Source organism: Hylobates moloch, unplaced genomic scaffold, assembly GCF_009828535.3.
Source record: "Hylobates moloch isolate HMO894 unplaced genomic scaffold, HMol_V3 SCAFFOLD_5, whole genome shotgun sequence".
In the NCBI taxonomy this organism is placed as follows: domain Eukaryota; kingdom Metazoa; phylum Chordata; class Mammalia; order Primates; family Hylobatidae; genus Hylobates; species Hylobates moloch.
The window spans coordinates 76179975-76250121 of record NW_026652280.1 but is presented as its reverse complement, the minus strand read 5'-3'; the positions used below and the strand labels follow the sequence as shown (position 1 = coordinate 76250121).

Sequence of the window (70147 nt, the reverse complement as noted above, 5' to 3'; positions counted from 1 at the left end):
TTTGAGGCTTAAAAGAAACAAGGCATGAAAGAATATAACAGAGTAGCTGACCCTGTATTTGATAAATGCTGATAATATTATTTTTACTTTTAGCCTAGTGACAACCTGGAGAAATAGGCGTTGCAGTCTAGAGGCAGAAAGAAAAATGACGATCTGCTGTCATTTATTTATTTATTTTGAGACAGTGCGTCATTCTCTCTCACTCTGTCACCCAGGCTGGTGTGCAGTGGCATGATCCTGGCTCACTGCAACCTCCGCCTCCCAGGCTCAAGCAATCCTCCCACCTCAGCCTCCCAAGTAGCTGGGACTACAGGCAGACACCACCACGCCTGGCTAATTTTGGTAGAGATGGGGGTCTCACTATGTTTCCCAGGCTGGTCTGGAACTCCTGGAATCAAGCAATCTGCCTGCCTTGGCCTCCCAAAGTGCTGGGATTGCAGGTGTGAACCACTGCACCCAGCACCTGTGGTCTCATAAGGAGTGAGTGGCAGAGCCAGGTCTGGGGGTCAGTTCTTAGATATGACTTCCTACTCACGTGTACTACCCCTCAGATGACCTTCACAGTTCCACCCTACCTGGCACTTGCCAGGGCTGCCCAGTGTGGTAAAAAGCAATCCTGGCCCAAATTAAAAGTCCTGAGTTCTAGCCTAGTCTCTGCCTCTGAACGGCTGAGTAACTGGGACAGACCTCTCCTCTGTGGGCTTCAGGGTCCCATCATTGAAGGGAATATCTTGGACTCTATGTTCTAGAGAGTCCTGCAAAGCTACATCTTCGTATCATCCAGGTGTCTCTGTAACTCCCAAACTGGAAGCTACCACAAATGGAGCCTCTCAGCTAGATCCCATGCTGCCTCCACTTTCCCAGCTCTGGGCACGTGATGTGGGCCCTGGGGGAAAATCAGATTTTCTAGGGATTCCTTCAGACCCCACCCTGGGCTCCTCAGCTCTCCCACTGGTCACCAGACCTGCTCCTGAGCCAGTCAATGGCGACACGTGCTGCCTACTGTGCTGGGAGGTGGAGGGATGGAGCTGCACTTCTCACCCAGAACCCTTCCACAGTGAGTTCCATGCCCTATTCTGCCTGGCCTGAGGGGAACAGGGCTTCTGTCCAGGCCCTTTCTAAAACGGGGAAGAAAACCTAAATTAGTGTAAAGGGCAAGGTTGCCAGAACATGTTTTTCTCTTTCCCTGTCTCATTTTTAGGGTCCCTGTCCATGTATTTTATGTATGTATATATGTATGTATGTATGTATTTATTTCGAGATGCAGTCTTGCTCTGTCACCCAGGCTGGAATGCAATGGCGAGATCTTGGCTCACTGCAAACTCTATCTCCCGGGTTCAAGCAATTCTCCTGCCTCAGCCTCCCAAGTAGCTGGGACTACAGGCGCACGCCACCACACCCGGCTAATTTTTGTATTTTTGGTAGAGATGTGGTTTCACCAAGCTGATTTCAAACTCCTGACCTTGTGATCCACCCTCCTCGGCCTCCCAAAGTGCTGGGGTTCCAAGTATGAGCCATCATGCCCGGCCTATTATTTATAATACAACGGGTGTATATTAAGCCCTTGCTTCATGTCATGAACTTACGTGTGCTGGCTGATGTAGAGTAACTCTAGGGGGGAGAGTCTGTTAATGTCCCCTTCTTACAGATGGAGAAACAGGCTCAGAGAGGTAGTGCTGCTCTTAGATCTGGGCAAAAAGAGTCCTTCCCTGAGCCCTGTGCTTTAGAGGGCTCTGCTCTGGCCTTCATCTAGCCAGTTTCCCTCCATGGGGCAGGAAGTCCCTAAGACCAAGGGATGTGCCTCCCAGAGGCTGCATCTCTCTTCTAGACCACACATAGGGTATCCTGGACCCTGGAATCTCAAAAAGCCCAAGTGGACTTCCCGGGCCTTTGTGGGCTTCTTCTCTGAACTACCTTTCTGCCAGTGCATGAACCCATGGCCAAAGGGTGGCCAAGGGGCAGGTGTTTGGAGAGGGTGTGGCTGGGCCTTAGACATGTGGGTTGGATATTCATGTGCATGGACATGAGGCCCCTTGTTTGTCTGAGATGGAGCTGTGGTTGGGAAGTGGAGGGAAGCTGGGTGTGTGTTTTGTTTTTTTTTTTGAGATGGAGTTTCACGCTTGTTGCCCAGGCTGGAGTGCAATGGCACGATCTTGGCTCACTTCAACCTCCGCCTCCTGGGTTCAAGCAATTCTCCTGCCTCAGCCTCCCAAGTAGCTGGGATTACAGGCGTGCACCACCAGCCCTGGCTAATTTTGTATTTTTAGTAGAAACGGGGTTTCACCATGTTGGTCAGGCTGGTCTCGAACTTCTGTCCTCAAGTGATTAACCCACCTCAGCCTCCCAAAGTGCTGGGATTACAGGCGTGAGCCACCAGGCCTGGCTGCTGGCTGTATTTCTATATAGAACTTCAAGGAGCTGGATCATTCTAAATTTGAACCTAGATTTCAAAGGTCAGGTTCCTTTCCAAGTGCAAGAGTGATGCTTGCAGTTGGGAGGCTAGGGATGCCTTGTGGGCAGGGGTTGCCCGGCTTGTACTAGTGGGGTTGTGCCTCCCAGGCTGTGGTATCAGTGCCTCCCTTTGCACTCCAGCCCTGCCCCTGCAAGTGCTAGGGGCAGCTGGGTGGAGAGGTCACATAACTTCATCAAAGGTTACATGACTTAAAAGCTGCAAAGCCAGGCTATGAACTCAGGTCTGGGTGAATCTTTTCTTCTTTAATGAAGCTCCACACCAGTCTTAACCAGAAGTCAGAATTTTAGCTCCCTGGAGTTCTCTCGGTTAGAAAGTTGAGTCCCATTATTTCTTGGAGTTACCTTCCAGTGAAGAGAGCCTCCCTATCCCACTTGACTCTGAACTTGCTGAGTTCAGGGTCCATGTTTTCTTTGGCTTTGTTTATTTCGTGCACCTGGCACAGCCCTGGCTCAGAGTAGGTGCTCAGCAAATGTTGCTGACCTATCAGAAACATAGTCTACTGCGGGAGGTGCTAATCAAATAATCATGGTGCAAGGTGCTATGGGTCACATCTGTGTTCAGCAGAGTGGGTAAAGTCTAGGATGGAGGTGGGGTTGGGGAAGCATTGGGAAGCCCTGCCCAGAGTGGCCGTGAGATTAGTTGCTGTAGACTCTCTTAATCTGAGAACCCTCTATCATGGGGCAAGAGACTGTGACGATTCCCTGTTGCATTTTGCACAACTCTCCAACCCTCCCCCATTTCCTTATAGGCACCATTGGGGATGGCATCCCTTCATTAGGTGATCCCATGTGGACACCACTTTTCTCATTTCTATGGTAAGTGAACAGGACAGAACTATTCCTTTCCCCTTAAATTCTGTGGGTTGAAGCCACTAGATTTGCAAGGGAGAGTGAGTACATGTATGTGGGGTATTGTAGGAGGTGGGGCAAATGGAAGTGCCACAAGCTCTAATATGGGGGACGTGGAGCCTCCTGCTACTGGTAGTGAGGGACTCAGGCCGTTGCCCCAGTTTAGGCCCCCAGTATAGGATCAAACACAGTAGGCCAGTGACACATATCTCTGCCTCTCAGCCCATTTTCTCCAATTAATTTAAAGTTAATCTGTCCAGGGTATAGTTTTGATCATGCATCTCCCTGCTCAGGAGCCTCAATGGCCAAATCCGGCTGGAAGCGATTAATGTCTGTTGACTCTGAAGTGCTCGCTCACATTTATAAGACAAGCCTCAAGACTTCAACAGATAAACAGGTGAAGGAAGTGGATGACTACTTCACCCAAGAGGATATGCAGACAGTAAACAAATACTTGGAAACTAGTTCAACCTGTTAGTGATCAAAGAGATGGAAATGAAAGCCATGTGAGGACAGCATTTCATACTTATTAAATTAGCAGAAGTTTATAAACACCATCACCCAGCACTGGCAAGGTTGGATGATGTCTGTGTTCCTACATCTCTGGGAGCAGTGTGCAAAACCCTGGAAAACAATCTAGTAAAATATAACAAGAGCCTTGAAAATATTATTACTTTTTGACTGACTAATCTCACTGCTGGGATTTGATCTTAAGAATATAATGCAACAGAAAAGAAAAGCTCCAGGCATGACCCTGGCATTATCCTCCATTTCCCCAGACAGTGAAATGGTTAAGAAAACCATGGTTAACCTAGTCAATGCAATATTATGCAGCTGCAAATTGAAAATTATAAAGAATATGCAGAAACATGGAAACCGGTTTATAACATCATATTTGTTTATAAAAGTCAGGATAAAAAAATTTGCATGAACACTGATTGCGACCATGCAAAGTAAGTATTCATGTTGACAAAGTCTGGAGAATATGCAAAATTGAAAATTATTGAAGGTTGGGAGATTGATGGGTGGTTTTCCTTTTACTTGAAGAATGTTCTTTGTTAATGTTGAAAAATTATTTTCACAACATGATGACTTCTGTAAAAACAAATCCTCTTATTGCTTATAGAATGAAGTCAAGATGCTTTAGCCTGTGCTCACTGTGATGATTACAATGATCACATTTATTAGGTACACTTACTACCTTCCAAAGAGAAAAGTGAGCACGTTGCACAGGTGATTTATTACTATTATTATTCTTTTCTTTCTTTCTTTTTTTTGAGACAGGGTCTCACTATGTTGCGCAGGCTGCTCTCAAACTCCTGGGCTCGAGCAATCCTCCTACCTCAGCCTCCTGAGTAGCTGGGATTACAGGCTCATGCTATCATGCACAATAAAATCTTGTGATTTTATTGAGAGCTCCTTTGGAGATTCTGGCAGGAGAGAACAGGTGCTCATATACCCTTGACTGAAGAATGGTCCTCCTCTATCAGGAAAGGTCTTCCTCTTTGACCAAGTATGCAGTTTCGGGAGGAATGCATGTGGAGTGGTGAGGGAGAAAGGGGACACCTGCCCAGCCAGCCTGATCAGCCGAATCAACTCTGGAGATCAGTGGGGTGACAGATGTCACAGCCAGATCGTCCTCACATTTGTGATTTTATTGAATCTTCACAACTCTGTGAGATAAAATTGAGGTAATCAATTTACAGATTAGAAATCTGAGATTCAGCGAGGTTAGCCCTCCTGCCTAATTTTATACAGTTAGCAAAAAAGCTGGGTTTCAACCCCAGCCTGTGTAATTGCAGAATTTGAGCTGAATTCTGGAATTGGCATTGTATGTCAATGTTTAAAGAACTTCAGTCATTAATGTATCGCTATCATGATTTTGGGGATAGCTGTGGCTCAAGCGTTATGTACTATGACTTAGTAATTTTAAAATTTAAATCAACTCACTTTTTAAACATGTAAATGCCGACTTTAGCATTTTTTGTAAAAGCAAGAATCCCCTTGGAATCATTCATTGAATGTGTTGATTTTATTTTTCAGTGCACAATAAAATGAAAACATTAACAGTATAAAGGAGTCATATGAGATCGTCTTGTACACCCCCACTTTGGGAAAAACTGAACTGCCTTATGCTCCAGCCTCCCATTCTGGTCTTATGAGCACCTGCCTGGTCTGTCTCCTAGAGCTTTCCCAGCCTCACTCTGCTGGGTTAGCTCAGACCACCCTGTACCTCCAGTTGCCCTCAGTCTGGGCACTTCCCCAGGTCTTGCCTGAGCCAAATCCAGATCAAAGCCATTAGTGGACAAAGAGGACACAGATTCAGAAGACTGCCCACTACAACAATGAATTTCCAGTTATTAAACTCCTACTGTGTGCCAGGCATTATTCCAGAAGCTTTATATACATTATCTCTGTTGGCTTTTTATAATGACCCTTGAAGTGGGTATGATTTTTACTTCTATTTTATGTCTCGCTATGTTGCCCAGGCTGATCTTGAACTCCTGGCCTCAAGCTATCCTCCCACCCTGGCCTGCCAAATTGCTGGGATTACAGGTGTGAGCCATGGTGCCCAGCCCTCTCTTTACTGATACATTATATTTGTACATATTTATGGGATACGTGTGATATTTTGTTACATATATAGAATGTATAATGTTTGACAGGGTATTTAGGATATCTATCACCTCAAGCATTTATCATTTCTCCCATCTAAATACTAACCAGGTTCCACCCTGCTTAGCTTCCAAGAACAAACAAGATCTGACACATTCAGGGTGGCATGGCCGCAGACAAGCATTTATTATTTCTATGTGTTGGAATATTTTAAGTCCTCTCTTCTAGCTATTTCAAAATATACAATACATTGTTAACTATAGTCACCCTAGTCTGCTATCGAACAGTAGAACTTATTGCTTCTATCTAATTGTATGTTTGCACCCACTAACCAAATTCTCTTTCTCCCCCCCACCCCCAGGCTTATTAATGATGAGGGTTATATAACGGCCAACAGCTTCCTCCACCATGCACTCCAAAGTAGGCCTATAAATTTTTTGTCTCTCCAGGGTGTGGGGAAAAAAGACACTCTCATTTATTACAGGTGGGGGTGTTAATTGGTACGACCACTTTGGAAGACAATTTGACAAATAGCTATTAAATGTAAAATGCATATCCTCTTTGACCCAGAAATTCTCATTTTAGGAATTTATCCTGCAATTATTCTTGAAATGTTCAAAAAGACATTTATAGATGGATAGTCAATGCAACCTTGTTTGTAAGTTGCATATGATGCTGAAGACGTAACTTAAATATTATCAATAGGAGATTGGTTACATAAATATTAGAACGTCCACCTACAGCCATCAAAAAGAATAAAGAAGAAGGTCTATACATTCCTTATTTATTTATTTATTTATTTTTTAATTGAGACGGAGTCTCACTTTGTTGCCTACCCTGGAGTGCAGTGGCGCTATCTCGGCTTACTGCAACCTCTGCCTCCCAGGTTCAAGCAATTCTCCTGCCTCAGCCTCCCGAGAAGCTGGGATTACAGGCGCCTGCCACCACACCTGGCTAATTTTTGTATTTTTAGTAGAGATGGGGGTTTCACGACGATGGCCAGGCTGGCTTCGAACTCCTGACCTCAAGTGATCCACCCACCTCAGCCTCCCAAAATGCTAGGATTACAGACGTGAGCCACCACGCCTGGCCAGGTCTATATGTTCTTATATTGAGCAGTACCAAAGATACTAAGTTAATAAAATAAGGTGCAGAACAATTTAATAATATGCTACTATTGATGTCAAAAGCCTGTGGGATGAAATATAGATATTATAATTATACACATATGCCGATGCATGCATGGATATCTCTGGAAGAACATGGAGGACACGGGTAACAACAGCTGCCCAGAATCATGTATCAGAAGGACTCTAGTTGAGAGGGGAGGGCTGGGGAATGGTTTGCCGCAGGGTTTGCCCAGCCATCAGACTGTCCTCGAGACTCAGGCTAATTTGAGGAGTGTGGGAATATGAGTAACAGAGGTCATGGAGAATCCTAACTTCTCCCAGTGTCACCTTCACCCGCATGCCCACACCAGCCCCGCAGGCACTTCCCGATGGATGAAATCAGTTGTTTAAAAGGTGTGTGGGGCCGGGCATGGTGGCTCATGCCTGTAATCCAAGCACTTTGGGAGGCCGAGGCAGGCGGATCACCTGAAGTTGGGAGTTTGAGACCAGCTTGGCCAACATGGCAAAACCCTGTCTCTACCAAAAATACAAAAATTAGCCGGGCGTGGTGGCGCATGCCTGAAATCCCAGCTACTTGGGAGGTGGAGGCAGGAGAATCGCTTGAACCCGGGAGGCGGAGGTTGCAGTGAGCTGAGATCGCACCACTGCACTCCAGCTTGGGCAACAAGAGCCAAACTCCATCTCAAAAAAAAAAAAAAAAGGGTGTGTGGCACCTCTCTCTACCAACTCTGTTTTGCTTCGGCTCTGGCCATGTGACACGCCTACTCCTGCTTCACCTTCTGCCATGAGTAAAACTTCCTGAGGCCTCCCAGAAGCTGAGCAGATGCTGGCGCCATGCTTTCTGTATAGGCTGCAGAACCATGAGCCTCAGGCTAATTTGAGAGGTTTGGGAATATGAGTAACAGAGATCATGGAGAATTAACTTCTCCCAGTGTTGCTTCTCACCAACATAACCACACCAGCCCCGCCTAGGCACTCTGTTAATGGATAGGAGGCTTATTTTTTTCTTTCTTTCTTTCTTTCTCTCTTTCTTTCTTTCTTTCTTTCTTTCTTTCTTTCTTTTTTTTTTTCTTTCTTTCTTTCTTTCTCTCTTTCTTTCCCTTCCTTCCTTCTTTTCTTCTTTCTCTGTTTCTTTCTCTTTCTCTCTCTCTTTCCCTTCCTTCTTTTCTTTTCTTTTCCTTCTTTTTTCTTTCTTCTCCCCCTCTTCCTTCTTTTTCTTCTTCTTCTCACTCTGTCTCTCTCTCTTCTTTTTTTTTTGAGATGGAGTCTGGCTCTGTTGCCCAGGCTGGAGTGCAGTGGTGCAATCTCAGCTTACTGCACCCTCCGCCTCCCAGGTTCAAACAATTCTCCTGCCTCAGCCTCCCGAGTAGTTGGGATTACAGGCGCCCACCACCACACCTGGCTAATTTTTGTATTTTTAGTAGAGACAGGGTTTCGCCATGTTGGCCAGGCTGGTCTAGAACTCCCAACCTCAGGTGATCCGCCCACCTCAGCCTCCCAAAGTGCTGGGATCACAGGCGTGAGACACCATGCCCAGCCAGGAGGCTTATTTTCTTGATAAATTACCCAGTCTCAGGTATTTCTCTATGGCGATGCAAGAACAGCCTAATACATCCAGGCTCAGCATCAGTGGACCCAGGTGGGAGAAGTTAAGATGTCAAGGTCTGAATGCCGCTTCCACACACCTTTGGGACCTAGGAACTCCCTCTCTTTGTCTCTTTTCAGTAGAAGATGTTATCTTCTTTCTCTGACCAGTAGTGGGTGATGGTCTCAGAGATAGTTTTTCAGTCAGGACATATTTCAGTGGCTTCACTGAGCCCAAGTTCCCTCACCTCTCTAGGACTTTATTTCCTTGTTTCTAGAAGAGGGATAACACATACTTTCTAAGGTGGTTGTGAGATTAAGGGAGCTGGTACCGGGTGGTGCAAAAGGACAGGATACAGCAATGGTGAGACCGCTCAAAAAGTGAAAAGTTGACCTGCGAGGGTGACACTTATCCAGTCAGCACACAGTGGGTGTAGAAGGAATGACCCTCATCAGTTACAATATTTGGAGGGTGCAAGTTATAGAAAACCCAGTCCTGGCTCATGCTTATAATCCCAGCACTTTGGGAGGCTGAGGCGGGCGGATAATGAGGTCAGGAGTTCAAGACCAACCTGACCAACGTGGTGAAACCCCACCTCTACTAAAAATACAAAATTAGCTGGGCACGGTGGTGTGTGCCTGTAATCTGAGCTACTCAAGAGGCTGAGGCAGGAGAATCACTTGAAACCGGGAGGCGGAGGTTGCAGTGAGCCGAGATCGCACCACTGCACTCCAGCCTGGGCAACAGAGCGAGACTCCATCTCAAAAGAAAAAAAAAAACAAAACCCAGCTCTAACTGGCTTAAACAGTAAGAAGATCTATTATATTATCTATCTCAGGCAGCAGCAAGCCCAGAGGTAGGGGACTCCAGGGTTGGTTGATCCAGGGCTTAATGATGTCATCAAGGACCTAGGTTCTTTCTGTCTCGGCACCTCCGTCTGCAGGGCCAGCTTCACCCTAAGCCAGATTGTTCTTGTCTTGATTACAAGTTGGCTGCTGGGCCAGCCGACGCTGCATGCCTCCCTGTTCATCTTCAGAAGTAGAAAGTGGCCTTTCCCCAGTCATGGAATGAAAGAGTTTCCTTTCTTTCCGGGATTGCTTAGGTCCACCCACCTGAAGCCAATGACTGTCACCAGGAAGGTAATATACACTGATTGTCTTAAGTCAGGGTTCCTGAGCCAGTCTTGGGCAAGGAGTGTGATACTGTCATGATTGTCTTGGGCTCATCAGGCAGCTCTGCAGATGAGATCAAACTCCAAGTCACATTATTCTGAACAGTTGGAAGTGGGAAAGAGACATTTTGGGAGATGTAAAACACAATGTCTACCCCAGATCCCTAGGTCCAGGTCACAGCGTCTTGGTTGGACATCAAATGTAGAAAAAGAAAGACTGTCCGTCCATTTATCTACCTATTCATCTGGTTTTTGATTTTTTTAAATTTTATTTTAAGACAGAGTCTCACTCTGTCACCCAGACTGGAATGTAGTGGTTTGATCATGGCTCATGGCAGCCTCAACCTCCCAGGCTCAAGGGACCCTCTCATGCTCAAGTGATCCTCCTACCTCAGCCTCCCAAGTAGCTAGAACTAAAGGTGTATGCCACCATGCTCAGTTAATTTTTGCATGTTTTGTAGAGACAGGGTTTCGTCATGATGCCCAGGCTAGTCTTGAACTCCTGAACTCAAGCAATATGCCTGCCTTTGCCTCCCAAAATGCTGGGATTATAGGCATGAGCCATTGCTCCTGGCTCATCTGTTTAATAATTTATGAAATAACTACTTGGTGCCGAGCACGGGGCCAGGGGCTGGAGATCTAGCAGGGACCAGGCAGATCTCTGCCAAGTCCTTGGTTTCTTAAAGGTTTTGCTCATAATTCCCCTTTTCTTTTCTTTTTTCTTTCTTTTCTTTTCTTTTCTTTTTTTTTTTGAGACAGAGTCTCGCTCTGTTACCCAGGCTGGAGTGCAGTGGTGCAATCTCAGCTCACTGCAACCTCCGCTTCCTGGGTTCAAGCGATTCTCCTGCCTCAGCCTCCTGAGTAGCTGGGACTACAGGCGCCTGCCACCATGCCTGGCTAATTTTTGTGTTTTTAGTAGAGACTGGGTTTCACCATATTGGCCAGGCTGGTCTTGAACTCCTGACCTTGTGATCCACCCCCCCCTCAGCCTCCCAAAGTGCTGGGATTACAGGCATGAACCACGGCGCCCAGCCAGTTTCCCTTTTCAATGAGGCCTCCCTGACCTCCATACTATACTCCTCCACCTGGCCCACTCAGCTCTACTTTTTCTTCCCCATAGCACTCACGACCTCCTAACATACTATGTAAGTTATTTATTTACAAGATTTACTGTGTATTGTCTGTCTTCCTCTACTAGAATGTAAACTCCATGAGAATAGAAATTTTTGCCTTTTTATTTAGTGTGGTGTCTGCAGCCCCTGGCTTAGTCCCTGGCACACAACAGTCACTCCACCCACGGTTGTTGAATAAGTGACTAAAGGTCCCTTGCCCTCATTTTGTTATGAGGGAGTGTGCATGTTGTTAGAGAAAAATCTGAGGCACAATAAAATTTTATAGAGTTTTTCTTTTTAAGCAATCCACGAATTGAGGTAGTTTCAGAGGTAGTCATGACATATTTCAGTGGCTTCACTGAGCCCAAGTTCTTTCACCTCTCTAGGACTTTATTTCCTTATTTCTAGAACGGGGATAACATGCCTTATGAGAGTAAGGGAGCTGGTATGGGGTGATGCATAAGGACAGGATAGAGCAGTGGTGAGACTGGTCAGATGACAAAGCGTCAGAGACCAGTATTTACGAGGGAAATGTGGAAGCATGATAAAGAAATTATTTGGGCTGGGCACAATGACTCACAACTAATAACAAAACTTTGGGAGGCCAAGGTGGGAGGATCACTTGACTTGCAGAAGGTCAAGGCTGCAGTGAGCTATGATTTTGCCACTGCACTCCAGCCTGGTCAACAGAGTGAGACCCTGGCTCGAAACATTATTTGACTGGTTACAGTTATACGGTTGCCTTATTTGGTCTATTCCATTTGAAAGTTCCTAGTTCTATAATTTTAAGTTTGTTGGCTGTTTCTGATTGGTTAAGCTTAAGTTTTGTTTTCCTTTAATATAGTTAAGTGCCCCATAATGACATTTTGGTCAAGGACAGACCACATATACAATGGTGGTCCCATAAGATTATAATGGAGCTGAAACATTCCTGTTGTCTATGGCGTAGCGGTCCTGATGTTGTAGTGCAATGCATTACTTATATGTTTGTGGCAATGCTGGTGTAAACACACCTACTGCACTGCCAGTGATATAAAAGAATAGCACATACAGTTATATATAGTACATAATATTTGATAATGATAATACATAACTATATTACTGGTTTATATATTTACTATACTATTTATCTTTATTTTATTTTTGAGACAGAGTCTCATGCTGTCACCGAGGCTGGAGTGCAGTGGCACAATCTTGGCTCACCACAACCTCTGCTTCCTGGGTTCAAGCGATTCTCCTGCCTCAGTCTCCTGAGTAGCTGGGATAACAGGTGTGCACCATGACACCCTGCTAATATTTTTTGTATTTTTAGTAGAGATGGGGTTTTGCCATGTTGGCCAGGCTGGTCTTGAACTCCTGACCTCAAGTGATCACCCCGCCTCGGCTTCCCAAAGTGCTGGGATTACAGGCGTGAGCCACCACGCATGGCCTATTTATCATTATTTTAGAGTGTACACCTTATACTTATAAAAAAAAGCTAACTGTAAAACAGCCTCGGGCAGGTTCTTCAACAGCTATTCCAGAAGAAGACATTGTTATCATAGCAGATGACAGCTCTGTGCATATTATTGTCCCTGAAAACTTTCTAGTGTGGAAGTGGAAGACAGTGATATTGATGATAGGACCCAGTGTAGGCCTAGGCTAACGTGTGTGTTTGTGTCTTTGCTTTTAACAAGAAAGTTTAAAAAGTTAAAATAAAATAAAAAAATTTTTAAATAGAAAAAAGTTGCCCAGGAACAATGGCTCACACCTGTAATCTCACCATTTGGGGAGGCCAAGGCGGGTGGATTGCTGGAGCTCAGGAGTTCAAGACCAGCCTGGGCAACATGGTGAAACCCCATCTCTACAAAAAATACAAAATTTAGCCGGATGTCGTGGCATGCGGCTATAGTTCCAGCTAATCGAGGGGCTGAGGTGGGAGGATCACTTGACCCCAGGTGGTTGAGGCTGCAGTGAGCTGTGACTGTGCCACTGCACTCCAGCTTGGGTGACAGAGTGAAACCCTGTCTCAAAAGAAAAAATAAATCTTAAAGAATAAGGATATAAAGAAAGAAAATATTTTTGTGTAGCTGTTCAATGTTTGTGTTTTAAGCCAAGTGTTATTACAAAAGAGTCAAAAGTTTTTAAAAACTTAAAAGTTTATAAAGTAAAAAAGCTAAGTAAGCTAGGGTTAATTTTTTATCGAAGAAAGAAAAATATCTTTGTATAAACTTAGTGTAGTCTAAGTGTACATTGTTTTTATTTTATTTATTTTTTATTTTTTTGAAATGGAGTTTCACTCTTGTTGCCCAGGCTGGAGTGCAATGGCATGATCTTGGCTCACGGCAAGCTCCATCTCCTGGGTTCAAGCGATTCTCCTGCCTCAACCTCCCAAGTAGCTGGGATTACAGGCACCCGCCACCACACTCGGCTAATTTTTGTATTTAGTAGACACAGGGTTCTCTACTAAAGAGAACCATGTTGGCCAGGCTGGTCTAGAACTCCTGACCTCAAGTGATCCACCCGCCTCGGCCTCCCAAAGTGCTGGTACTACAGGCGTGAGCCACCATGCCTGGCTGTTTTTTTGTATTTTTAGTAGAGACAGGGTTTCACGATGTTGGCCAGGCTGGTCTCAAACTCCTGACCTCAGGTGATCCACCCACCTCGGCCTCCCAAAGTGCTGGGATTACAGGCATGAGCCACCATGCCTGGCCAGTATACAGTGTTTATAAAGTCTCCAGTAGTGTACAGCAATGTCCTAGACCTTCACATTCACTCACCACTCACTCACTCACTCACTCACCCAGAGCAACTGCCAGTCCTGCAAGCTGCATGCATGGTAAGTGCCCTATATAGGTGAACCATTTTTTAATATTTTATACTATAGTTTTACTGCACCTTTTCTATGATTAGCTACACAAATGCTTACCATTGTGTTACAACTGCCTACAGTAATCAGTACAGTAATATGTATGGGTTTGTAGCCTAGGAGCAAAGTAGCCTAGGCTATACCATGTTGCCTAGGTGTGTAGTAGTCTATAGTGTCTAGTTTGTGTAAGTATACTCTATCATGTTTGCATAAAGATAAAATCACCTAATGACACATTTCTCTGAGCATATTCCTGTTGTTAAGCGGCACATGTCTAAGCATTTACAAGAAATACCTCAAATTTTTTCTTTTTTCTTTTGAGACAGGGTCTCGCTTTGTCACCCAGGCTGGAGTGCAGTGGTGCAATCTCGGCTCACTGTGACATCTACCTCCCCGGTTCAATCGATTCTCTGGCCTTAGCCTCCTGAGTAGTTAGGACTACAGGCACGCACCACCGCACCCGGCTAATTTTTTTGTATTTTTTATTAAGAGATGGGGTTTTGCCATGTTGGCCAGGCTGGTCTCAAACTCCTGACCTCAGGTGATCCGCCCGCCTTGGCCTCCCAACATGCTGGGATTACAGGCATGAGCCACCGTGCCCAGCCATTACGTTTTTTTGGTTGTTTAATTTGTTTTTTTTAAGAGACAGATTCTGACTCTGTCATCAAGGCTGGAGTGCAATGGCACAACCATAGCTCACTGCAGCCTTCAACTCCTGGGCTCAAGGGACCCTCCTGCCTCAGCCTTCCCAGTAACTGAGACTACAGGTGTGAGCCACCATGCTCAGCTAATTATTTTTTATCTTTTATTTTTTGTAGAGGTGGGGTCTTTCTATGTTGCTCAGGTTTGTCTCAAACTCCTGGGCTCAATCAATCCTCCTGCTTTGGCCTCCCAAAGGGCTGGGATTACAGGTGTGAGCCTGAAAACCTTCTAGTGTGGAAGTGGCAGATAGGCCCAGGCCACTTATGTTTTCAAATTAAGCAAGGTTTAGGTCACTTATGAAGCCTAACTAGTTTTGTTTGCTCAAGGGATCTTCAGGCCTGGCCTCAGTTTTCATTTGTTTTAACAGTGTCTATGTGTATGTGTGTGTTTATGTACGTGCATGATGGGGGGAAAGCTCAGAAATCAAGTAAGCCAACCACGAATACGTAATTATAAACAGGGATAAATTCTATGATGAAGAAGTATGGGCCACGGGAGAGTACTTGTGCCAGTCTGGTGATCAGGAACAATGTCCTTTGGGAAGTGACATTCGGGCCATACCCTGAAGCATGATAGGAGTTGGTTAGGGGTGAGGCAGTGAGACCCAGAGTTGGGGCTTCCTGCACAAGCTCTGCTGGGCACTGAGGACCCAGTGGACTCTCCTACAGGGCAATGAGGAGCAGAAAGGCTGAGGAGGGCTGGGTGTGGTGGCTCACACTTGTAATCCGAGGGCTTTGAGAGGCTGATGGGGGAAAATCGGTAGAGCTCAGGAGTTTGAGACCAGCCTGAGCAACATAGCGAGACTCCATCGCTGTAAAAAGTTTTTAAAAATTAGCTGGGTGTGGTGGTATGCATCTGCAGTCTCAGCTACTCAAGAGGCTGGGGAAGGATTGCTTGAGCCTAGGAGGTGGAGGCTGCAGTGAGCCATGATTGTGCCACTGTACTCCAACCTAGGGGACAAAGCGAGATCCTGTCTCAAAAATGAATGAATAGGATGTGCGCGGTGGCTCACGCCTGTAATCCCAGCACTTCTGGAGGCTGAGGTGGGTGGATCACCTGTGATTGGGAGTTTGAGACCAGCCTGGCCAATATGGTGAAACCCAATACAAAAATTAACTGGGCATGGTGGCTCACACCTGTAATTCCAGCTACTCGGGAGGCTGAGGCATGAGAATGTCTTGAACCCAGGGGGCAGAGGTTGCACTGAGCCGAGATTGTACCACTGCACTCCAGCCTGGGGAGACAGTGGGACTCCATCTCAAAAAAAAGAGAAGAAAAGAAAAGAAAAGAATAAGTAACAATTTAAATAAATAAATAAAAGGCCAGGGAGCACTGGCAGCCTGTCCAAGGTTTCAGGTCACTTTAGTAAAGGGAGAGCAATGGCTCCTCCCAGGACCTCTGGGATCTCAGCATTGATACAGCAGCCATGGAAATGCTAGGGCTCAGGCAGACCATCTCAGGGAAAACAAGTGGCTCTGCCCCGCCTTGGCCACTTCCTGGCCCTCTGCATGCCCCAGGGTCTCAGCACCAAGCTGTTCTCAGTGAGTAGCTCTCACTCAGTGCCAGGGCTCTTGGGCTTGCATCCTATGATGATGATGGAGTGCATAAAGGATGGGGCTGTGATAGCCCAGAGCTAGGGGTTCGAATCTCATGAGATGTTCACGGAGCCCTGGGAGGGAGCTCAGTGCAAGTTCATTTCTCTTTTTTGGTTGAGATGGGGCTCAGAGGAGGAAGGACTTGTTCAAGGACACACAGGGAGTGTTTCAGTGCGGGACGGAGGTTTGTGGAGAAAGGGTGACCATCTGAGGCTTGGACAAAGATCATGACTTCGACCAGCAAGCCTCAACTCTGTAGACTTGGTGAGGGCCAGGCCCTCCCAAACACACCTGACAGGGGTCTGTAGTCTTGGGGACATTGTTGCCCCCCCTCCTGCTGATGCTCTGCTGTCCCCTTCCCATGACGCAGATCTCTTTGCCATCTCCCATCCTTGCTGAGAGAGGATGGGTTCTCTTCTTACCAATACTGAAGATCTTTAGTGAAAGTTCTCTTTTTTTTTCACTTTCTGAAAGTCCCTCTCTTGAGAAATCAGGACAAGTGAGTCAGGGCCAGGACAAAAAACAGTGTGGGCTGGGTGTGGTGGCTCACGCCTGTAATTCCAGCACTCTGGGAGGCCAAGATGGCAGATCACTTGAGGTCAGGAGTTTGAGACCAGCCTGGCCAACATGGTGAAACCTCATCTCTACAAAATACAAAAATTAGCCAGGCATGGTGGTGCGTGCCTGTAATCCCAGCTATTCTGGAGGCTGAGGCAGGAAAATCACATGAACCCGGGAGGCGGAGGTTGTAGCGAGCTGAGATTGGGCCACTGCACTCCAGCCTCTTGGCAACAGAGCCAGACTACCTCTGAAAACAAAAACAAAAACAAATGAAAAACAGTGTAGACTTTGTGTTTTTCTCAAAAGCATTGTCAAGCCAGTGCCCGCAGCAGTGGGCCTAGACACCTCCAGTCTTGCCTCAGGATTAGTTTCCAGCCTCCCTGGACACTTCCCCCATGTATGAGTCCCACCTACTTTTTGATTGTCCTAAATCCAGAGTCTGTGGCCTGACCTGGTTTGTCACAGCTCTCAGTCCCTCCCCATCCCGAATCCCAGGGAGCCGCAGGTGTGTGCAGAAAAGGCACACCACACTCAATACATCTTACATCCTCGCTGGACCCAATCCATTGGCTTGGTGATGTACAGACTGAGCCTCATTATAGCCGTTCGTTCCTGTTGTCCTTTCCAGATCAATCTGCCAACTTGGCTTCTCCGAGTTCCGCTTGTCAGCATTCCTCCAATCCCATCGTGTACTTTGGACCTCTTTGTTGGGTGGCTTGCTTTATTTAAAATTTTCAGATTTGACTTCAGGTCTCTCCTTTGTCCCTTAATATGGCTTAATGGCGGATCCTGTCAGGGGTAGAAAAAATACTGAGGAGCCCCGACTTTGAGGTGCACAAGTTGGAGGGTTAGACAAGTCCAGCCACAACCAGCCCAGGCTGCAGTGTAGGGAGGCCTGCCCAGCTGCTCCATGGCTGAGGGTGGAGCATACAGGAAGGCTTCCTTCTTGCTGCAGCCCAGGTGTTCTGGCTGCCCTAGCTGCCTGGCTTTGGTAGAAGAAAGAAAGGTTCTGTCTTTGACTTGTCACTTAATGGCACAATGAGATTGCACATAATTAACCTGGGTCTGCTCTTCCAAAAGCCTTGGGCCTCTGACTGCAACATGGAGTCTGGGTATCACTCCCCACCCCTGCCCCACTCACCTGCTCTGGTGCTAGGCGTGTGCCTAATCACTTAATTTCTCTATGCCACCTCTTAGGTATCACTTCCCCTGATCCCAAATACTTATCAGGTGTGGGCTGACACCTGAATAGTTACTCCTTGGAGGTATCTGCTTCTCACCGGGGACTCCGAAACCAAATGAAAAGCAAGGCCAAGCCCAGCCTAAAGGACGCTTCCTACATGACTTCGGGCTTGCAGGGGCTGGAGCGTGGGGGTAATGGAGTGGGGGGGCCTCAGGGAGGGGATATGGAAGTGCTTTGCTTTGCAAACTGTAGACAACTGTGTAAATCGGAGGGATTATTCTGTCCCTTCCCTTTCTTTCCAACGGGAATCAGCATCCCACAGCCCATGTTCAGCTATGAAGAATGGAAACTGAGGCTCCGGAAGGGGTATAGGGAAGAGCCAGCAGGGTCTCGAGTTCATATTAGTGCCCTTTCCTCCACAGGCACATCTGTGTTTTATTTTATTTTATATTTAACTTAATTTTTTTTTGGCAGAGTCTCGCTCTGTCACCCAGGCTGGAGTGCAGTGGCACGGTCTTGGCTCACTGCAATCTCTGCCTCCCAGGTTCAAGCGATTCTCCTGCCTCAGCCTCCCGAGTAGCTGGGATTACAGGTGTACACCACCACACCCAGCTGACTTTTGTAATTTTAGTAGAGACAGGGTTTCACCATGTTGGCCAGGCTTGTCTTGAAATCCTGACCTCAAGTGATCCGTTTGCCTCGGCCTCCCAAAGTGCTGGGATTATAGGTGTGAGCCACTGCGCTCGGCCACATCTGTGTTTTAAATGGGAAGAAAGGGGATAGTGTGCATTTTGTGGAAGCTTGGGCCGTTTGTGTCTAGGACTCCTATGATCTTCATGGGTTTTCCCCCAGGGAGGATACTGTTCCCCTTAGGGAGTGAGGACCCCCAGTCCTTACAAGATGCAGCCTCTCAAAATGGAGGCAGCAGTTCCAGGCCTGGGCTGGGTTCTGTTCACACTAGGAGAGGGGAAGTGAGCGGTGTTTGGGATGTGGGGAAGTATTATGAAAACAGAGATGCTCCAATTCCTAGTGATAGGAAATCATTAAGCTACTTGGCATCTTAAAACCAAGAGTGGTTCAAGTTCTGAGATTGTTAACACACCTTACAACACTGCTGCCATTATTAGGAAGAAGCTCTGTTTGATGACGTCCCACACTGTGGGTACCTTTATGAACAAGAATTTGCTTTTTCAAATCCCAGAGAAGTAAGATTAAAGTTGGCCATTCTCCATCCTTGAAAAATTTGGTTTTAGAGTGAATTCAAGAATGACTGACCATACAGAATGGGGAGCAAACTTGGGAGGAAGGAAGGCACAGTTCAGAGCTCTCCCAATAGTTACCCCTGAACTGCACCCAGACCATCAGGTATCTCTGTGGGTAGAGCTCAGGAATCTACAATCAATTTTAAAATTAAAGTATATCGGGGCTGGGCGCGGTGGCTCGTGCCTGTAATCCCAGCACTTTGGGAGGCCGAGGCGGGAGGATCACGAGGTCAGGAGTTTGAGACCAGCCTGGCCACATGGTGAAACCCCGTCTCTACTAAAAATACAAAAATTAGCCAGGCATGGTGGCAGACGCCTGTAGTCCCAGCTATTCGGGAGGCTGAGTCAGAAGAATTGCTTGAACCCGGGAGGCAGAGGTTGCAGTAAGCCAAGATTGTGCCACTGCACTCCAGCCTGGGCGACAGAGCGAGACTCTGTCTCAAAAAAAAAAAAAAAAAAATTAAAGTATGTCATACATACTGTTACGGGCACAGACCTTAAGCGGACAGCCCAATGAAATTTTACACATCTATACAGCTATATAACTACCACCTAGATCAAGACACATTCCAGGCACTCAGACTCCATCATACCCCTCCTCAGCAGAGGTAACAGACCCACCTCTCCTGCTCCGGTGGTAATTAACCACTATTCTAACTTTTCTATCAGTTAGTTTTGCCCATTCTTGAACTTCACACAGATATACATTGTCAGGCATGATGACTCACGCCTGTAACCTCAGCACTTTGGGAGGCCGAGATGGGAGTATCACTTGAGCCCAGGAGTTGGAGACTACCCTGGACAACATAGTGAGACCTCCAACTCTACAAAAAAAAAATTAGCTGGTCATGGTGGTGCATGCCTGTAGTCTTAGCTATTTGAGAGGCTGAGAGAGGACAATCTCTTGAGCCTGGGAGGTTGAGGCTGCAGTGAGCCGTGATTGCACCACTGCACTGCAGCCTAGGTGACAGAGTGAGATTCTGCCTCAAAAAAGAAAAAATATGGCCGGGCGCGGTGGCTCAAGCCTGTAATCCCAGCACTTTGGGAGGCCGAGGCGGGCGGATCATGAGGTCAGGAGATCGAGACCATCCTGACTAACACGGTGAAAGCCCGTCTCTACTAAAAATACAAAAAAAAAAAGAAAAAAAAATTAGCCGGGCATGGTGGCGGGCTCCTGTAGTCCCAGTTACTTGGGAGGCTGAGGCAAGAGAATGGTGTGAACCCGGGAGGCAGAGCTTGCAGTGAGCCGAGATCACACCACTGCACTCCAGCCTGAGCGACAGAGCAAGACTCTGTCTCAAAGAAAAAAAAAAAAGAAAAAGAAAAAATATATATACATTATGTACTTTTTGGCATCTGGTTTATTTTTCTCAACATCACATCTGTGAAATTAATCTACACAGTGTGTGTGAAAGGTTGGTTCTTTTTGCTGTGATGCAGTATTCCGTCGTGTGACTACGGGACGATTTGCTTATCCGTATTCCTATCGGTGGGCTTTTGGGCTGTTTCCAGGTTCTGGATGTTATGAATAAAGTTGCTGTGGATATTCTTGTACACTACTTCTGGTGAGCGTATGCTCTCATTTCGCTTATGTAAATACCTTGGGTGGAATTACCTGATCATAAGGTAGGTGTGTTGGCTTTGTAATGTGCTTTGTTATGCTGAATTCCCTTTTTTGTGTATTTCTGGTTAGAGCGGGACATGAGGGTGTCTCTTGAGGGAATCTGGAGGGCGGAAGGGAAGCAGCAGTCGGTTTGTGGCTCACACACATTGTGACTGAACTGCTGGTGCACCTGGTTGGCATGGACCTGGCTTCCCCTTTGGCATCGCCTACTGTTGGGCCAGGTGTGTATGTGGTTAGCTCCATGCAATGAACCCTGGCTTCTGCAAAATACATTAACAACGACAGAGACAACAAAAGCTGATGTGGATTTAAAGGCTTCAGTTCATCCTCATGGGGTTCCAGTTCATACTTATGGGGCTCAGTTTGCTCTGTCTACCCCACTTTATATCCACCTTCCTTTCCCAACTGCCTGACCTGTGGAATTCAACTGCAACATGACATGCAAAGATAATAGCCTTACAAGATTGCTTAACTACCTACTACAATTGAGTAAGGCCAAATCCTTGTAGCAATTCACAGAGAGAGTGGTTCCGCATCCCTGGTTGAACTTGGCTGATTCCTTAAGTGTTTAACTCATTTCGAAACTGCCAGACACTTTTCCAAAGTGGCTGTTACTGCTTATTCCCTCCAGTTGTTCTGTGTCCAAGCCTCACCTTGATATTTTCGTTCTTTTAAATTTTACCCATTCCGGTGGGTGGATACACCTGCATTTTTAAATAAGCTCTTCTTCAGCTTGTTATGAAAGTGAATGGGTAAGAAACTAGTCTGTGGAAAGACTTTAGTGCTTAAAGGATGCCAGTTTGATTTTCAATGATATCTTCACCACTTACTGGCTGTATGATCTTAGTTGACTTTTTATCTCGCTAGGCTTCAGTTTTTTCATCTATGAAATGAATTATTAATCATCGCTAACAAGTATTGACTGCTTACCAGATGGCAGACACTGTTCTAAGCACTTTATGTGTATTCCCTCATTGAATCCTCTTGACAGATGTTGAGGTGGGTGCTGTTATTATCCCCAATTCAGAGAAGGGGAAACTGACGTAGGTAATCTGCCCGAGGTTGCAGAGCTTATAAATAACAGAGCCAGGATTCAAACCCAGACGGTCTGGCTTCCAAGTCCATGTTTTTACCATCTCTGTCCCTCCATTATAAGGAAGCGTGAGGCTACAGTGACAACACGGAAGTGAATTCTCTGCAAAGGGCAGCACAGCTAGTATGTATTGATTATTCCTCTTCAGTGGGTCTCAATGGGAAATTGCCTTTCAGTTCTATTAAATATGCAGAAATTAATCTAAGCAAACAAGGAAACAAAAAGCCTTCCACAATCATGATAAATGCAGCCAGAAAGGTAAGATCTTCATAGGATCCAGAAAAATCCAGCACTGTCCAAAGGAGAGGACACCCAGATGGCTCCTTGCCTTGGATATTCTGATCCTTGGCAGGATGGAGGCTTTAGAGAGGTATGTCAAGCTTCACCTACATGTCAATCCATCAACTCCCTTCCCTGTGACTTTTACTCAACAAAGAACCTTCTGGTATTGATTTCCTTTCCCAAAACCCTGTCCTTCCAGAGACTGTGCTGACCGGTCAGCCTTAGGATTCCCGTCTGCTGGGTGGTTTCATTTCTCAGTGTAAACTAATAAGTTGCATTTCAGGTTTATCAATCAGTCTCTTATGAGTTTGTTTAGTGTGGGTCATTTCCCCTATACTTAATCACAACAACTAAGCTCCCAGGGAGGGGCAGGGGAGGGAACACCATTGGAGTAGTATAACAGAGATGTCCAAAGAATGGTATGAAAAGATATACTATCAAGCTGAAGAGGACACAGAGAGGACTTCTGTATGGGGAAGGGAACATCAAGACAGGATTCCTGGAGGCAGATCACACTGGCACAGGAAAAGAGGTACTTCAGCATAATGGTGAAAACATGGGCTCTGGAGTCTGCCTATCTAGGGTGGAAGTCTATCTCTTCCCATTTGCTGGCTGAGTGACTTGGCCAAGTTACTTCATCTCTCGAGGCCTCAGTTTCTTCATCTTTAAAGTTGGCATAATGGCAGTACCTCCCCCTCCTTATGGGGTGGCTGTGGGCATTAAATAATAATATATATTACATATAGCTCTCAGCCCAATGCCTGTCCCAAAAGCAGCACTCAGTAAATGATTGTCGTTACTGTTGCCGTTATTAATACCCAAAAGAGTGCTTTCATTGAGAATTCTAGAAAGGCACACATTTGAGGCCTGCTGCCTCCCTGATGCCCCTGAGGCAATTTTGTCTTAAAAGGAATAAGGATTGAGTCTGTGTTTGCTTTAAGACCTGGAGGGCAGAATGCTTTTTGCAGATAGGGCTCTTTCCTTGAGAGTGGTCACAGCCCATCTTGCGGTTTTGCAGCTCACGAGGAGAGCTGCATGTACAATCTATAAGAACCCATCAGCCCCGGGAGCTTCCGTGGTTTCTGAGTCACTCTCAGGCCACTTCAGCTTCCAAGCAGAGGCTCCCAGGGTGAACTCACCACATAGGCCCTTTCTGCCCTCTCCCGTGCAGCATCTGGAGGCACAATGCAGCACCCCACGACAGATCCCTGCTTAATGTCAGCCTCTGTACGGAGTCCCAGCATTTCAGCAAGTCAGGGCTAAGAGAGGTTCAGCACTCACTTCACAGAGGTAGGAATGGAGGCTCCAAGAGAGAAAGGTGCCCAGGGTAGCCCACCCAGGGGGCTCCAGAGCCAGGACTGGACCCTGGGTCTCCCGCTTCCTTGTCCAGTGCTCTGTCTACAGTCGCCAGTGGAGCCTTCCCTAATTTCACCACAGACTTGCTTCTGGTCTAATGCCATGCCTTGAGTATCATCTGGGGTTCCCATCCTACATGTGCTCTCCTGGCAAGTGGAGGTTCCCCTCCACCCCAGCTTCTCCTTCTCCCTCCAGCTAATCCCTACCCACTTCCCCACCCTCCAGCACCATAGAAACTGTTCCAGTCTCTTCCTGCTTCCCTTTGCCTTTTTCCACAACAAAAGTCCAGTGTTCAATCGGCCCCAGCGGTTTCCTGCTCTTTTCATCTTGGGGGTGTTGGGCAAAGCTCCCAATGTGAAAAACCCCGTTGTTTTCACTCAGGAGTCCTGTCTCCTCCTCCTAGATCTATTTCCTCTTTTCATGATCATGCATGTGGGTGGGTGTGGTGTCAGAATGAGCAGGGCAGGGAGACACAGAATCACAGAGAGGCAGCACCACTCTCTTGTTTTAATCAAGGGTGCTGTCTGAAAGAATTACCCATCTTCATTCCTGTTAACAATAACTGGTACCCCCATCAACCCGATTCCAGAGCTCGTGCTCTGTATAGCTCTTGGGAAGCCTCCCAGGAAGGCTGGGTAGGGCACAGATTAAGAGCATCAGCTGGCTGGGCATGGTGGCTCACGCCTATAGTCCTAGCACTTTGGGGGGCCAAGGCAGGCAGAGCACTTGAGCCCAGGAGTTTGAGACCAGTCTGGCCAACATGGCGAAACCCTGTCTCTACTAAAAATGCAAAAAAATTAGCTGGGCATGGTGGTGCACACCTGTAATCCCAGCTACTCGGGAGGCTGAGGCAGGAGAATCACTTGAACCTGGGAGGTGGAGGCTGCAGTGAACTGAGATCACACCACTGCACTACAGCCTCGGTGACAGAGTGAGACGCTGTCTCAAAAAAAAAAAAAAAAAAGCATTAGCTGCAGTCAGAGCATCAGGTTTCTATCCCAGTCCTGGCACTGCTACTGATGATGTTGGGGGAGTTGCTTCATCCCTCTAGGCCTCAGTTGGCCCAGATAATGGATGCTAATAACAACACCTATTGTGAGATTCAGTGACAGATTAAGTAAGAAGCACTTCGAATCAGATACATAGTCAGTCCTTAGTGCCCAGCAGGTATTACTGATATTCCTTATTTTTCTTCTCAGGGGTGGGACACGCCTCCATGTTGACACAGTGTTCCCCAGCCTGGTCCTCAGAGTTGCAGGTTTAGATATTGTCAGTACACTGAGGCATTCCTTTCTAGCAAAGTCTATTGGGAAGTGCAGTTACCAGTAAATGGTTGCTTGATGAACATGGAAGTGGAGCTGGGGCTTGGGAGGGTGGGTAGCAGGAGCCTCATAAGCCCTGGTGTGGTGGGGCCTGGGGCTCTGCTTTCTATTAGGCCTGGCCCAGCGCTTCCAGTATCTGGTCTGGTGGGGGAGCTCTGTTTTCTGCATGGTGAAAGGGAGGCTGATCCAGGTACAACCTCTGCTGCCTCCAGCATCCACTGAAGCTGAGCTGGCTGCTCTGAGGGCCAGAGTGGCCCCTACCTCCAGTGCCTCTTTGGGTGTCCTTTCAGATTCACCTCTGTGAAGGAGAAAGGTCTCCCCAGAGCAGGGAGGCCTCATCTTTACTTGGTTGTGTAGTAGTTCCCCACCATCCTGAGAACTGCTTTGAACACACTAGGAGATACCCCGAAGAGCCAGCTCTAAGGCTCCATCCCCTTCCTATCTACTCTGGCTCATGAACAGACTTCCCACAGCTTACAGGACAATCCAAGCCCCTGCCTTAAGCCCAGTCTTGGGGGGTTGTACTGAGTGCATTTGGGTGTTATCTAGAGATCAGTTCTCTAGGGTGGGACTTCTTAAGCCAGGTAAACTGAGCTCAGCCATTACTTAGTGGATTTTTTCCCCCTAATTTGTTTCTTTTTTAGGTTAGGAACACTTTGAAATTCTCCCTAAATGTGACTTTATTTCCTCTTTGTTTTCCAGTAAGCCAATAATATTTGTTAACAACAGTAGCTGCTATTTATTCATAGTGTACTAATTGAGCAGTTTTCATACATTATCTTTAATCCATACAACTCGATTCCAATTTTACAGATGAGGAGACGGAAGCTTGGAGATACCAGTAATTGGCTCGATAGCAGTGTGCTTGTATTATTTTTGGCACTGCCTCAAGAGGATTAGAATTTTCTCTGCAGGTGAAATGATGTTTGCAGTTACCTTTTGCTTTCTGACTTCCAAAACAGGCTCTAGAAACCCCTTTCAAGACCGTAGGTGGAAAACCAAACATTTTAATTTACATGAGCCCATTGTGAAAGGAAAGCTTATGTTTGTTTATGTGTTTGGCGTATCCAAAATCAAAGCCCTTTATGTGAATGGCTCAGAGTTTATCTACATATACAAATTTAGAAAGTGATGTCAGAGGGTAGGAGAGAATATCTGGACTCTGCCCAGAGAGTGGCAATTGCCCTCGCTGAGGTTGTTCAGAGGAAGTTTGAGGAGAGAGGTCCGTGGAGAGGCAGGGACTGCATTGGAAGGTGGTGCTCTTGAGGACTAGAGGATACTAGTCATTGAATGTGCCAGGGGAATGATGGAGTGCAGCTCACTTATACTGCCCTCTTTGGCAATCCCTCTTTCCCCAACCTAAACATATCCATCTTCCCACTCTGTCCATAAAAACATCCATAGGGTGGATCCTGGATATCCAGATCTGCTGATGATGGGAAGGAAAACCACCTCCAGCATTGGTACTTGGGCAGTAGGATGCAGGAGACCCAGTTCTATGCTCCCTCTTCCCCTCAAAGCAATGTCTCATGGCTGGCATCCCCAGACCCTGGACTGGCCCTTACCAGCCAGTTGACTGCACCTCAGAAGGGTTTTGAGCAGTTAAGTGAAGTCATCCATTGGGAACTATGGAAAGAAACTCTTGCAGGAGAATGGTGATGGCTTGGAAGCAGATGATGCCTGTGTGAGAGATGATGAGTGTCTGTATAGAGCAGTGGCCAAGGATACATAGGAGAGATATTAAGGGGTGAAATCAATAGGACATGATTGATTGACGTGGGCTGAAATCTTAATGCCCTCACTTAGATGGCGACACTGGCCCCAAATCTTACCACTTTCTTCACCAATCTGCGCTCTAGCTGGTTCCTAAATGTTATTGTTTTGTTGAGGTTCCGTGCCTTTCAATGTGCTGTGCTAGCATCTGCCTAGAAGACCATTCCCACACTCCAGAATTCTTGGGTTTCTTTGTCTGTCTCTCCCACGAGAGAATGAGCCCCTTGAGGGCAGGCACTGAATCTCTTCTTTACGAATCCCAGCACTTGGCAAAGAGCCTGGCATGCCACATGTATTTGTTGAACCAATCAATCAATTAAAAAAAAAAAAGATGTGAGATGATGATGAAGGAGGCGAAGAGAAAAGCGATGAAGACATCGGGTGCGCCGTCAGACCTTATTATAATAATCCTCACTGGAGACATGCAGGAGAGTGATCAGAATAGCATCTGCCTTTTCTAGCTGCTGGAATTCGAACCAAAGAACATGGGAATGGTTCAGAGGATATTCTAATTTCCTGTCCCAACAGTTCAGTAAGACTTGTGTTAGTAGAGGCCATGTCTTCTGCAGATATTGATGGGAGGTGTGGAGTGGAGGCTCTAAGAGTCAAGAGAGGTAACAAGATAAGGTGGACAGAGCCCTGGACGACCTGCCCCGTGTCCCGTGCTTCAGTCCTGGATGTGCAGATAGTCCATGAGCTAGAGTTTTCTGACAGGCTCCTGCAGATTAACATTCTAAAATCTCTCTCTTCACTTTGACTTTTTTCTGTTTCTCCCTTGCTACTTCTACACTTACTGATCCCCGCAGGTCCTCAGGAGACTAAAATATATGCCAGAGCAGAAGATAGGGCATGCATTAATTTCAGAGTCTTTGTGTCTTGCAGTAAAATAGAAAATCTTGCATCTTAAGCCCTGTTTGTCCTGGGATGCTATATTTTTGTGGATTTTCTCCCATAAATAATGTTATTTTAAGAAAAGACTTGTTTTCTCTAATGTCCAAATGTTTGTTAAGATGGGGTGATGACAGCATATGTTTCAGAGTTGGGAAGGTATTGCAGCTTTGTAGAATGACCGTGGGTAAGTTCCTTTGAAATTCTTCCCCAAAGCTGCTTCTCTGGCTCTGTCTACAAAACTGCAGACTAGAAAATCCACTACCCTACAATCTGCTTATAGCACCTGTGCCATGCAGGGACCTCATACACCCATCTCATACTTTTTTATGACAATTCCTATAATTAAGGTACTATTGTCCTTGTCTTACAGGTGGGGCAGCCAAAGAGCTTGCCTCAGGTTGTATAACTAGCGAGTAGCTTGGGGTACAGGACCCCAGCCACCCTTCCTCCATTCAGTCAAGTCACTAGGGTGGTCACAGACTTCATCTTTTGTGCTTTGGTGGTGATCTGGAAAATACTCAGTTCTGGCTGTCCCCTATCCTAACCTCTATTTCCTCCTCTTAAAAAAAAGAGGAGTGGGCTTGGAATAGCTGGAGTTCCTGGGCTCTCAGGGAATCCAGGTAGCTGGGGTTGGGAGTCTGCAGACTGCATCTAATATGCAAGAAGCTCTCCCCCAAACTGAGCTTTTGGCAAGGAAACGGCCACACAGGCCAAAGAAGACGTCAGCTCACGTGCTCTGGGCTGGAAGGATAGTAAGGCAGCTGCTTAGTAAGCCCTCACGCTGATCACAAGCTCCAGTGGGCAATTATATATGTCTTTGATTAATAAAAAATGGGGCAATGAATGAATAGTTAATCAATGCAGTCTGGTGGGAAGGCTCTTTCAGAACCTGGGGGACGGGGGTGAGGCAGGGAGTCATCTAAGGGGTCTTTGGGAGTGAAAATACGGGGCAGTCTTGCAGGGGATGGTTTCTGAAAAGCCCTCAGTCCTGGTTCTTGGCTCCCTGATTCTGTGGTTGGGATTTTTTTGGCAGCTCTGGGAGTGTGAAACTGGGAGAGAGGGTTGAGCTGGTGAGCAAATAGGAAAAATATGTTCCCTGCCCACCCAGCGGTCAAGGCAAAATGCACAAATAGAGAGAGTGTGTGTGTTCCTATGCCCGCATGTGCTGTCTGTGTGTCCTCTGGGTGCTGTAAGTGTGTGACATTTTCCCTAGGTGGGCCTGAGCAAGTAACAGCATTCAACTAACTTGGTTAGGGGAGGCAGAGGCAAGGGGGCTGGGAGGCTGAAAGGCAGCGAGGAGGGAGGGAAAGACACCGCTGGGGTTATAGGGGGTTCTAGAGGGAGAAGTTTCAAGAGGGAGAGGTAAAAAGGGCCCAGGAGGCTGTGAGCAAGGGAAAAGAAGAAGGAAGTGATGGAGAATGGGAGGCCTGCCCCAGCCCCTTCCGGGCGGGCAGGAGGGGGCGGAGGCGAGCAGGGGACTGGGAGGGGCTGCGTGAGGCGCGAATGCGAACCTGGCCCGCGCGGAAAGGGCGCGGAGAGCCCCGGCGCGGAGCAGGCGGGTAGGGCGAGGGGTCCCCTTTCGGGCGCCATGGGGCGCCGAGCCCGGGCTGGCCCCTCGGGCTCCTCTGCGGGGAGGGCGGGCCGCAGGCTGGAGCGGGGTGCGGAGGCTGGCGGGGAGCGGCCCCCGGAGGCTTTCCTGGTAGAAGTTGATGCGAGGAAGGGCGGCGGGGACCAGGTTTGCGAGTCCTAGGCGAGGGTCATGGGAGTTGGGGGTATTTCTGGCAGTAGAATGGCCTGCGTCGTGACTAAACTAGCCCTGTGACCTCGGGCAAGTTCCTAAAATCCGCGGGAGCTTTTGTTTCATTGTCAGTAAACTGAAGATAACACCAACTTGGTAGCGGGAGTTTGTGTCTTCTGTATGAAATCTCCCTGCCTCTGCACCTGGTTGAGTTGCCGTCATTATTTTAGTGGACGGTATTCAGAATTCGAGCGCAGGAGCTCCGCTTCTCCATCTGCTCCCGGGGAGCTATTGGTTAAGTCGTTTATCTCACCTGTGACTCCAGGTGGCCATCAAGACCTGCCTCTCTACTTGCCACGTGGTTACTCAAATGCAGTGCCTAAGAAGATGTATTGGAGTATTTATTCCCCACATTTGCTGCCAGCGGCTATGATCATCCTGCCTCTTAATGCACCCCACAAATAACTCTAGTCTACCTTTCCCTTTCCCGCAGGCCTCCTCTTCCAGCAGCCCCTGTCTGTATTCTACAGGATCCAGAGAATCACCCGCTGTTGGTTTTTGCCCAGGCCTGAAACAGAACCAGAGAGCTACGGGAAAGGAAGGGCTTGGCTTGCCAGAGGAATTTTCCAAGTGCTCAAACGCCAGGCTTACAGCGCCGGTGATCCGTCCAGGAGGACAAAGTGGGATTTGAAGATCCACTCCACCTCTGCTCATGGCGGGCCAGGGCCTGCCCCTGCACGTGGCCACACTGCTGACTGGGCTGCTGGAATGCCTGGGCTTTGCTGGCGTCCTCTTTGGCTGGCCTTCACTAGTGTTTGTCTTCAAGAATGAGGATTACTTTAAGGACCTGTGTGGACCAGATGCTGGGCCGATTGGCAATGCCACAGGGCAGGCTGGTAAGGGCAGGGATGACTTTTCTAAGGAAGTAAAGTCTGGCTCCCAGGTGGTGGCAAGGAGCAGGAAGGACTCTGCCCCCTGCCCACCCCTCTTTCTATGATGAGAGGAAGGGTCAGCAGCCCTAACCCCACTTGATCTGGGAAGTGCCTGGGAGGGAGGCATCAGCTCTTGAGGGGTAATTAGGGACAGCCACATTTAAACTCAGCTTAAGGGACAAGTTTTCGACCGACAAGCTGTCCGAGGTGGAGGGGAGACCAGGCTGTGTGCTCATTTGGCAGGAAGGCTGGGATGCATGGGAGACATTTTTTCTACTCCAGACTGCAAAGCCCAGGACGAGAGGTTCTCACTCATCTTCACCCTGGGGTCCTTCATGAACAACTTCATGACATTCCCCACGGGCTACATCTTTGACCGGTTCAAGACCACCGTGGCACGCCTCATAGCCATGTAAGTCACAAAGGCCCAGCCCAGGCAAAGGTGGGTGAGAGGAATCCTTCAGGCAGCAGCCTAGCTTGGAGTGAAATCCAGAGTCAGACAGCCCGGCCACCCTGCCAGGTACCAAACCTGCAGCTCGCTCCCAGCAGCTGTTAGGAACAGCCCCAGGCAGCGGGACTCTCTCTAGACTTGCCCACTTCACCACAGCCCCGCTTCCATTTCCTTAACCTCTTTCCCTGCTCTGCATAAATGTGGCTTCCCTATCACGTGCTGAATTGAGCCGGAGGCCAGGCTGACTTCCTGTAAGGGCTGGCTTGGAGCCAGGGTTACAAAATTAGCAAAACCTAAAATTGCTCTTCTCTTCCTTTACCCCGAGGATCCTTGTCCTCATCCCCTGCACAGCCTCACATCCAGGTTGCCCAGGCTTCATCCTCATCCTTCTCACCGCCTGCCCCCCCACCCCAACAGCCAATCACTCCCTAGGGGCTTAGCTAATAGGAACTTTCCTTGGTATTGCCACTGGTGGAATTTCAGGTCCCTTCTGACTGGAGGGGAGACTGTGGGGGTTTCCTGTGCAGATGAGTCAGAAGGTTCGGGACGTGATCTCACACACACTGTGTTGCTGCATCCTAATCTCGTGCTCTGTGGCCAGGCTCAGTGATAATCAGCGGCCTGCTGGGGGCTGATACAGCTCAGAGCAGGTGCTCCCAGGGAGGCACATGTGAGATCAGCTGTCAGAGAGAGGGACGGGAGGGCTGGCTGGGCCTTTCTTTCTGGAAATAGCCAGAGAGTAAAGCCAGTCCCTTACAATTTAAGCGTTTGGATGCAGAATGACTGTACCTCAGTCCTTCTTGGTCGTTGGCTCCCTGCTACCTCTCCTTTCTTTCCCTTCCTTTGTTCCCTCTCTCTTCTCCAGCCTTAGGATATTGCTTTTAATTTTTTACTCCATGCCTTACAAGACCCCCAGATGCTAAGGGAGCCTTATAACCTTGGGACTGTAGTCCTGAAATCATAGCACTCTGAGCTAGATCAGTCCAATCATTTCTTTTTATAGAAAAGGCTCCTGAGGCCCAGAGAAGGACAGCGCCTTGCCCAAGGTCACAGAGTGAGGAGGAGTTAGAACTCAAGGCCTTGATTTGCAGACCAGGCACTAACCCCTTTCTCCAAGGGGTTGGGCTGTTGGGGCTTCCAGGTGGGAGGACCTTCGCTTTGCCCATTCTGTCCTGGCCAAGTCCCAAGCCAATCACATCGTCAGCTGAGCTCATGGTCCAAGACTCCCCATGCTAGCCTTGGGCCTCAGAATGAGCAAAATGCACTGTCCATGAGGTCAGGACCACATCTCAATCTCATCGCGGCTGCTTGTGCCTGGTTTTGAGCCTGATGCTCAGAGGCATCAGTGCCCGTTGCATCCCAGGCTGAGGGTGCGGTCAAGTCCTACAGTTGTGGGCTGGCTGAGCAGAATCGTGTTTTTTCTCCCAGGTTTCTCCATCCTTGACAATATTCTGCTTTTCCTGTTCTGTGTTTCAGATTTTTCTACACCACCGCCACACTCATCATAGCCTTCACCTCTGCAGGTGAGTGCTGTCAGGTGGGTAGGAGGGATGCAAGCTCAGGGGCACCTGGTGGCTGGGGCAGGTGCGAGCAGAGGGCTATAGGCAAGACATACAGACCACATGGTTATTCAGAGATCTGCAGCTTGAAAGAATCCTGGAAGGATCTTGAGCTATTGCTGGTATGTGAAAACAGTTTAGTCTATTGAGAAAATGTGAAAAGCAAGGATGATGGAGGTATTACTTCAGAGAGTAGAATTTATTCAAAACTTTACATCTGGCCAGGCGCAGTGGCTCACTCCTGTAATCCCAGCACTTTGGGAGGCTGAGGCTGGTGGATCATCTGAGGTCAGGAGTTCAAGACCAGCCCAGCCAACATGGTGAAATCCCTTCTCTACTAAAAAAATACAAATATTAGCTGGATGGTGGTGCATGCCTGTAATCCCAGCTACTCAGGAGGCTGAGGCAGGAGAGCTGCTTGAACCCAGGAGGCAGAGGTTGCAGTGAGCTGAGATCACACCACTGTACTCCAGCCTGGGTGACAAAGTGAGACTCTATCAAAAAACAAACAAAAAACCCTAAAAACGAAACAACAACAAAAAACCTTTACATCCTTCTTGTATGTGTTAAAATGTTCTCTTTCTCTTTTTAATGAAATGATTATATGAATGACTATTTTGAAAATATCCTTACTTAGTAGGGTAAAAGCTGACAACCCTGTTGTACTCAAAATCTTTGTTTTCAAATTTCACCAGTCTGTAAGTCTGGAACTCCAATCTGGTTTATTCTCCACCACCCTTCCACCCATTACACAGAGGAGAAACTGAGGCCACAGAGGGACCCCTTGCAAAGACACGTCCACGGCCACAGAGAAAGTGAGTGGGAGGTGGGCCTGATGTGCAGGCCTCCTGATCCCTCACTCTTCTTTCTCTCATTGCCTTGGTTATGGTGGCCACGAGATACCTCCCAATGTTCCTCCCTAGTGTCAGACCCATGGCTCAATTTTTGGCTTAGGAAGGAAAGTACATTACTCTTGTGTGTGTAAGCTATGCTAAAGCCCGACAGCATCATGAGATTGTCTGCACTCAAGCTGGACAAACACAGAGGCTGAGTGTCTTTGTCCACACAGATCTCATGAGATGGCCCAGCACCTCAAACCAATTATTTCAAACCACTCTCCTTATCAAACCAGCATCATCTACTCTAAAAGCCTGTAAATGACTTTTAAGCAACTGAATGTGGAGGTGGTGGCTGGGTAATGTTTGACTCCTGCTTGCAAATCGTCTGAGCAACAGTCCTCCTCTTCCTCCATAACATAGGGCTTTTCAGTTTTGAAAAAAGCATTGAGCCCACAAGGACTCTATTGTGAAAGGAGTCTCCAACCTTTAGCAATAGGAGAGATGTACATTTTATAAAGACAGAAATTGAATGGCAAATTGTGTGAATACTCTAAAATTAGCTCTTGGCAGTGCTTCTTAAGGTATAGCACGGTAGTTAAGAGGATGTTAGGGGCACACACATACTACATGAACTACACTAACAAACATCAAATCACCTGGTAGAACAGCTATTCCCTTTTTATTTTTCTTTTAGTCCTTCTGATTTCATGAAAGAATGTCTTGATGTGGGGCCAGTGTGATTTTAACACTGATGGGAAGAGCAGGTCTTAGGCGTTGAACATTCTAAGGGCAAATGCGTCCAGCTACAATTGAATAACATTGTTTTCCTTTCATTGTATTTATTTTGACAGTTACTTTCTATTCATGACAAGCAATGCCAGTGTTTTCATCTATAGTAGTGATATAAAGTGTCCTTTAAAAATAGATATTTTTTGGATAAAAGTGAGTCAACTTAAAACATTTTAGCAAATAATAGGACAGGCATAGGTTGTGGCCAGAATAATGGTGGGCAGAAGTCTGGTTTGGGGAGGAATAATTGGTCAAGGGTTCCCCTAGCTCAGCTCTTGAGCTTTTCTGCTGTGGTGTCACACTTACCAGGCCTGTTATAACCATTTGTTTGCATGCCAGTCTATGTAAGGGCAAGGAGTATCTGATTCATCTTGCATTTCCAGTGCCAAGCACAATGCCTGGCACCAAGGAAGTGCTCAGAGTTTAATGAACAAAGAAAAGACCATGGTCCTTTTCTCACTCAGTTCTTGTAGCACCTGAGGCAGGAAGAGCAGGAACTGTCATTCCCATTAAACAGATAAGATGAGTGAGGCTCAAGGCCAATACCATTAATTAGGGGATGGGCTAGAGGGTTGAGCCAGGGACCTGAGTCCAGGGTCCTCTTTTCCTAGAGTGTCAAGGATGAAAAGGAGAGGCAGCTTGTGGTTTACTGAGGGAAGAGAGAGATGGCTTCACTTAGAGCCCTGCCTCTGTCTATAGACTTCCTGGCCTGCCACAGACTGAGGACCAACTTTGGTTGGGAAGAAGGTGGCTCAGAAGACTTCCACAGAGATATCTGGGGAAGCCTTGGCCAGTATCCTAAAAACCCTTGAAGGATGCTGGAATGCTGGCTAGAATTGGGGCCTGGACACCAGGATTTTTGGGAATTTGGAGCAGGTGGGAGCAGAGTTTGGGGCTCCATGTTTGGGTTGCACTATGACACCACCCTACCTCTGGCTTTTTTGATGGTCCAGGCTCAGCTGTGCTGCTCTTCCTAGCCATGCCAATGCTCACCATTGGGGGAATCCTGTTTCTCATCACCAACCTGCAGGTGGGAGCCTTCCCTAATCCCAGGCACTTGGTGGGGTGGAGGGAAGGTGGAGGGAAGGAGAGACCCTTTTCTATAATTGGCTGCCTCAGATGGGGTTGGCCCAAGCTGAGGTGGGAGCTCTAGCAGTGGAGGGTGAGTTTGGGTATAAGGAGGGTCTGCCACATGCTGCGTGCTCACGAAGTATCTGTTTCATGAATAAATAAGTGATCCAGGCTGGTCCTATCACCCCCAGATTGGGAACCTATTTGGCCAACACCGTTCGACCATCATCACTCTCTACAATGGAGCATTTGACTCTTCCTCGGCAGTCTTCCTTATTATTAAGGTAACTATAGCAACAGCCTACTTTCATTGAGCACTTGTATATGTCAGACGCTTGTCTTGTGAACCTGCATTATTTCTCTCCATCAACTCGGTGAGGTAGGTACTTTGTTACCCCCATTTTACAGATGAAGCATTTGAGTCTCCTAGGTTAAAAAGCTTGTTGAAGGTTCTGCAGCTAGTAGCCATGATACTGGAACTTGAACCCAGGCTTGTTGGTTCTAGAGCCTGAGCTTGTAACCGCTAAGCCCCTTCTTCAGACTTGCCCAAGCTTTTGTGGCAGTGGTCATGATGTGCTTGGGTCAGTGTTGGGCAGAGGCTGGGGGCCCTTTAGAGTGGGGCGTTTGCTGCTGTGATCTTCTAGTTTGGACAAGAAGGTGGCAAGTGGCTAGTGGGTACAGCAGGGGCAGACACAGAGGCTTGTCCAGCTGTCCCAATGGCTGATGTTTGGGTATCAGGGGATGAACTGTTGCCAAGGCTATTAGAGGTCAATCAGCAACCATTCTGCCTTATTCATTGCGAACGGTTTTATCTGGGCAGTGACCTGCTTAGCCCAGGGGATGAATCCCGATTGATCAAAGCCAACCATGGCAATCCGTTTACCCCTTGCTAGTGATGGATGGAGGTCAGCATATGATCCTGTCCTTTTTAATGAGATAAAGGGAGTGTATATAGTAGAAGATTCAAGGGGACTTTTCTTCCCTGATGGAAGGTAAAAGCAGAGTAAAAACAAAGTCTTCCTCTTTGAATGGTGCGGTGTGAGGATGTGATAGCTGGAGTTGTGGCAACCATGCTTCAATTATGAGGCAACAAGCTGGAGGACTAAAGCCAGCACACCACAGATGGCTGAGTGAAAGGAAGGGAAGAGTGTGCATCTCAAGCTGCCCAACCTGGGACTTCTCTCTGGGCTTAGTGTTAGGCCACAGGCAGTTGGCACTGCCTTCGGGTTATGGGGGCAGAGAAGAGGATCTCTGGCAGTCACTACCCAGACATGAGTCTAGCTTAGTCCCATAAGCTTTGGAGGTTTGGAGGGTTATGCAGAGACTGAGCCCCTGGGGTACTCAAGCCTTTCTACTCCTGGCATAAGAGTCACTTTCCAGGTTCTCCCTCCTTCCCCGGGTATGCCTCCCTTTCTTTCCTCTCTCTCTCTTTTTTTTTTTTTTTTTTTTTGAGTTGGAGTCTCACTTTGTCTCCCAGGCTAGAGTGCATTGGTGGGATCTTGGCTCACTGCAACCTCTGCCTAGTGGGTTCAAGCAATTCTCCTGCCTCAGCCTCCTGAGTAGCTGGGACTATAGACGTGCCACCACACTGAGCTTATTTTTGTATTTTTAGTAGAGACGGGGTTTCGCCATGTTGGCCAGGCTGGTCTTGAACTCTTGACCTCAAGTAATCCGCCTTCCTTGACCTCCCAAAGTGCTGAAATCACAAGCATGAGCCACCATGCCCAGCCTCTCTCCTGTCTCTCTAGAGTTGGAAGGGGAAAGAGAGCAGGAGCAGGAATTCTTAGTTTAATCTGACTTTGCTGCTGCTTACTCTGACAATTCATTGAGCAATTCACTGCACCTCTCTGGACCTCAACGTCACTCTCTGTAAAATGGGAGGAGGTTGGGCTGGGTCAGTGGTTTTCAAACTGAGCTGTTGAGGAACTTAGGGATTCTCTTTGTTGTCATGCCAGTCACCAAGGAGAATAAAGAGGGAGATGACTGGCAAGCTCCCCATTGATGTGTTTTGTAAGTTGAATTTTTGTGTAAAATTTTCTTTGAACAAAAGGCCTTTGCTGTCATTGGGGGAAAAAAGGCACTGGGCTAGAAGATCTCTGGGGAGCCACATGAGGAGGCTCCACCGGCTGTGGGGATGGGTCATATGAGGACTCCTCTACTGCCGGGTGTGTCTTGGGGTGGGGGCATGTGTGTACCAGGTGTCCCTAATCAGCTTACAGGATGGTAGGTGATGGCTTGTACTAGGACTCCTTAGAAAACAGGGTTCCAGCCCCTGCCTCTTCTGCTGATGTTTTTGTGTGCAATAAAATATATATAACATAAAATTTACTATCTTAACCTTTTTTTTTTTTTTTTTTTTTCGAGACAGAGTCTCGCTCTGTTGCCGAGGCTGGAGTGCGGTGGCAGGATCTTGGCTCACTGCAACCTCCGCCTCCCAGGTTCAAGCGATTCTCCTGCCTCAACCACCCGAGTAACTGGGATTATAGGTGCATGCCACCATGCCCCACTAATTTTTGTATTTTCAGTAGAGACGGGGTTTCACCATGTTGGCCAGGCTGGTCTGGAATTCCTGGCCTCAAGTGATCTGCTTGCCTCAGCCTCCCAAAGTACTGGGATTACAGGCATGTAATCATGTAATCATATTCTCTCACCTCAGCCTCCCGAGTAGCTGGAATTACAGGCATGCACCACCACGCCCAGCTAATTTGTTTATTTATTTTTAGTAGAGATGAGGTCTTGCTGTTTCCCAGGCTGGTCTCAAGCTCCTGGACTCAAGCAATCCTCTTGTCTTGGTCTTCTAAAGCACTAGAATTACAGGCAGGAGCCACTGAGGTCGGCCCTGCATAGTGCTCTTAAAATTCATCCATGTTGTAGTGTGTATCAGAATTTCTTTCCTTTTTTTTTTTTTTTTTTGAGGCAAGGCTATGTTTCATTGTCCAGGCTGGGGTGCAGTGGCCCAATCATGACTCACTGCAGCCTCAAACTTCTGGGCTCAAGAAATCCTCCCACTCAGCCTGCTGAGTAGCTGGGACTACAGGTGTATGCCACCACACCCAGCTAATTAAATAAAAATTTTGTAGAGAAGGGGTGATGGTCTCACTATGTTGTCGAGGCTGGTCTTCAACTGGGCTCAAGTGATCCTCCTGCCTCCCAAGGTGCTGGGATTGTAGGTATGAGCCAGCATGGTGGCCTCCTTCCTTTTTTAAGGCTGAATAATATTCCATTGTGTGTATAGATCACATTAGGTTTAGCTGTTCATCTGCTGATGGACCCTTAGTTTGCTTCCATCCTTTGGCTATTGCGAATAGTGCTGCTGCGAATGTGGGTGTGACACTGACTTTTTCCTCCTCCTTCTGCAGCTTCTTTATGAAAAAGGCATCAGCCTCAGGGCCTCCTTCATCTTCCTCTCTGTCTGCAGTACCTGGCATGTAGCACGCACTTTCCTCCTGATGCCCCGGGGGCACATCCCATACCCACTGCCCCCCAACTACAGCTATGGGTAAGGACTATCTGGTGATCGTGGGCCAGAGCCCCTCATGGGCCCTAGGGTGGGATGGACAGGGCAAAGCAAACCTGTCACAGGAAAGGAGGAGGACTGGAGCAGTGCATCTGTTAGCTATTGCTGCATAACAAACTATCTCAAAACTCAGCAGCCTAAAACGTTAAGCATTTATTATTTTTCACAAGTCTGTGGGTAGCTGGCTAGTTCCACTGATCAGGGCCAGATGTAGATGATTTTGACAGGACTCATTCATGCATCTGATCATGTGGAGGATTACATGGGGGCTGGCTATGCTAGGATGGCCTCACTCACATAGGTTTGGAGTGACAGGGGTGCCTGGGTCACGTGGCTGTCATCCTCCAGCAAGCCAGCGTGGGCTCATTCACACCGTGATTTCAGGGTTCTGAAAGAGTGCAGAAATGCACAAGTGTTCTTGAGGTTTAGGCTTGGAATTGGCACAGCCACTTCTGCTGCATTCTTTTGGTTGAAGCAGTTCACAAGGCTGGCCCAGATTCAGGGCATGGGGAAATAGAGCTGCAAAGTCTCATTCAAATGGGGGGAAATACAGAGGAGGTGAAGAAATGTGATCATTTTTGCAGTCAGTTGCCACAAGGAGTAGAGGAAGGGCGTTCCTTTGCTGCTCACTTACTAATTGTCAGACCCCATGTGCTCTCTGATTTCATCCTCACAATAATCCTCTGAGATATCCTTATCTCCATCTTCTAAATGAAAAAAATGAGGCTCAGAAGGGTTAAGTCTGAGCCATCTTTCTGTTGCTAGGAAGAGGCAGAGCTGGGATTTGAACCTGGACCTGCCCTACTCTTTTCATGCTTCCTAAACTTCGCTGCATATTAGAGTCACTAGATTCACATAGAGATCTTAGAAAAGGAAGCCTGGCTGTCACCTCCAGACATTCTGATTTAACTGGTCTCGTCTGCAACCTGGGCATCAGGGTGGCTAAAAGGTGATTCCAAAGTGCGGTGAAATGTGGGATTCACCATACTATTCCCTCCAGTCTGAGTCTCAGGTTCAGCTCACAGTCCTTGGCCTTGCTGGTGGGGCTTTTGTTTCCATAGCCTGTGCTCTGGGAATGGCACCACGAAGGAAGAGAAGGAAACAGCTGAGCATGAAAACAGGGAGCTACAGTCAAAGGAGTTCCTTTCAGCAAAGGAAGGTGAGCCCTGCTGGCTAACCCATCTCTCCTCCAGACCCAGGCCTCTCCTCGTGCCTTTCCTGGCCCCTCACCTCCAGAGCTCCCCTAGGGACCCGGAATCAGGAAAGGCAGGACAGAAAAAGGGCCTTAGGCATCTTCCCAACCCCCTCATTTAATGGAGGGTCCAGGACTTTTGTCTCTTTTATGTCCCTCTTTTTCTCTCTTTCGCATCCCATCACTTCCCCACCCCTTGAAGCCTGCCTTCCATGGGTTGCCTTCCCTTCCCCCCACTCCTCGGTTCTGCCTTCTTCTATGATGCCATTGCACTAAGTCTGGTGCAGTGCCCCTATTTCTCCAGGTCTCCTGGGTCCACCCTCTCTTATTGTCCCAACTCTATCACTGCTTCCTTTCCTTCCTCTCTGTTCTGCGTCTTTGGTTACACACATCACAAACCACAGCTAGCTACAGTAGAAATAAGAACAGGGTGGGAGAGGAGATGGGAGATGCAGGTCGAAGGACATAAAGGAGCAGATGAGCAGGATGAACAGGCCTAGAGATCTAATGCACAGCATGAAGACTGTAGGTCATCAAACTGCATTGTGTTTGGGACTTTCCTAAACAAGTAGATTTTAACTGCTCTTGCCACAAAACAGGTAGAAATGTGAGATGATGGATATGTTAATTTGCTTCACTGTAGTAACCATCTTAGTAGCTATATGTGTCCTATGACCTCATATTGTATATCTTAAATATACAGAATAAAATTGATTTTTTTGTTTTTATTTTTACCATCTGACAATTGGATCCAAAACATGTATTTATTTGTTTATTTTAAAGAAAGAAGAATAGGGTTCTGGGAAGCTTCCAAAATCAAGGGAGGAAATTGAACTTGCCAGGGTGTAGGACCTATTTTAGATTAGGTCTGTCCTAATCTAAACTCATGGCCGGTCTGCCTTGTTAGGAGAAACCATCTCACCGGTTAACCTTGAGAGAGGAACAGAACACTGAATTCACGGTCCCATCTGGACCATGAAGATTAGGGTAGAGGAAGATTTCCCAAGGAAACTCAGGATACTGGTACCAGAAGAAAGGGAGGTGCCGAGGAGCAGGTTAGAACAGAGTATCCACACTCATTCTCCTCTCCCTTCTGACTTTCTCCTCTCCTTGTCGTTCCTTTCACCTTTCTGGCTGAGAAAGATCAGGAAGGTATTACTGCAAGAAGTGTCATTGACCAGGCTGTGAGAGACAGATCGGATTTCAATAGACAGAGAAGAACACAGAGGGTCATTCAAGGTGGTAGGGCCAGCATGACAAAGCAGGGAGGTGGGGATGTGTGAGTCCGAGGCAGGCGCAGAGCACGCAGGGTGAGTTCTGGGTTCTGGGAGCCAAGGGTAGAAGGTGGGCCCGGACCTGAAATGTTCCACTGAAGCCTCGACACTCCCTATCCTACCTGTCCACTTTCCTCGTAATTCACGCCCAGATCCTCCTTTCCCCATTAGAGACCCCAGGGGCAGGGCAGAAGCAGGAACTCCGTTCCTTCTGGAGCTACGCTTTCTCTCGGCGCTTTGCCTGGCACCTGGTGTGGCTGTCTGTGATACAGTTGTGGCACTACCTCTTCATTGGCACTCTCAACTCCTTGCTGACCAACATGGCCGGTGGGGACATGGCACGAGGTATGTGGTGGGGCTGGGAGGTAGCCCATCTGCATGTCCCAGCTGGGAACACAGAGCCTCCCAGCGGGGCTGTACACACCAGAGGAGGGTCTGATGGTGTGGGGAGGAGGGACGTGCAGACAAGGGTAAGGTGGGAGAGTCCCTGCCTGGAAGGGAGTTTTGGAAACTTCTCATCAACCAACCTTTCTCTTCCCTGTGCAGTCAGCACCTACACAAATGCCTTTGCCTTCACTCAGTTCGGAGTGCTGTGTGCCCCCTGGAATGGCCTGCTCATGGACCGGCTTAAACAGAAGTACCAGAAGGAAGCAAGAAAGACAGGTGAGATGCGGGGGAGGGCAGGGGCTGGTCAGGGAACCAGGAAGGGAGGTCTTCATTTACCCCATGACATCTTCTCTCTCTCTCTTTTTTTTTTTTTTGCCTTTTTTTTTTTTTTTTTTGAGATAGAGTCTTACTCTGTTGCCCAGGCTGGAGTGCAGTGGTGTGATCTCAGATCATTGCAGCCTGCACCTCCTGGGTTCAAGAGATTCTCCTGCCTCAGCCTCCCAAGTAGCTGGGATTACAGGCGTGTGCCACCATCCCCCACTAATTTTTGTCTTTTTAGTAGAGACGGGGTTTCACCATGTCAGGCTGGTCTTGAACTCCTGACCTCAGGTGATCTGCCCACCTCAGCCTCCCAAAGTGCTGGGATGACAGGCGTGAAGCACCATGCCTGGTATTCTCTTTTGTTCTTAACCCTGTCTAGTTGCACTCATTCATTCATTAAAACACTAGTCACTGAGTGATAGTTATGTGTCAGCCATGGTGCCAGACACCAGGGATTCAACGACAGACAAGATAGATGTGTTCTTTTTCTCAAGGTATTCTCAGTCTAGAAGGTGGAGAAAGGCAGGTAGTCAGGCTATAATCCATGAAGCAAACCCACAGGGGGCCATGGGGGGCACAAAGAAGGGCACATAATCTGTTCTAGGTGAGGATAGGATTGGTGTCAGGGAAGGCTTCCTGAAGGAAATGGCATCTAAGCCCAGACCTGAAGTATGAGTAAGGAGGGAGGAGATGAAGAGGTGGGGCCTTGGAGAGTGGCCCAGGAGCACAGAGGGGTCAAAATGGTGAATGAGAGAGTGAAACATTGAGGAATCTGGGCAGATGAGTGGGGCTGGCTAGGGCACAGAGCACTGGGGAGTCTTAGGAAAGCGGCTGGAGAGAGAGAGGTAAGAAGGGGTCAGGCTGTTTACCACATCAGGGAGTTTTGGCCTGATCCTTGGACCTGGTTGGAGGAGTAGAGTATGCTCAGGTATTTTAACCTGCTGGGTCAGGAGGGACAAAAGTAGACTAACATTTTGCATACTTATTTCATCTATCCCTTCCCCCACCCATGCACCTGCTTCTCCCACACCTGCTAGAGTTTTCAAAGCAAATCTCAGACATTGTATCATTTCATCCGTAAATATTTCTCTATACCCGTAAATGTGTCTCTAACAAATAAGGCCTCTTTTACTTAAACCATAAAGTTATGATCACACCTAAAAAATAACAATAATTTCTTCATATCATCTACTGTGCAGTCACTGTTCAAATTCCTCCAGTCATTTCAAATACATCTTTTTACAGTTGGTTTGTTCAAATTAGGATCCATGCCTGGTCCATGCAGTGTATTTGGTTGCTGTGTCTTCTATAGTTTTTAAAATCTAGAACAGTCCTCCCCCCTACCTTTTCTTGTTTATTTGTTGAAGAAACTGGGTCATTTTCCCATATTTTGGATTTGGCGTTGTTTTAATGTGTCATTTAAAAGTATTCCTTTCCTTGGGTATTTCCTGTAAACAGCAGGATTAGAAGCTTGGAGGAAACACAGTTTAATTTTTTTTTTTTTTTTTGCCATGAATAACTCAGCGGTAGAGCTATGGGTTTCCTCTGGTCTCCCGTCAGCAGCCCGTGGTGTCTGTTGTCTTGTTACGATGTTAAGATTGATCAACTGGTTTAGACATTGCGAGTCTCAACCATCCACTATAAAGTTTCCCATCAACCATATACTTAGTGATTTTAGGAGCCATTAATGATCAATGCTTAGGCCCATTATTTTATTAGGATCGCAAAAGGATGATTTTCTTTTCTTTCTTTCTTTTTTTTTTTTTTTGAGACAGAGTCTCACTCTGTTGCCTAGGCTTGAGTGCAGTGGCGTAATCTCAGCCTACTGCAACCTCCGCCTCCCAGGTTCAAGCGATTCTCCTGCCTCAGCATCCCGAGTAGCTGGCATTACAGGCGCCCACTAGCTGGCTAATTTTTGTATTTTTAGTAGAGATGGGGTTTCACCGTGTTGGCCAGGCTGGTCTCAAACCCTTGACCTCAGGTGATCCACTCACCTCGGCCTCCCAAAGTGCTGGGATTACAGCCACTGCCCCTGGCCAAAAGGATGATTTTCTATTTCTATCTTCTGCTTTTAATCACTAGAATTCTTCTAGAAAGAAAAACATTCCTTACTATTTTGTTACCTAGAAATAAGTGCTTGGTTTACACGTTTATTTACCAGTTCGAAATATGAGTTGGTGCCCTAGTGACCTCCAGGGATGGCTACTAATTGTTTCTTTTATAAAATTTCATTTTAAAATATATTTGACATGTTTCAATCTGTTCTGTCATGATTCTTCTTGATGCTCAAATTGTCTCACCTTTGTCCATTGAAAACTTTACCAACCCAGAATCTTTGTCTTTTAGATGAAATCACATTATTTCTAGACAGTTTCCTTACTTTCTAGCGCAACTAAATGTTCAGGTCCATTTCACTAGTTGTGTTTCCTGCCCCAGACCTGAAATTGTCATTTTTTCCCAGCTAGCCCTGGGTTTCTTTAATTGGAAATGGTATTTAGAGACTAAGTCTGGATGCTGAGGTTTCTTATTGCTCCTGGGTTGTCACTGCTTTTGGGTTTTGGATAGAGTTAACATATATATAATTTTTTATAAGAAAAATATAAATACTTAATACTGATATTTTTAGTCAAATTTTTATTTCCTTGATTTTACATTTGTAGCCCTTTCTCTTCCTCTGATAATCTTGGTTCCTAACATATGCATATATAAATGTACAAACACATATATAGTATTTTAAATATAATTACTGGTTTTAGCAATATCGATGTTACTTGATAACAATACAATTGCTACTTCTTTGTTTCCTTTTTTCTGTCCTTCCTTATTCCTTTCTCATCCTTAGGGTATATCCCATTGGAGATGTACAGTCAAATTGCCATATTTTCTTTTTTATTTTTAGGGATGAGGTCTCACTCTGTTGCCCAAGCTGGAGTACAGTGGTACGATCATGGCTCACTGCAGCCTCAACCTCAACCTGGGCTCAAGCAATCCTCTCCCTTCAGCCTCCCAAGTAGCTTGGACTACAGGCATGCACTACCATGTCTGGCTAATTTAAAATAATTTTTTTTTTTTTTTTGTAGAGGAAGGGTCTTTGTTGCCCAGGCTGATGTCTGACTCCTGGGCTCAAGCAATCCTCTTGCCCTGGCCTCCCAAAGTGTTGGGATTGTAGGTGTGAGCCACCACACTGGGCCAAATTACTGATTTTAAGGGTCACCAACTTGGTATAGAGTTATGTTCATTGGTTTCATTTTATTTTGTTTCTGATTTTTAAAGATTGTTTTACTTGTTTTCTTCCTATTATTATTTAATTTTATTTGTACAACATTTCAGACATTTACAACAATATCAGACATTTACATTTTCCCAAAGCTAAAACTGTGAAACAGGATATATTCAAAGAAGTTTCGTTTCCCTCTCTGTTTCTTGTACCCCTTTTCCTCTTCTTTAGGTAACTATTTTTATTTTTTTAAATATAAACATTGTGTAGGTGTATATACATGTATTAGTCTGTTTTCATGCTGCTGATAAAGACTTATCTGAGACTGGGAAGAAAAAGAGGTTTAATTGGACTTACAGTTCCACATGGCTGGGGAGGCCTCAGAATCATGGCAGGAGGTGAAAGGCACTTCTTACATGGTGGTGGCAAGAGAAAAATGAGGAAGAATCAAAAGTGGAAACCCCTGATAAACCTATCAGATCTCGTGAGATTTATTCACTATCACAAGAATAGTGTGGGAAAGACTGGCCCCCATGATTCAGTTACTCTCCCCCACTGGTCCCACCCACAATATGTGGGAATTCTGGGAGATACAATTCAACATGAGATTTGGGTGGGGACACAGCCAAATGATATCAATACATTTCCCTCTCTTTTAGATAAAAGGTAGTATACTGTATACACTATTCTGCAGGGTTTTTTTTTTTTTTTTTTTTTTTAATGTAACTATCCTGAGGGTGCTCTGTAGCAGGGACCTCTCATGCCTTTTAACCACTGCCTGGGTCTCCATTACATGGCTGCAGCGTAGTTGCCGCAGCATTCTTGTGCTGATGGCTATTTGGATTGTTTCCAGTCTTTTGCTATTACCAGTAGTGTTACAAAGAGGATCTGGCTACACGTTCAGGGCGGGGAGGGGCAGATGTGTAGCCTGTCAGGAGGGCATTGCAGTAAGCCATGACTGAGTTAATGGTGGTTTAGAGCTAGGACGAGTCAGTGGGGTTGGACAGGAGTGGGCGCATTTGAATGATATGTAGGAGGTGAATGGTCAGCATTATTGATGAATTTGAGGTGGGGCATGTGGGGAAAGGATTCGAGGATGACTCCCAGGTTTCTGTTGGGACAGTGGATGGATAGTGGCTCCTCCCCTTTTGCCAATCTTCCTTGGCCCTTCCCTGACTTCTGTTGGGTTGGCCTACAGAGAGCCTCTTTTTCCTCTCTGTTCGCCCAGGTTCCTCCACTTTGGCGGTGGCCCTCTGCTCAACGGTGCCTTCGCTGGCCCTGACATCCCTGCTGTGCCTGGGCTTCGCCCTCTGTGCCTCAGTGCCCGTCCTCCCTCTCCAGTACCTCACCTTCATCCTGCAAGTGATCAGCCGCTCCTTCCTCTATGGGAGCAACGCGGCCTTCCTCACCCTTGCGTAAGTGGCCTTGGGGCGGGCTCTGTGGAGAGGGACACACTGGGGCAAAGAGAAGCTGGAGGTAAAGAAATTGGGATGTGAGGCTGGGCCTGGAGGCAGTCAGGTACGGGAGACTGGGTTTGGGGGCAGGTGTGGAGGGGGTGAGACCAGAGGTGGTGGGAAGGATAGAACATTCATGCACTTGAGCCTTTACATCTGCGGGGCCCTCTCCCTCTGTTTTCTACCTGGTGAACTCGTATTCATCCTCTGAGGCCCACTTCTGTTCCAGTTCTCCAGGGAAGAGATGGAAAAGTGTCTTCCCTTCTTTGTGTCCTTAGTACTCTAGTCTTACTTCCTTTGCTAGTGCGTGCATTGTCTGGCATACCATCCATTTACGTGCCTGTCTTTTCTTCCTTGGTGCAGCCTGCATGAGGGTCCTGTCTGTTTGTCCAGGGCCCCGCATGTGCCTTCTCTGGGTTCTGTGGGTCAAATGTCTGAGCAGAGGTGAAGAGGGAAAGGCCAGACAGGTGTGGTTGGAGGGCAGGCCTAGGACAGGGGAGCTGGGGACAAGTGGCCGACAGAGCCCTCAGAGGCCAGGCTCCTGCGTGGAGGGAGGGTCCCTGAAGCTCACTGGAACCCCTCTGGTTCCTCTCCCCAGTTTCCCTTCGGAGCACTTCGGCAAGCTCTTTGGGCTGGTGATGGCCTTGTCGGCTGTGGTGTCTCTGCTCCAGTTCCCCATCTTCACCCTCATCAAAGGCCCCCTTCAGAATGACCCATTTTACGTGAGTACTGGGAAGATGGGCATCTCTGGCAGGAGGCCTTGGCCTTAGGCCTTGGCTGCCCCAAATCTGGCTGTGATGGCTTGGGTATGTAGCATGACGCAGCTTCCCAAAGGGTCTGTGTTATTCAAGTATTTGGGGCAAAAGTATTTGTGTGTGGGGGGAAACAGACATTCTGGAGCAGGGTGGGAAATTCTCACAAAACTTCAAGCAAAATCCTGAGACCTCAAAGGTGTTTCCTGCTTGTGGTGAGTGCAGGCCCACCCTGGCCTCTCCCCTAGGCCCACGCAGGGTTTCCACAGTTGGCCCCAGGGACAGGAGCTCTGTGCTGTCACCTCTCTGTCCTTACACCTGGAGGGATGCTCTGAGGTCCTGCTCTAGGAGGTGGGCATGACTCTCCTGCTCTTTGCAGAAACTGAGGCTCAAAGAGGTTACTTATGTGTTCAGAGGCACCGGCTAAGGAGCAAAAGTCAACTTTGAATTCTGTGTTTTGACCACTGCACAGCTCTATTTGCCTCCTTTTTTATTTTTAAAGCAGCAAATCATAGAATAGGAGTTTAAATCCATCACTTGGAGAAAAGAAAGACTAAATGTTTTTGTTTTTGTTTTGGAGACATGGTCTTGCTCTGTCATCCAGGCTGGAGTGCAGTGGCACAATCTCGGCTCACTGCAGCCTCGATCTCCTGGGCTCAGGCGATCCTCTCATTTCAGCCTCCTGAGTAGCTGACACTACAGGCATGTGCCACCATGCCCAGCTTATTTTATTGTATTTTATTTTATTTTATTTTAATTTAATTTAATTTTGATTTTTTTGATAGACACTGGGGTTTCGCTATGTTGCCTGGACCGGTTTTGAATTCTTGGCCTCAAGCGATCCACCCGCCTCTGCCTTCCAAAATGCTGTGATTACAGGCGTGAACCACTGTGCATGGCCAAAAGAGTAAACTTGAAATCTGAGGCGAATGACTTGATTGTGATATCAGGTGACCTAGTAATCAGATGTGTATTCTAGCTGGTGCCTCTACCAGCTTCCCGTGTGACCTTGAACATGTCACTGAATGCTCGCTAGGCCTCTGTTTCTTTATCTGTGAAATGGGCTTGATATTCCTCCTCTACCCCACCCCATAGTGCAGAATGAAAAGTAACTGAAAGTCCTTCCTCCAGGGCACCATAGTGTCTGGGTGAAAAGTAGAATATAAACTCTGTAGACTTCTGGTCGCTTCATTGGTCATGGAATGGACCAGTGCTTGCTTCACTGAGCAACAGTTCTGTTGTTCAGAATTCCTGGATTTTACCTCACTTCTGCTCTCCCTGCAGGTGAACGTGATGTTCATGCTTGCCATTCTTCTGACATTCGTCCACCCTTTTCTGGTATGTCGGGAATGCCGCACTTGGAAAGAAAGTCCCTCTGCAATTGCATAGTTCAGAAGCCCTCACTTTTCAGCCCTGAGGATGGTTTTGTTCATCTTCCTCCACCTTTGAGGACCTCGTGTCCCAAAAGACTTTGCCTATCCCAGCAAAAAAAAAAAAAAGAAACAAAACACACACACACACACGCACGCACACAAAATAAAGACATATTTAACTGTTAACAAGGACGTCTGAGCAGCAAGAAAAGAATCTCAGTTGCCAAGCAGATTGATATCACAGAGACTCAAAGCAAAGGCATGTGGAACTTCTTTATTTCAAAACAGGAGTGTCTCCTTGCAGTTAGCCTTGGCAGACCCTTGACTCCAGGGGAGATGACATGGGAGAGGAAGTGTGTCAACTATTTCTTTAGGCCTGTTTGGCTCCGAAGCCTATGTGTGCCTGGATCCTCTGCCACGGGTTAAATTTTCAGGTGAAGAGTGAGGTTATCATGGCCTCAGCTATGCTTCCTAGCTCTCCCTCAAGAGTGCAGCCTTGGCGAGAGAACTCACAGCTCTGGGAAAAAGCGGAGCAGGCAGGGTTCCCTGGGCCCAGTCTCAGCCCAGCCACTGATGCTGGATGACCTTGGCCTGACCCTGGTCTGGTCTCAGAATCACTTTTCCCATCTGTAAAATTGAGATGAGTTTTGGTGTTGAAGGTTCTTCCTGGAGCAGATGTCCTAGAAGGTTTTAGGAACAGTGACAGAGTCAGGCCACCCCAAGGGCCATGGGAGCCAGCTGACCTGCTTGACCGAAGGATTTCTGACAAACCATCTTTGGGGATGTTTTCCTCTTCAAGAAGGGATATAAGTTATTTACTTTGGGCATTTAAAAGAAAATTTCTCTGGGGAATAATTTTATAGAAAAATAAAGCTTCTGTGTCTAAGGCAACTACTGTTTCCATCTCTCTAGGCTTTGGGCCTGGGCTGTGTGTGTGTGTGTGTGTTTGTGTGTATGTGTATGTTTCTGAGGAGGCCCTACCCTGGCATGAGAAGAGGGTAGGGAATCTGGCTACACATCCTAGTGTGGCAGCTGGACCCAGAGGTGGGGCAGGAACCCTGACTATGATTCACCCCGCTGGTCGTGGGATGTGGGCCCAGAGACTTCCTCCCCCAGTAACCTCTCTGCTTCCTCTTCCTCTCCACATCCTTAACCTTCAGCAGAACCCTACCCCTCACTCCACATCCCCAGCTAGAAGTGCTGGATGGAATCAGAAAGTCCTAGTTTGAGTTTCAACTCTGCCCCTCAGCAGCTGGGTAAGCCCCTTAACCACTCTGAGTCACTAGTTGCCCACCTGCAAAGTGCAGTTAATCATTTCTATCTCTGATGGCGATTGTGAGAATGTAAAGTCATTGTGACTGCCTAGCATGTGGTAGGAGCACATGAGGGTTTGCTCCTGTGTTTACTCCTGACCCTCGAGGAGGATGGGGGCAAAGAGGGAGAAGTTGAGGGTGCCAGAGGAGAGATGGCAGGTAGGTGGGATGGGAGAATCTGGGGCACACCTGCTGTCTCATTCCCACCTTGCTAGGAGAGGGGCTAGGAAAGAACGGTGGGAGGCGGCGGGATGGGGGTGGAACGCAGGGGGCTGGCAGGCAGGTTCATCCATCCATTCATTCAACAAATGTTTATTGAGCACCTGCCATGTGTCAGGCCCTGTCCTGGATGCTGGGACTATAAAGATGCAGAAGGGTCTGAAGCCTAGCTCTTCCTTCTTCCTGTGGGTGTCGGGGTGTAATTTCCAGGGGCCCAGGAGCCTGGGTCTGGGGGTGGACACCAGAGTTCTACTGGTGTCTGTGAGCAGCGTCTAAATCTAATGGATGGGTTTGGTCTTGTTACCCTGCTCAAAAGCTTTCAGCAGCTCCCCACTGTCCACAGAATAAAAACCCAGATGCTAGCCTGGCATTCAAGGCTGTCACTAGTGTGATCTCAACCTTTTCCCTGCCCTCTTTACCTCCTACCAACAGCGGGGCAGAGCCCATCCCTGTGGACCAAGATTCCCAGTCTCTGGGTCTGTGTGTGCACCAGTTCCTCTGCGTGGGCGGCTCACCCTGCCTCAGCTTGTGAAATCCATCTGGTCTGCTGGGATCCTGCTCAAAATGTCATCTTCTCCAAAAATCATTACTCAGGCTTTCCAGCATGTCTGAGTCCCTGGCACTTGGTCACACCCTTCCTGGTGACTGGCATTTGCCTCCACATCATGACCCTCCCACCCTTTGCCTGGGCAGCAAACTCCAGGAGGCAAGGTCTGGTCTCACCTGGCTCTAATCTGTGCTTACCATCCACATGGTGCCAGCTAATTCTTGTTGAATGAATGATCGTTGAATGAGTGGATTCTTGTTTTGGCCTCAGAACCAATTAGAAGGAGCCAGAAAAACACATGGGGGTGGGGGAGGTGCAGTGTGGTGCAGTGGAAAAAAACCCTTCTGGAAATCTCAGCTCTGTCACTTACTTTGTCAGCTCTGTGACTTTGGATGGACCACTTCTTTGTCAGTATGGTGGGAGAAATAGACATGCCTCTCTGGGCTGTTGTAAGGATTACAAATTAGGTCGAGTGCTTGGCATGTGGTAGGTTGAACAGATCACAGCTAGCATTACAGATGATATATTAAAGCCACAAAAAGATGCCTAATGTCCATCAGTTGGTGAATGGACAAAGGAAATGTACCATATTTGGGATATTATTTGGCAATCAAAAAAAGTACTGACACATGCTACAACATGGATGAATCTTGAAAACATTAGACTAAGTGAAAGAAGCCAGACACAAGAAACTGCTAATGATTCCATTTAAATATGAAATGTCGGGCCAGGGTGCAGTGGCTCATGCCTGTAATCCCAGCACTTTGGGATGCCAAGGTGGGCAGATCACTTGAGGCCAGGAGTTCGAGACCAGCATGGCCAACCTGGCGAAACCCCATCTCTACTAAAAATTAGCTGAGCGTAGTGGCATGCCCCTGTAATCCCAGCTACTTGGTTGGCTGAGGCACAAGAATTGCTTGAGCCTGGGAGGTGGAGGTTGCAGTGAGCCAAGATCGTGCCACTGCACTCCAGCCTGGATGACAGAGTGAGGCTCCGTCTCAAAAAAAAAAAAAAAAGAAAAAAGAAAAAAGAAATTTCCAGAATAGGCCAATCTGTAGAGGCAGAAAGTAGATTCATGATTGGGTAGGCCTGGGTGTGGAGGCCATGGGTAGTGACGGCTAATGGGGAAGGGGTTTCTTTTGGGGTGATGAAAATGGGTGGACTTATGGTATGTTAATTATACCTCAATAGAACTGTTATTTAAAGGAAGAAAAGATGCCTGGATTCCCGAGGAAGTGTACAGTATACTTCTGTGAGAACCAGAGATGATTTCTGGGGAAGATGGGCAAAGGAGAGTAAGTGGGAGAAGCGACCACATGCGCAGCTCTCATCGTTCTGCCCTGAGAGCCTTCCTCCTGCAACTTTATTTATTTATTTATTTTGAAACAGGTTCTCACTCTGTTACCCTGGCTGGAGTGCAGTGGTGTGATCACAGCTCACTGCAGCCTCAACCTCCCAGGCTCAAGCAATCCTCCTGCTTGAGCTCCTGAGTAGCTGGGACTACAGGTGCATGCTACCAGGTCTGGCTAATCTTTTATTTATTTATGTATGTATTTATGTATTTATTTATAGAGTCTGGGGAGTCTCACTCTGTTGCTCAGGCTGGTGTCAACAAACGCCTGGGCTCAAGTGATCCTCCCACCTTGGCCTCCCAAAGTGTTGGGATTATGGGTGTGAGCCACTGTACCTTGCGCCTCCTGCAACTTGTTCCTCAAGTGGAACCAATGAGGAAGCAAGCAACCCAGGGGTTTCACCAGTTTTGATTTCAATCAGCAACGGGCTTCCAATGCAACCCTTCTCATCTGTAACCAGCCTCAGTAGAGAGGAACTGGAGGTGAATCGGCCCCCATCACACCCCCACAGTGCCAAGCTGGGCCCGTCCATCAGGGGAAGAACACCTGCCATGTAAGGGACAGCCAACAGCATGAAATAGGAACTTTGTGTGATGATCCCCTTTAAGCCTGTTCAGCCCAGGGAAGTGCATATGATCAGCCCCATTTCATAGATAAAGAAAGTCAGGTTCACCCATTAGTACATTGTGGGGCTGGTATTTAAACCAGGTCTGTCTGACTCCCAAGGTCACATTCATTTAGATGTTACCTTTACTTTACATTTCTTCTTCTTTTTTTTTTTTTGAGGTGGGGTCTTGCTCTGTTGCCCAGGTTGAATGCAGCATCATCATACCTAAATGCAGCCTTGAACTCCTGGCCTTAAGCAATCCTCCTGCCTCGGCCTCCAAAAGTGCTGAGATTTCAGGCATGAGCTACCATGCCCAGCCTGCATTTATTTTCTTTTAAGAAAGATATCATTTAAAACAGATGAGAAAATAAAGAGGGACATGAAAAAGACGCATCACCATTAATTGGACCACTCAGAGATAATCATGGTTAACATGTTGGTATGTTCCCTCCCGTCATTTGACTGGATGTATGTGATAATTAAAATGATCTCATAAGCTTTTCCTTATGTAATCAAATAGTAGCCAAAAACATGACTTTAAATGGCTGCTCACAACCCCATCTCGTGGCTCTACCACACCTTATTTATCCCCATCCACCCCCTACTGCCTTTCCCCTTCCCTGCCTGTGTGGGGGTCCTAGATGATGGTGAGCCAGAGGGCAGCCTTGATCAGCAGACTGGAGAGTGCAAATAATAAAAACACTAAGAAGGTGAGTTGTTGTCAAGTGGGCTTATCACAAAAGAGCACCTTGGGATATTCCAGAGAATGACCTCATACCCGCTAATCACTATCCATAATCTGGTGCTAACTGTACTTTAGCTGAAGGTGCTGGCAGGTCCTGCCCAGGTGCTGCTAAGAACACTTCTATTCTGTGAGAATCAGAGATGATTTCTAGGGAAAATGGGCAAGAGGGAGTAAGCAGGAGAAGCAACCCACAGGCACAGCTCTCATCTTTCTGCCCTGAGAGCCTTCCTCCTGCAACGTGGTTTTGTTTGTTTGTTTGTTTGTTTGTTTGTTTGTTGGAGACAGGGTCTCACTCTGTCACCCAGGCTGGAGTGTAGTGGCAAGATCATGGCTCACTGCAGCCTCGACCTCCCAGGCTCAAGCAGTCCTCCCCAAATTCAAAGCTTGGAGTGATGGTCCCAGTGGTTATGTCTAGGAGCCCTTTTTCCTGCCAGCCCCTCAGGGGATAGATGACTCTCAATGCTTCAGGTGTGACATGGGCACAGCAGTGAGTCATTCCTCTGACATTCTTCGGGAAGAACATTTTCCATCCGGGCTTCCAGGCATAAGCTCCAGTCCTTTGGCGATAAGGAGTTCACAGACAGGACAATGTCTGAGTGCATCTTAAACCCAGGACCATGGCTTGTGTTCACACCAGACCCTCCAGGGATTTTGAGGTGTTTTGTTTGTTTGGTTTTGTTTTTTCGAGACAGAGTCTCTCTCTGTCACCAGGCTGGAATGCAGTGGCACGATCTCGGCTCACTGCAACCTTTGCCTCCTGGTTCAAGCGATTCTCCTGCCTCAGCCTCCTGAGTAGCTGAGATGACAGGTGCGCTCCACCACACCCGGCTAATTTTTGTATTTTTAATAGAGACTGTGTTTCACCATGTCGGACAGGATGGTCTCGATCTCTTGACCTTGTGATCCTCCCACCTTGGCCTCCCAAAGTACTGGGATTACAGGCGTGAGCCACCGCCGCCGGCCCAATTTTGAGTGTTTATGTTCTAATCCCAAACATCTGCTCATAGGCCCCTTAGCATATTCTTTCCTGGGTCCAGTGTCACCTCCCAGGCCTGCAGGCTAGCTAGAGCAGTAGGGTGTGTGGGAAAGGCTCTGGGCTTTGCAGGCACTGATCAGCTGTGTGACCTTAACCACCCTGAACCTCAGTTTCCTCATCTGTAATGGAAATAGGTACCACGGTGGTTTGTTGCAAGGACTAGAGAGTAACCTTGGGAATAAAAGCAGCAGCTTGGGCTCTGGAGATGGACTGTCCAAGACTAACTTCCAGTTCCTCCCCACACAAGCTCTGGCACTTAGATTCCTGGTACCTCCACTGCTTCATCTGTAAAATGGAATAACAATAGGAATACTTTATAGAGTTGTAAGGATTGAGTGGCTGGATGAACATCAAGCACTTCAAAGGGGACCTGGCATGTAGTGAGTGATCAATATAAACCACCTGGCTTGTAGCAGGTGTGCTGTGTGTGGATGCAGGTGTTATTAGTAACATCTGTGTGCCCTTCAGAGCGTGCACCACATTTCACACCTGGTGGAGTCTGGAATGCCACTATTATAGTTCAGGATGGAAAACCTCCCTGCAAGCCCTCGCTTTAGCTTGTTTCCACCTAACAAAACAACACAAGTTCTTTATTACTTGAAATGGGAAAACTTCAAAGGCAAAAAACAAACAAACAAAAAAAAAAACAGACTTTCGAATTACCCCAAATCTTAAGCCAAAGTCAACGAAAAATATCAATCTTCATATTCAATTTTTGCGATAGTTTTGTCTCCCCAGCAGTCAATGGAGAGAATCTAAGTGCACAGAAATGTCAATTACCAGGGGCGGGGCTATGAATTCCTTTCAGAGCCCTGGGCTGGGGAAGTGCAGGCAGAAAGATCTGGGTCCTGTTTATACGTTCTTAGATTGGGTGTCCTTGTAGGAGTCATGAAGCATCTTAGTGCGTTTGTTTGCTACCTATAATGCCTACCTCAGAGAGTAATAAGGATAAGTGAGGCTCTACATGAAAAGTGCTCGGCCCTGGCACATAGTAGGTCCTTCATTAATGGCAGCTGCTAATTTTTATTACATATGCAAAATCACATTACAGGTCAAGTACACTACATGACAGTGAAACAGTTTTTTTGTTTGTTTGTTTGTTTTTCCTTTATTTTTATTTTATTATTATACTTTAGGTTTTAGGGTACATGTGCACAATATGCAGGTTTGTTACATATGTATCCATGTGCCATGTTGGTTTGCTGCACCCATTAACTCGTCATTTAGCATTAGGTATATCTCCTAATGCTGTCCCTCCCCCCTCCCCCCAACCCACAACAGTCCCCGGAGTGTGATGTTCCCCTTCCTGTGTCCATGAGTTCTCATTGTTCAATTCCCACCTATGAGTGAGAACATGCGGTGTTTGGTTTTTTGTCCTTGCGATAGTTTACTGAGAATGATGTTTTCCAGTTTCATCCATGTCCCTACAAAGGACATGAACTCATCATTTTTTATGGCTGCATAGTATTCCATGGTGTATATGTGCCACATTTTCTTAATCCAGTCTATCGTTGTTGGACATTTGGGTTGGTTCCAAGTCTTTGCTATTGTGAATAGTGCCGCAATAAACATACGTGTGCATGTGTCTTTATAGCAGCATGATTTATAGTCCTTTGGGTATATACCCAGCAATGGAATGGCTGGGTCAAATGGTATTTCTAGTTCTAGATCCCTGAGGAATCGCCACACTGACTTCCACAATGGACAGAGTCTCGCTCTGTCACCCAGGCTGGAGTGCAGTGGCGCGATCTCGGCTCACCGCAACTTCCGCCTTCAAGCAAGTCTCCTGTCTCAGCCTCCCGAGTAGCTGGGATTGCAGGCATGTGCCACCACGCCAGCTAATTTTTTTTGTATGTTTAGTAGAGACGGGGTTTCACCATATTGGCCAGACTGGTCTCAAACTCCTGACCTTGTGATCTGCCCACCTCAGCCTCCCAAAGTGCTGGGATTATAGGCATGAGCCACTGCACCTGGCCTTGAAACAGTTTTATTGTGTTTCTGTGGAATGTGTCCTACCCAACCTATAGCTAACTCCTATAGTTCCCTCAGTTCTCAGCTCAGATATCCCTTCCTTTCTGTACTGTTACCTAGTACTGGTTTTCATAGCACCAGGTACCTCTCTGTCATAGAGCTTGTCACAGTTGCAGTTTAATGTACCATCATAGGATTTTAAAAATATTCAGGTGTGTCTTCCATTAGGCTTTCATTTGGGAACTCCACGCAGGCAGTAACTGTATATTTTGTATTGCCTACTGTATGCTGAGAACTTTGTACCTTACTTAGCACAGAATGGAGGCTCAATAAATACTGGACATGAGAGAGAGAGAGAGGAAGAAGAGAGAGAGAGAGGAGGAGGAGAGAGAAAGAGAGAGAGAGAGATTCAACCTACAATCCCAGCCCTGAGCTTCTAGTCTCCTGATGGTGAGGACTGTGATGTGTCTCACACGGTAATGAGCATTTATGTAGAAGAGGCTCAGAAAATTTCTCCTCATGGCCAACGGAAGAGTTAGAGTTCTTTTCCAAGCTCCACCGTTTGCTGGCATGCAAAATTTGGACCATCACTTAAGTTTTCCAAGCCTTGCTTTTTCTATCCCTAACAGAGGACAATATTCAGCATTGTTGTTTGTTGGGGGCACTGTGTTTCAGGCACTTAGTAGATTATTGTACCACCACATTTCAGTTGGTTCTCCTCAAGCCCTGCAACATCTGCGAGGTGGTCATCCTTAACGACTCACAGATGAGCAACAGGAGACTGGGGGGATGAGGGAACTGCCAAGGAGGTCCAGCTTACGGGCAGCAGAGCCAATAATGGAACCAGGGTTTTTTAAAATCCAAGGACTACATTCTTTGTGCTTTCCAAATCATCACCTGCGCCATGCAACTTACAGCGTAAGTTACATTAAAGAATGTATGCAAATGGCTTTGTGCTAGTTATTCACCACCACAGGGGAAGTGAGGCATGGACAAGAGTGCAGCCTCTCCATTCGGATCCTGGCTCTGACACTTACCTGGCAAGTGTCTTAACCATTCCCAGGATCAGCCTTTTGTCTGTAATTTAGGTAGTTTAATGGCACTTGCGTCCTAGAGTTGTTTAGAAGGTTGAATAATACGGAGCACTTAACATACTTAGCACCTAGAAACACTTCCTAAATATTAGTTGCTGCTGTTGTTATCATTATTAAAATTTCTGCCTAAGATCTCATTTCAGGGAGCCCAACTCAATCTTTGACAAGCTTAAACAAAAATTGCTTTTCTTCATTTATTCACTTACACAGCAAACGTGAATTAAACTTCTACTCTGTTTCCGGGACTGTGCAGGACCAGAGAGGCACAGGTGAAGGAGGCAAGGCTCTGGCTCTACTGGGGAAACAGCAAGAAGATTGCTACAATGAGGTGGGAAGGGGTCTGGACTAGAGAGAAGCCCTGATTAGTGTCCTTGCTACCTTTCTCTGGGACAGCCAAGGCAGGCTTCCTGGAAGAGGTGATCCTTGGCTGAAACTTCGATGAAGAAAAGGAATGAGAGCAGTGGTTAGGGAGGAAAGGGCATTCTGGGCAGTTGAAACGACATGTGACAAAATATGGATGATCATGGCATGTTAGAAAAATAGGGTGTTCAACATGATTGGAGCACTGTGTGTGGTGAGGGGGAGAATTGAGGTTGTCAAGAAGTGGTTCTCAACTGAGCATAGTTTTGCCTCAGAGGGGACATTTGGTAATATCTGCAGACATTTTTTGATTGTCACAGCCCAGCAGAGAAGGTCCTACTAGTATCTTTTTGGTAGAGGCTAGAGAGGCTGCTAAACATCTAACAATGCACAGGACAGGCCTCTGTAACAAAAAAGTATCCAGTCAAAAATGTCCACAGTGTTGAGAGGTTTACATAAGTAGGGGCCAAAACATAAAGAGACTGTGCCTGCGAGCAAGAAGGAGTAATTGGAAAGTGCTGGTGTGATTAGCTCTGGGTTTTAGAAAGCTCATTTTGGCTGCATGTAGACAGTGCATCAGAGGTGGAGGGTGGTAAGACTGGAGGCAGGGAGAGTAATTTGGGAACCACTGAAATGATCCAGGTGAAAAACGGTCAGCAGGTGACTAGGAAAGCGGCAGAGGAAATGGGGATGGGTGGCTGGATGAGATGGTGAAGAAAGCACTATAACTAACTAATGTGTGGATGATGGGCAGGAGGGGTGAAGGATGCCCAGAGTCCTGCCTTGCAGGTCTAGTTGGAAGGTGATGATATTTCCTGAGAAAGTGACCACAAAATGTGAAGCAGGTTCGCGCGCGCGCGCGCGTGTGTGTGTGTGTGTGTGTTGAGTTCAGTCTGAGATGTGTTGGACTCACAATGCCCATGGGACATCCAAGTGGAGAAGCATCTTGGATGACCATATGTGTGAGTCTGCAGCTCAGAAACAGTCCTGGGGCTGAAGATGAAGACTTGGGAATGATCTGCATATATATTTGGTAGCTTGAGCCACAAGAGTAGATGACATAACCGGTGGAGGGTGTGCAGAGTTAGGAGAGACGTGCACCAAGAAGCCAGGTGATCCCCAATATTTGACCATCTGGAAGAATAAAAGGAGCCTGCCAACAGAAATTGGGAGGGAATGACCACAAAGTCTGTTGAGAAGGGAAGCAGTTCTTAAGAAGGGGGAAGTGAAGAGGTATCACTACTGCAAAGGTCAAGTAGGATAAGAACTGAAGAATGTCTGTTGGGTTTGGCAATGGGGTGGTCAGTGGGCACCTTGGCAAAAGCAGTTTTGGTGGAGCAATAGGGATAACAGAAACGAGATTGCTATGGTAAGAGGAGGAAGAGGGTATTGAGGAAGTGGCCAGCGAGTCTACATCTCTTGCTGGAGGAGCTTGGCTTTGGTGCAAAGCAGAGAAGCCAGCTCACTCATTGACTTAACGTCCAAGAAACATAAAATCATCCATATCCTGGCTCAAATTCCAGCACTACCAGGAGATGGTTGGCCCCTAGAAATGCCATCCCACTTCTCCTCTGCTTATCCTATCCTATCTGTCAGTCTGTGGAGCCCAGGCTAAGCGCTACCTCCTCAAGCAAGCCTTCTGTGCCTGCCATCACCCTTTATGTGATCCTGACAACACTGAAAATGTGTGTATCTTCCATTTATGTTAGTTCTACACTTCTGAGTATCTCCTCAATATATTGCCCTGTTTTACTAATATGTTCATTCTGTTTGCCTTATTTATCAGCTACCTTAAACCTCCCTGCAACTAGAGATTCTCTTTAAGTATTTATTGAATAAATGAATGAATGAATCGATGATCCAGAGCCTGGCAGAGGCTTGTGTCCATGGTGGATGAGGCTCAGAAAATACCTGTAGAATCGAAATAAATGGATGTGTACTCTGATCTAAACTCAGCTAAACTTTCTCCAGGGGGTAAAGTTCAAGTTGATTAGTCAATTGATTAATTAATTCATTATGTAATGGAAAAACTCCTTCTATGACCCGGGCAGAGTTATAGGCAGTGAACAAGACAGACAAGGTCTCTGTTGTCATGAAGTTTACTTTCTGAAGGAGACAGACAATAAACAAGAAACCAGTAAGACAGCAAGATTGTATCATTTTGGTAAATGCTCTTGTGGAAATAAATGTGATGATGTGGAACAAAAGTACCAAATAGGAGAGTGGGGTGGGTGGGCTTCTTTTAGAAAGAGTTCTTGGAGAAGGCTTGTCTGAGGAGGTGGCCTTTTAACCAGTACAAATGCTTTAGCTTGGCCAGTGGAGCTGGGACCAGGATGACAAGGGTCACTTGTCATGCCAGTGAGTTTGAGCTTGTAGACAAGAGCCTGATCATGAAAGACTTTGCAGATGGTGGTAATGGGTTTGGGTTAATTGCTAGTATGTGGGGAAGACTTTGAATGGGAAGCATGGGGACAATGGCCTGTGATACATGTTATCAAATATGGTCGCAGGGGCTAGTGAGGTGGCAGCAGAGATGGGGAGAAGTAGATGGACTGGGGAAGGTGGAAGATGGGGCAGGGGAGGCAATTACTGCAAAGACATATTCCTTCTAAGCTCACTGAGCGTTCATGGTCTCTGGGAGCAGAGGTTCCTGGAGGGGAAAGAGGATAATGTCACTTCCTGAGGAAGCGGGAAGAACCCATCTGAGACATGGGGACTGTGCTGGCTCGTTTCTAAGGGGCCTTCCAGATCTCACATGCCAATCGTCTTGGTCTATGTCAATCGCTGGGGCATCCAAATGGGGAACTGTTGTCCAGGCTGATTTCACAGCACAACAGCCCAGTCTGTATCTCCCGGGCCACTCGCCCCTGCAGTGGCATTAGCTCTTTCACCAGCTTTTATCTGCCTCATGGGGATGTTGGCCAAGCCCAGTTAACAAGCGGTTGATCAGCCCCAGAGGTCAGGTCCCTGGAGTCCGTCACTTTTCTGAGGGCGGGGAGAGAATCCCGGAGCAGAACATGTAACTAGAAGGGCCACCTGGCTTCCTATGGTCTGAGGGAGAGAATGGTGGGATCTCTGGCCTGAATCAAACCTCTCTTTCTCACTGTCCATCTTACCTCTCTGCTGTACCTGGGTTATTTTCCAGCAGCTCCTCAGCCCATTCCTTTGGGACCCTTCTCTGCCAATCCCTACACCCACTGTAAATTTCACCGTGGGAGGGAGATGGGCCTTGAGGGCTGTATTAGTCTTCTATTCTGCATAACAAATTGCCACAAATTTAGCAGCTTCAAACAACTCATGTCTATTAGCTCATCGTGAGTCCATCAGCAGTGTGGGCCCAGCATGGCTAGGCTTTCTGCTCAGGGTCTCACAAGGCTAAAATCAAGATGTTGTCTGGGCTGTGTGCTCATCTGGAGTTTAGGGTTCTCTTCCAGGCTCATGTGGTTGTGGCAGAATTCTGTTCCCTGGAGTTGCAGGGCTGAGGTCCTGTTTTCTTGCTGACTATCAGATGAGGGCTGCTCTCAGGTCCTTGAGGCTGCCCACATTCCTTGCCATATGCATGGTCTTTTCCATCCTTGAAGCCAGCAATGGAGAATTTCACATGGATCAAATCACCCGCATGGTTGGAATCTCTAACTTCAGAAGAGAGCCCTGTCTCTTTTACAGGATCACCTGATTAGATCATACCCATACAGGGCAGTCCCTTTTCCTTAAAGTCAACTGTGGCATGTAACATCACACAACCACAGGAGTAAAATCCATCATATTTACAGTCCCAGGGATTATGCAGAGTGCACCAGGGGACAACTGAATTCTGCCTATCAAAAGGGCCAAGCAGGACTTTATTGGTGAAGAACAGTGGGATGTCATTCTTGGTTCTTCCAGAAAAAATCACTCAGTAAAGTTAGAGGTTCTCTTGCCTTTTGGGAAGTCATCAAAGAATCTCATGGAGGGTTTGGACCCTCACCCTAGAAACATCACACCATATGTTTTCTATAATTGCAGGGTTCATGGTCCCTTGAAACCTATTCATAGTTTCCAGGTTGAAAAGCTCTGCTGCAGGGTGTGGGGAAGGATGCAGGTGGAGGTGAGGGCTGAATAGTGTGAGCTGCATATCTGGAGCTGTGGTGGTTTTTTTAGTCTTTAAGCTGCCGGGTGTTGGGGGTTGGGCACGGGAGGGGCATCCCAAGAGCTCCTTGATATTGACACCATCTCCAAGGTGATCTCTGCTCTGCCTGGTGCACACATGTTTTTCTCCAGTTGCAACAGCCCACCCTTGTAGAAGGGAAGACCCCTCAGTACCAGGTCTGACCCTGGACAGCTTATGTCAGGAGCTACAGCACACTCTCCCACAAGCTAAAGTTGGGATGAGCCCGCGAGAATGAGATCAGAAAAGTTTAAATGCAGAGGTGATCTGTCAGGTCCCTTTTGGGAGTGCTAGTATGGAGAGGATTGACTGAGTCTGTTTAGGAACCTCCAAGCTCTATAGTAACTTTAGGGCTAGAAAGGAGGATGCCTAAGATTCAGGATCCTGCAGTGTTGAGTCAACATTTCATGGGGAAGGAGGCAGGGCTGAGGATTAAATGGAGATGATGGGTATCGTTCTCTTGCTCAAAGGCACTGGACCCCAAGGCCTCCAGCTCTTTGCTTCCATTTGAAATTCAAGTCCTGAGCGCACCACAGTTGTGAAGCAGGGAAAGAAAGTGCTTATCGGAGAGCCTGGGCAAGTGGGCCCCTTGTGAGTACAGTTCAACCTCCTTTGTGTCATTGGCGCCAAAAGTAGACAACAGTCTCTTGAGAGTTTGATTAATGTTGGTCACACTCAAAGACCCTGGGTAGCATACATTTACTAAGCAATTACTAAATACCAGTTCCTGTGCTAAATGCTGCATCAGTCAGCGCTCTTAATGGCAGGCCACAGAAACTCTCCTTGGCTGATCTGAGTAGAAAAATCCAGGACTGAAAGGAAATGGAGTAGCTCATGAAATTGCAGGAAGGGCCAGAAAACCAGACATGGAGCCAAAGTCAGGCTGCAGAACAGGTCTAGGGAGGATCCCACTGCTGCTGAGACCTAGACCTTGTGGCTGGCACCCAGGATGTTGTAGGGCTCAGACCCTGGATCAATGTATCCTGCAGTGCCTCTGTGGGTACTCCAACTCCAGGAACTCAATCTTGTCAATGCCACTGCCAGAGAGAGGCCTTCTTGGCCTCCATCTTTTTGGTCACTAGCTCCAGATTCAAAGTCTTGAACAGATGCTTCTTCTCTTTGATAGAGCCCAGTCATATGCCTTAGCTGCAAAGGAAGCTGAAAATCTAATAGGCACTTTTGTCTTCAAAAATGAGAGGCCTGCCCTCCACCAAGATCCACAGGAAATGGAATCCAAGAAACCACAGGAAGGGGTGAGGTGACTGGGCAGCTCACAGCATGCATGCTACATGTGAATTATCTCATTGATTTCTCACACTACCCAGTGAGGTAGGTATTATCATCTCTACATCATAAATGATGATAATGAGGTACAGAAAGTTTAAGGAACTTGCCCAGGACATGACACGCAGCTATTAAGTGCTAGATCCAGTCCAGATCCTGGATTGTATGACCTAAAAGAGAGACTCCCCTAGGAGTGAGGGTCCCTGAATAGTCAACTGGTTTCCAAGAATGGGCTCCCTCTCATCACCTTTTGACAGTAATCCTCTGTCCAACAGCCAAAGAGGCCCTGTGGGGAGGGCTTGCAGATGGGAGTGGGCAGAGCCCAGCTCAAAGCTCCTGACTAGGCTCTTGTTGAGTATTCCTTTGATTCCTGCTTCTGTCTTTTTAAATCAATGGAGACAGGGGAGGGTTATCTCCATCCTCGGCTCAAGATGAAATGCATCCTTCCTTGTTTTTCTCATTCCTTCCCAATGTGTGTACTGTTAACTTTAGTTATGAAGGAAATTACAGTGTCCTGTGCGTATACCAAGGTTGTTCAACCTCCACACCTTTGCTTAAGCTGTTCCTTCTACTTGAAATGCCTATTTCCTTCCCTTCTAGTTGCACCTTTCCATCCAGGTAGGAATCAGCTCCTTGGTTCATGGAGCATTTTCTGCTCTGTTTTACTATGGATGGACTTCCTTCTGAATTAGCAGAGGATGTTTCCTAGCTTGGTCTTAACCCTTCTCCTTTTGTTTGACCTCAATGTACTCATCTCACAAATTAGATTGTAAGCTAATTGAATACAGGATCTATGCTTCACTCCGATTTTTATCTCCACCTGGATAGCATCATTTTTGACACACAAGCAGGCACATGGGAGGAGAGAGAAGTTTGGTGCCAGAAAGAACTGGATTTGAATTCTAACCCTGTTATTTACCTGAGCACGTTACTTAACCATTAATTACTTCAACATATATTTATTGAGTACCTACTATGTGCCAGGCACTGTACTAAGCACCAAGGATACAATGATGAGTAAAGAGATGCAGCCTTCACCATCACGAAGGAAGACAGATGTTAATCCATTAACCAAGTAATCTCACAAGAAAAGTAAAATGACTAACTGTGATAAGGACAAGCCCCTGGAGCTACAAGAGGGTGTATACAGGGCATCGATCCAATAAGGGCAGTGTTGTGGGGAGGTCAGGAGCCACACAGAACCTGGGTTGTCTCACTTGGAAAATGGGGTATCAACCACCTACCTCACTAGGTTTTTAAAAACAGGGGAAATGAGGTAATACTTGCCATGAACGGCATTTTATTGATTGATGATTGATTGATAGAAACAGAGTCTCACTCTCTCGCCCAAGCTGGAGTGCAGTGGTGCAATCTCAGCTCACTGCAACCTCCACTCCCTGGGTTCAAGTGATTCTCCTGCCTCAGACTCCCAAGTAGCTGGGATTACAGGCAGGCACCCCTACGCCTGACTAATTTTTGTATTTTTAGTAGAGACAAGGCTTTGCAATGTTGGCCAGGCTGGTCTCAACCTCCTGACCTCAAAAGATCCACCCACCTCGGCCTCCCAAAGTGCTGGGATCACAGGCATGAGCCACTGCATCCAGCCACTTGCCATGCATAGCATTTAAAAATGTTCAGTAAATGTTACCATAATGAAGGCTGGTAGGTTGGCCAACTGAGTGGTCTGATTCAGAAGGAAAGCAGTTAGACATACGTGAACATTTCCTGTACTTGAAGGTCCTCAGGACAGTGACTCCTAGAACCATCTTCCATCACAGTCAGCTGGGAAGCTTTTAAAAAAATGCAGACATCTGACCTTCACTCTAGACCTATTAGCCAATCAGAAGTTTCTGGGCAGGGCATCTGCATATTTTAAAAAATCTTTAATAAGGCAGCCTCAAAATTACAGATTCAGCACACATTTACCATAACCACTGAAGAAATGCAAAGTTATAAAAAGAAGATAAACAACAATCTGTCTCCCGCTTTCTTCCCTCTCCTCTCCTGCTTCTGGAGGCAACAAGGTCAACTATTTGGTGTGATTCCTCTTAGCATTCCCTCCATCAATGGTCACATAAGGACGCTCACAGATAAGCACCTATGCAGGTTTTTTTTTTCCTTTAAAACTATTCACATACTAAATACTTTCCTGAGTATCTTGCCTTTTTTCACTTCATGTCACACAAACATCTCTTCAGGTTTATAGATACAGATCCAGCTCTTCTTTTCACAGCCATATAACATTCTGTAGAATAGAGAGGACACATTTTATTCAGTGTCCGATTGATGGATATCAAGATTGTTTTCATTTCTACAAATAGTCAAGCAATAACATAACTCTGTAAAAGTTTTATTACTTATAGGTGCGTTTATGTCTAAAGGATAGTCTCCAAAGAGTGAAATTGATCAAATGTGCATTTTTTTATTTTAATAGATATGGACAGATTTGTTCTCAAAATGTCTGTGGCAATTCAAAACACCGGTAAAGCAGGGGAGATATGTATTTTGGAAAAGCCCCCAAGGCGATTCTGAAGTGTAGCCCAGGATAAGAACAATTGCCCAGAGCCGTTCCAGATGGCCCCTGGGTTCCTGAAGGGGGTATCGGGAGAGAAATCTTCACTGAATGAGTGGGCTCCCCAGGGAAGTGATGAAATGGTCCTTATCAGCCTTGCTATCTCCCTCTGACAGAGGCAAACTCTCCCTGGGGGAAGTTCCTCCAAGGCCTCTATATAAGATGTCTTTGTGAGAGGAAGCAAAGAAGAACCTGGGCTTTGGGAAGCTCTAAAGACCCAGGAAGGTCTCTGGGTGGGTGAGTACTTTCTCTGCTGTGGTGGAGCTGGTGACAGTTTATTCTCCCAGGAGGTCCCTGGCTGTGGCTGACAGTTTCTGGAGGGCTGGCAGGGGTCTACTTGTGGCTTTCAGGTGATGAGGATGTCAGCAGGGGCAGCCTTCATCCTCTGCCTTGCACATTCTTTCTGTGGGATGTGAAAGCGCTCGTTGGCTGGGGAAGGGAGACGGTGGAGACTTGGAGGAGGGTGTGGGTGGCTTCTTGAGCTTTGAGGAGAGGACATACCTTCTAAGTTCTATGTGTTCCTAGGAAAGCCAATAATCATTGCTTCTCCTGCCTCTTTTATGTCATAGACTCTGAGGGACCCATTAAGTACAAACAAATAAGCGTAATAGTCCCTTCTTTACTTCCTGGCCTGAAGGAAAGCCAGCCTCAGCCACCCCTCAGAGTTTGCTGCGTTCTGTTTAGAAAGAGGTCCTTGCGTCCTGGATCGTGGAGCATCAGGAGCTGGGCTTGGCATGAGCTTTTCTGGCCCATCCTGATTTCTATTCAGGCCTTCTTTTTCTCCACCTCACTCCTACGATCCTCTAATGGTGTGATTGTGATGTGTGTGCGTGTGTGTCTGTGTGTGTCAGTGACAAACTGTGTTCTCCATTGCAGGATAAAGCCAAGATGAAACTCCCCCTACTTCTGGCTCTTCTATTTGGGGCAGTTTCTGCTCTTCATCTGAGTAAGTGTTTTTTGCCTTCAGTCTTTCTTTCTCTGTTTTTTTCCTTTCTATAGTAGATGGGGTCAGAGTTACACACCCACCCCCTTCTTTGATCGTCTTCTATTTCTGAATTTCTGTGTGCTTAAAGGGATGGGGACCCTATGGCCAAGAGTTGAAAGGATTTCTCAAGGCATCTGTTATGTCTGTGGTCTTGGTTCTACTGTGACATTCCCAATTTTGTCCTTTCTCCATTATGCTTACTTTGAGCTTACTGAGTACACAGCACTTTCCATGCCTTCTCTCCTTTAACTCTCTTAGCATCCCCATGAAGTAGGTGGTATTTTATACCCATTTCATAGACGAAGAAATACATCTGGTGGATGATGGAACCAGTACCCAAGCCTATGACTGCCCGACTCTAAGTCCATGCTCTTAACCACCTTGACCTTGTCGGGCAGCTTGGGTTCCCCTCATAGAGACTGGGTTCCAGCTTCCTCTTCCCAGGCAGAATTGAGCACTCTGATGCCCAGGGCAAGGTGGGAGCTGTCCGTGGTTCTGGGGAGGAACAAGGGGAGATGCGAAGGAAGGACACTTAGCTATCCTCCCTGCCAGGGTCTGAGACTTCCACCTTTGAGACCCCTTTGGGTGCTAAGACGCTGCCTGAGGATGAGGAGACACCAGAGCAGGAGGTGGAGGAGACCCCTTCCAGGGAGCTGGAGGAAGAGGAGGAGTGGGGCTCTGGAAGTGAAGATGCCTCCAAGGAAGACGGGGCTGTTGAGTCTATCTTAGTCCCAGATATGGTGGACAAAAACCTTACGTGTCCTGAGGAAGAGGACACAGTAAAAGTGGTGGGCATCCCTGGGTGCCAGACCTGCCGCTACCTCCTGGTGAGAAGTCTTCAGACGTTTAATCAAGCTTGGGTGAGTGGCCTGTGGCTGAGGCTGAGGCGGGAGCATGGGACAGGTGTGGGATATGTCCCCAGCATTGCTATCACTGGCTCTTTTCCCCATTGAGGGCCCTGGGGATGTCAGTAGAACCTGAGCCTCACAGAGGTGTTGGGGTAAGAGGGGAGGGCCACCTAGAAACAGAAGTTGCATTTTGGTCTCCAACCTTCAAATGGTTGTGGCAGGGGAGGGAGGGCATGAATTGTGGGGACTCAAGACCCATGTGAATTCATGTAGGAAGGATGCTCCATTCTTTGTGTTTTATCCTGCCCTGTAGTTTACTTGCCGGAGGTGCTACGGGGGCAACCTGGCTTCCATCCACAACTTCAATACTAATTACCGAATCCAATGTTCAGTCAGCGCGCTCAACCAGGGTCGAGTCTGGATTGGAGGCAGGATCACAGGCTCGGTAAGAGAAGTGTGAATACAGCCCTGCCTCACTGTATCGGGGTGCACCTGCTGATCTCAGCCAGCACTCAACTTGCGTCAGATTTGTCTGTTTTTCTCCTGTATAATCTCCAGAAGAACCAGGGATAGATGGACACCCACAGACAACACTGAGGGGGCTGCCTGGGCATTCAGGGAAGAGCTAAGGATTTAGAATCAGGAGGTTTGGGTCCAAGTTCCTTTCCATCTCTCACCATCTATGTAACTTAAGTTAGCTGGGCATGGTGGTGCATGCCTGTAATCCTAGCTACTCGGGAGGCTGAGGCAGGAGAGTCACTGGAACCTGGGAGATGGAGGTTGTGGTGAGCCGAGATGGAGCCATTGCACTCCAGCCTGGGCAACAAGAGCAAAACTCTGCCTCAAAAATAAATAAATAGATAAATAAATAAATAAAATAAAATAAAAAAATTAAAACAAGACGATGAGTTTGTTTCCTCTTCTCTAGGATGAGTTGGCAACCCCTGTTCTACCTTTTGTTAGGGCTGGAAGGATAAGCCTGTCACTGGGATGCATAGAATCTGATGGTGATGATTGCCATGGATCAGCATTTCAGATGACCAGGACAGTTCCCATCATGGTCCAGCAGAGAAGGGCCCATTGCCCGGTGGGCAGCAGGAGGAGCTGGCAGATACAGGGCCAGGTCTGCTTCTCTGCCTTCCCTCTGCGCCATCCCTTCTTCCCCTCTTGCTTTCTCCAGGGTCGCTGCAGACGCTTGCAGTGGGTTGACGGCAGCCGCTGGAACTTTGCGTACTGGGCTGCTCGCCAGCCCTGGTCCCGTGGTGGTCACTGCGTGTCCCTGTGTACCCGAGGTGAGGTGGGGCTGGGGATGAATGATGGAAAGGTCTGGGAGATGGGAAGTGCCCCAAGGAGGAGATGCTATGAAGAGCCTGACCCTTTGTGGGAGAGGCTTCCTGGGTCTTTTATATACTCTGACTCCACAGCAGTGTGTGGGTGGGAGAAGAGGCCCTCCTGTGGGTTGAGTTGGGGTGGACAAGAGGCTGAAAGTCCCTTTCTGTTCTGCCTTCACAGGAGGCCACTGGCGTCGAGCCCACTGCCTCAGAAGACTTCCTTTCATCTGTTCCTACTGAGCTGGTCCCAGCCAGCAGTTCAGAGCTGCCCTCTCCTGGGCAGCTGCCTCCCCTCCTCTGCTTGCCGTCCCTCCCTCCACCTCCCTGCAATAAAATGGGTTTTACTGAAACGGATTTATTTTCTCCTCTGATCACTGATCCACTCTGCTTAGCCCTCATTGAAACGTCTTCCTTATCATCTCTCCCCACACCACAACTTTCATAGAAGGGTCAGAAGCTACCACTCCTTGAGGAGGAGGATGGAGGGTGGAGTTGGGTCTATGGAGCCTTTTGGAGATGGAGGAATGGGCTCAGCTAGTTCTCTTCATAGAACACCTGATTACTGGGCACCTGCATAGGTGCTGCCAGGACTTTTCAAGGTTGTAGGTAGACTCCCAATGGCCCAGTTTGCATCTCTGTATCCAAAGGCCTTTTTTCTCTCTCTCTCTCCAACCCCAGAACTGTGGTTGGTTTGATATGTGAGGAAATTAACATGTCCCTGGGAAGAGTCCACAACTCTCAGGAATGAATGTATAAGTACCCCAATCCCCAGCCCCTCAAGTGGAATAAATCTAACATGTATTGGGCACCATTTCCCAGTGGCCTGTTGTGGTAGTTGGCCTTATTGCATGCATTTTTATGGGCTGCCTTCCCTTCCTCAAATGCACTCTCTGCTCCTTCCTACTCTCTGCAACTCCCAAATAAACACTTGTACACAACTCCCTCTCTCAGGATCTCCTTCTGGGGAAACCTGATATAAGACAGCTTGCCATACGTCAGACTCTGAATGAGGCCTGGGAATACAAGACATAGTCCCCTGGCACTTGGGATATATGGTTATTTGTAACATAGGCACAAAAACATCTACTAGTTGTTACCGCTTATTGAGCACCCACAACATACCCCTGCTGTGGCAGGCACCTTGCCTAGATGACCTCATGTAATCAATAATTATGATCCCTATTTTACAGAACCAGGCTCAGAGAAGTTAAAACCTGTCAAAAGAGTTGCCTGAGACTGAACTTCTAAATGCAACCCATATTGAAATTCAACTCTGCTCCAAAGCATGTTCCTTTAACACTTGTGCTTTTACAGCTGGCTACTCTCCCCTTATGGTCACATGGGGATGAAGCATGGCAGGAGGAAAGCCAGACTGTCTCACTCTTGGGTTCATCTTGGGACACATGACTCCAGCCCAGCTGGAGGTGAGGGAGATTTACTCAG

At 47.2% G+C, this 70147-nt stretch overlaps 2 protein-coding genes across 7 annotated transcripts; both read left to right on the top strand.

Moving 5' to 3' along the window:
- Window positions 1–28931: 28931 nt before the first annotated feature.
- SLC43A3 (solute carrier family 43 member 3) lies at window positions 28932–49176 on the top strand. Of its 3 annotated transcripts, none has more exons than XM_032152909.2 (13): window positions 28932–28986; window positions 29659–30061; window positions 30380–30509; window positions 32025–32071; window positions 34689–34765; window positions 34998–35090; window positions 38166–38305; window positions 39385–39482; window positions 40961–41134; window positions 41336–41452; window positions 45943–46129; window positions 46767–46890; window positions 48205–49176. In XM_032152909.2, exons 2-13 carry the CDS (start codon window positions 29878–29880, stop codon window positions 48307–48309), a joined length of 1476 nt encoding a protein of 491 aa, XP_032008800.1. In that variant the 5' UTR covers window positions 28932–28986; window positions 29659–29877; the 3' UTR covers window positions 48310–49176. The 3 variants fall into 3 exon arrangements, with proteins under 3 accessions (XP_032008800.1, XP_058294678.1, XP_058294679.1); XM_058438695.1 differs by having other exon boundaries at window positions 30341–30509; XM_058438696.1 differs by lacking the exon at window positions 28932–28986 and adding an exon at window positions 29132–29162 and having other exon boundaries at window positions 30341–30509.
- Window positions 49177–65722: 16546 nt separating this feature from the next.
- On the top strand, window positions 65723–69642 carry PRG2 (proteoglycan 2, pro eosinophil major basic protein). 4 transcript variants are annotated; one of them, XM_032152906.2, is made up of 6 exons: window positions 65723–65773; window positions 66417–66486; window positions 67078–67385; window positions 67687–67818; window positions 68554–68665; window positions 68886–69642. In XM_032152906.2, the coding sequence occupies exons 2-6, from the start codon at window positions 66429–66431 to the stop codon at window positions 68942–68944; spliced, it is 669 nt and encodes a 222-aa protein (XP_032008797.1). In that variant the 5' UTR covers window positions 65723–65773; window positions 66417–66428; the 3' UTR covers window positions 68945–69642. The 4 variants fall into 4 exon arrangements, with proteins under 4 accessions (XP_032008797.1, XP_032008799.1, XP_032008795.1 ...); XM_032152908.1 differs by having other exon boundaries at window positions 65723–65777; window positions 67078–67352; XM_032152904.2 differs by having other exon boundaries at window positions 65723–65777.
- The last annotated feature ends 505 nt before the right edge of the window (window positions 69643–70147 follow it).

Coding starts and splice junctions, on each gene's coding strand:
- SLC43A3 (XM_058438695.1), top strand. CDS start 29,878: ATGGCGGGCCAGGGCCTGCCCCTGCACGTGGCCACACTGCTGACTGGG. Junction 41,135..41,335: donor CGGTGGGGACATGGCACGAG/GTATGTGGTGGG, acceptor TTCCCTGTGCAG/TCAGCACCTACACAAATGCC. Junction 41,453..45,942: donor GAAGGAAGCAAGAAAGACAG/GTGAGATGCGGG, acceptor CTGTTCGCCCAG/GTTCCTCCACTTTGGCGGTG.
- PRG2 (XM_032152906.2), top strand. CDS start 66,429: ATGAAACTCCCCCTACTTCTGGCTCTTCTATTTGGGGCAGTTTCTGCT. Junction 67,386..67,686: donor AGACGTTTAATCAAGCTTGG/GTGAGTGGCCTG, acceptor CCTGCCCTGTAG/TTTACTTGCCGGAGGTGCTA. Junction 67,819..68,553: donor GAGGCAGGATCACAGGCTCG/GTAAGAGAAGTG, acceptor TGCTTTCTCCAG/GGTCGCTGCAGACGCTTGCA.